The sequence below is a fragment of the Salarias fasciatus genome, chromosome 15, assembly GCF_902148845.1.
Source record: "Salarias fasciatus chromosome 15, fSalaFa1.1, whole genome shotgun sequence".
Taxonomy (NCBI): Eukaryota; Metazoa; Chordata; class Actinopteri; order Blenniiformes; family Blenniidae; genus Salarias; species Salarias fasciatus.
The window spans coordinates 21,800,729-21,871,349 of record NC_043759.1 but is presented as its reverse complement, the minus strand read 5'-3'; the positions used below and the strand labels follow the sequence as shown (position 1 = coordinate 21,871,349).

Genomic DNA, 70,621 nt, shown 5'->3' with positions numbered 1-70,621 from the left:
AAGAAGCATTTCATCTGAGATTGATTGGGGCAAAAATTCTGCGAAGACATTCGGCGTGAGTTTGTGTTTCATGTCCAATGTCGTCCCTGCTCATCTCTGCTTTTACCTGTTTCAACCAACTCCTGAGGGAAATATCCGGCTCTTTAGCTGCTAAATACGCTGCCATGTCGAACAGCTACTCACAAACGTCGTCTGATGCCGCTGGTGTGATTTTAGGACTTTTTTTTTTTTTCTTTCGTTTCTTGTCTTTTTGTGAGAAAAAAAATGACAAGAAGTAAAGCAAAATAGGAAGCTGACAGATGCAGAAATCCTTTGCTGGATGACAGAGAGGACGATTAGCAGGAGGACCAGAGCATCTACCAGTCCTGATATCATGTTTTGCATCACGTGCCAAAAGATATTTTAGGAAATCTGCTTGATTACTTCAGTGCAAAAAAAAAAAAAAAAGAAATTGCTTTTTATTGCTTGATTTTTTTTTTTTTTCATTTCTCAGCTGGTGCTATGCATAGAGCTTCCAGCAATATCAAATGCAAATATTGAGCAAATTAAAAAAAAAAAAAAAAAAACAGTTAAAACGTCAGAGCTGTTGCAGCTGTACGGCTGTTAACAGCAGTCATTCCAAACCACTACAGGTTACATGACAATTATATTTTGACATCACAAAACACAAATCTGCACAACATTTGTCCAGAATAATACAAACACACATCGATGTGTAAAAGTAGCTATGGGAAACACTGATGTGGACCAGTGTGTTTCAGTTATTCAGCTTTGAGCAGCTATTAGCACAGATCTGCCAACACAGTCAAGTGAACTACGGCCATATCAAGCATGTGCGAGGTGTGTGTTTGCATTACAGGTTCCATGTGTATACTCAGATTTTAATTTTCCATATCTAAATGACAAAGGATCATTTAAAAGGTGTTTTCAGAGATGCTTTAACTCTCTGAGTTAGACTGTAGTACCGAGAAGGAACAACTTTCTGCATATCTATTAATACTTGTTGGAACCGTGCCCATTTATCTTTTTTCGGCTGTAGTGATGAATTCATTAGTAGCACAAGTCCGTGGCTCTGGAAGTCCCGAGCTTGGAGGTAAGATGCTTTACCAGACTGGAATAAAGCACTGAAACCCTGTGACACAGTTGTTATATAACGCAGGTGCCGGTGAGGTTGTCTTGGAGCTGAATCAGCAAGCTGCGTTTTCTCTTGTTTGCTTGCTCCGGCAATTAACTTCTGAACCTCCATCATGTCCTTGCACAGAACTGTCCAACCTACGTGCATCTGCCCCCCCCGGAGAACACTTGTAATGCTTATCACAGAGAAATTTCACCACCGAAACAGCCCCGTTGTCCCCGTTCTCTGTTCTGCCCTACCTCTTTGTCACCACGTACGAAAATAAGTCACTAATTCAGAGGCAATCTTCCATCTGCTTCCACTCCAACGTCCCGAAAAGTTGCAGGATTTTTTATGTTTTTCCTCATTACTAATGTGATAGACGGACAAACTTTTTTTTTTTTGAGTGCACGGGGTTTTGGGGGCTGGCATGGCTGCGGCGGTGGTGGCAGTGGTGAAGTAGGCAGCAATTAGCGTGGCGCTAATGAACTCCCTCTCATTATCAGTGAATCAACAGGCCTGTGCTAATTACGGTTAGCAGGACAGACTCCTCTCTCCCGCTGCGACAGGCTTCAAGGTCCCTCCGGAGCCGCAACGCACCGGATGGTCTGCCAGCAGCCACAGGTGCAAAGCAGCCACTGCCAATGTTAAAAACAGAACATTGCACATTCACACACACTCATACACACACACACACGCATGCACATGCACAGACTGCCTGATGAACTCACACACTCAGACACAAATACTCCCTCTTTCATGTGGTGGTCATCTCTTGCAGATGGCCCCACCACACAGCCTTTTTCCACATATTTGTTGGAAATTAAAGTGTTGTTAGCTCTTTGTCACTCTAGAGTGAGCAGATAAGCAGATAAGTGCTATGATCCAAACATTCGGCTGAGGATCTCATTATCTGCTGTGTTTTTCGGTGCTGAGGTTTCTGTCCATCCCTCCAGGTTCTACACTCGTTTTTCCACAGTGACAGTCTGTCCAAACCCTGAGCACCATCTTAGGGCCTGTTCACATGATGTTTCAAGTAAAAAGGCATAGTTTTTGCATTTTTGCTTCAGAAAACTTTCTTTTTTTTTTTTTGACAACAACATTTAGAAAACTATGTCCATTTTGCAGGGAAGCAATGTCATTCTCATGTCCAGCCACTAGTGGGGGCTGTTTTTTGGTAAAAGAAACCACACCCATAATGAAAACACAAAATCGGCTGGTATATCTGTCACCGTTTGATCAGCTGTCATCGTGCGCCTTAACAAGGTGTGAAGTTGCAGCTGACGTGTTTCTTTAAAGCAAGGCGTGGGACATAAATGAGCTCTATTCTGCTTACTCTGCATCAAACAAAGCAATAATCTAGTGAGCAGCTAATCAAGCAATATTGAAACGCAACACTGAATCAAGGGTAATGTTGTTTAATGTTGCTGGACAAGGCGGCCGTGCCTGCCACAGTGTAAATTAAACAGTAATGTGCACTCAGTCGTGGTGCAATATCGAAAAAGTCAGAAAAAAAAAAGAGGAAAGTTTGCACTTCGGTCCGGTTTGATTCACGCTCACACTTAAACAAAACAAATGCCAAACAGTTGAACAGGATATAGCATTGCGCTTCAATAAACACAACACCGTGCATGTTGGATTATTGTTTGTGGTGGATTCCTACCAGCTCAGAAGTTACTGACAGCCTCCAAAATAATAATGGAGTCAAAGCTGCAGCAGACATTCCTCCACTGTTGCGCCTCACAATTACAATGAATGCAGCACTTCTGAGTCCATGATCTCAGTGATGAACTTCCCTTGAAAAAGAGATCGTTGTGTCTCAGTGGGACTAACCTGATTAAATAAAGGCTAAAAAAAAAAAAAAAAAAAAAAAAAAAAAAAAAAAAGATTAAAATTGTCCATCTGCTGCGCTATTTACTACGGCCATTGTCAGGGTCAGGCCCACAGGAAACAGACACATTATACACACATGTAAAGTTAAACAAATGTCCTGTACAGATCAGCTGTGATGCCAAGAGGCAACTGGAGTCAGAGAAGGTGGTAAACGCCGTCCTCACACTCGAATTATGTTCGTACAGCAGATGCCAGTAGTGCCTAAATAGATGCTGATTGGTCTGAAAGGCTGAGGTTCTGTTACAGGAGCACAACAAGGCCTGGTGTGATTGTGCAAATGCATTCACCTCAGAAGTCGACAGGCCCAAAGCAAACAGGAAAACAAATGCTACTGCACGAAAAATGATTTCCATAAGCCTCCTGGGTAATTTTGTTGTAACAGAATGAGTACATTTCACATATTTTGTACGAACACACTTCCAATTCTACCACCCAGTAAAGCTGTTTGGATTACCGATCAGCGTGATTGTTGACGTCCGTTGTTGCAAACGCATCGTCAAATGCACAGATGCTTCATAACCAATGCAAATTATCCGCGCGAGTACAAAAACAGAATCCAAAACCAGCGGGAGTCCTGTTAAGATGGCGTTGTCCTTTAAGCCGTGCAGGCCGTGCGCTGATCTGTGTACCTTTCTTTTTAAAGCGCTGCATTTCTGCGGAGATCTGTCATCAGTCTTCCAACAACCTCCCAACATTTTCCTCGCTCGACAAACAAGTGTTTCACAATAGACACAGCAAGATCCATTAATCAAATGCCACTTGTAAGCCAGCAGTGTCCCTCGCCTATCAAACGCTCTAAATACTTATTGAAACGCGTAAGTTCTGACTCCGCTGATAAAGGGACTAAAGGCTTTTCAGTGAGTCACTGAGGCGAAAAAAAAAAAAAAAAAACCACACCAAAAAGATTTTCGGTGTCACTCCACAGCGTGAGCCATAAGAAGAGACCTGGGCTTGTAAAATAGACCCCCCTCCTTCCCCATCCATAACTTAAGCAGAGATCAGTGGCTAACACTCTTAATCCCAAGGGGGTGCTTTCTGAGCTGTAATTTAAAAATAGCGTTTTAATAACACACCACTGCTACAGTACATTAATCTCAGAATTAATTATCTACCCCACCCCCTGCCTATTTGCTTGAAAGAGGCTCTTTGCTGCATTTCTTGTGTTTTAGTTCTATTTATTCCACGAGTGAGCGGATAAAGAGATGCATGTGGAGTGTCGAGTGCAGTAATTATGCGCTTGCTAGTATATTACCAGTACGTATATGAGAACAGGAAAATGAATTAGAGCGGTAGGATGTCGTCTCCCTCGAATGGTCAGCAAGGTGAGACCGTCTTAAACAGCGCGGCATACGTTTTTCGCCACATAAACAAGAAACAATTCAATTAAGGAGCGCATTAGACGAGAATGTAAGCGTAATCTGGAAATATGAGCGCGAGCAGCTGCTGTGTGGAGAATGACTTCGTGTTGGCTTACATTTTTATGCAAGAAAATGTTTTTAATCAAACGTCACTCCCAGCAATAGAAAGTCAATCCCAAAGAGAAATTAAAGAGCATAATGTGACTGTGAGCCAGGCCTAAAGGCACCGCAAATATTCAAAAACAATATTAAACTGCAATAAATAAAATATGAGCCTTCTTTGGCAATATAGCGTTCAAGTGTCGGGGGACCTGGGCACTTAATGCAAGTTAATGAAACTCAAGAATCATGTTTAAAAGGCACAGCAATCACCGAGCATTTGTTGAAGGGTGATGGTGGTGTTGCCGAGCCCTCTGGCAGAAGTTACAGGCTGACAAGAGATCAAGTTGAACACTGACACTGATTATTGGTATATAAGCTCAGGATGTTAAGGAAAAAAAGAAGAAGAAGAAGAAGACAAATCTTCCTCTTGTTCTCCCCCCTCCGCTCCCCTGATTGACTGACTGACTGACCTCTATTGTCATAGCTCCGCGTCTGACAGGGATCTCCGCGCATACATCACTTTGTATGTTCTCGGATGAATAGCGGCAACGTGCGCGAACTCTGCATGAGGCAGGTGCCCCCGGGTCTGTGTATCGCAGATAACCTTTACAAGGAGGTGCAGTTCACGCCTCCCGGCCTCGCACCTTCCCACTATCGCATCAAAGGATCTGGATGTGGTTGGATTCAGACACAGGAGAGACAGCCGGGGCTTGGCATGCATGATTGATGTGGAGTTTGGAACATTAGGTATCATAAGGTGTAATATGGAAGATAGCGCCAAGTGTAAGATTGCATTTGAGGCGAGTTGAAGGGAATAGGAAAGTGTGTGACAGGTCGTGGTGTTTTATGGCCTCCTGCCGGTTCTTCTCTGCTCAGAATATCTGACCATAGCTGTAAATACTGGGAACTGTTATTACTTTGTGTTATGCAATGTGGCAACTCAGACTTCCTCGTTCGTCTGTGTTTGGCTTCCCCTCAACAATCCCTTTTAGACTTTAACGTTTCAATTAACGTTTGATTGAGTTATGAAACACGCAAGTAGCGTTGGAACCAAACCATGTAAAAATGACATACATTTCTGTTGTTTGTGACATGACTCCTCTCAGATTTCCGCGTCTCCTACACGACATCCTATTAATTTTGTTTATATCCAGGCAGGTGGTTGTCAGTAAAAGTCATTTCGTCAATCAATTTTTTTTTCGGACTGACTATTTTTCAAATGAAAAAATAAGTTGCTAATTTTGTCAGTGCTCTTTCTAGACACTGCAGGTTTAATTGCTAATTGTTAACTGGGAATGAATGCATTTGCATATTAATTAGTTAGCCCATTTGCATTTTTAATTTGCTGCCTTCAAAGGGGGTGAGATAAAAGGTCGCACAATTCTGAATAATTTAAATAATTTATGCTTCATTGGTGAAAAGAAGCTGAACAGAAGTGTTCTGCGGATATTAACCCCTGAGAGCTTTTACCGAATAAAGCACTCCAAAAATTGTTTTAACAAATCTAATTAAACGGAAAAAGGTCTGAACACACAACCACCCAGAGCACCAGGAGCTAGAGTGTGTCCTCGGGAACAAAAAAACGCTCGGGAGAGAGAGTGATGGAGGGCGTATGGATATGGAGGACGAGACTTCCAGCCCTCTATCCGGATATGAAGGCCTCTCGTAGTCTTTTCATCATTCAGATTGATCAAATACCCCTACAGGAATGCTGATGGAGCCAGTGCTTGGTAATAGTAATTCTCTCTGAAGTTAAGCTGCTCTTTGCAACGTGACACACTCCATAAGCAATCAAAGAGATGCATGTTCTGTGGTGGATCCTTGAAAGTTAGCCCAGACTAATTTCGGCTGCGCGTCTAAGTTGTCATCCTAATGAATGGACGCCACAAGCAAAAGTACATTAATCAGATCATCACAGGCGACTAACAACAATAAATAGACAACGGCGGCGGCGGCGGCGGCCATGTTTCGCATTAACTTCAACCTCAACTTTCTTCTCCTCTTCCAACTACTCAACTGTCCATTAGGAAAATAAAATGAAACTTCTTTTCCATTTTTGGGAGCAAGGAGCTGATATTTTCACTCCCTCTTCTTCAACCAGGTCCTGACTGCATTGTGAGACTGTCTCCTCTCCTTTGTCCCAGTGATCTTAATTACAGGCCCTGGGCCTTGAGCAGAGAAGCCCATTTAAATCAGAACACATCCAGCTTCCATTATGGGCTTGGCATTTGGTCTTTGTGCCCATGCTCTTAAATTACATGCTGCCAATCCTAGTGGGCACGGGCAAGATGAGGAGCGGAGGATGGGTGAGAGAGATGAGGTGAAAGAGGGATGAGAGAGAGGAGAGAGGGAGAGCGGAGGGGGGGGCCACAGGCTGCACTTGTCGACGGAACGCTCACCCCTCCCTCCCTTCCTCTGCCCTCTTTATCGCCAGATAACTTATGTAAAGTAGCAGATGAAACCCATTCCCATTCACGTCGGCCTGATTGTCAGAATAAGCTTGCATTCCTTTGAAAAGTGATTGACCGTCTGAAAGGGTACAAATTAGGGGCCTGTTCGTCTTTTCTTCTCCGGTCGTGGGGTTTATTTGCGGCAGATTCACCCAGGCCCAAAATTAAGTGAACTCAGGCAGGGATGAATGGGAGAGCTCTGATTGAATAATTGATTTCCTTTGTGCGGCCTGTGTTTAAGAGGGATAACTAGACATCCTTTGGAGTGTAATGATTGTAATTACTGCGATGACTGGTCATGTCAAATATGACACAGGAAAGGACTGTTATTAACCTTTATTCTCCGCATAAGAAAAAAAAAATACTCACCCAATATCCTCTTGTCTCTTCCGTCTGCACATGGGCTTCACCTCTGGTGGAGGCATGGCCGCCGTAGGTTGAATGCATGGATGAACTCAATCCCTGTCTCCTACTCTTGTCCTGCGGAAGGTAGATGGGTAATTGACTGTGCAGCCGGAGTCACTGGCGTGTCAATGACTCAGGCGGCTAGTGAGCCTTGGAGTAACTCTCAAAGTACAATGCATTACGGCTTCAGGATTTAAGTGTAAAAGATAGGAGTTATAGTCATGTTCACCATATCTGTCAGATTCTCATATGGCCTGACCTCTCAAGCAGGGCGGCCCGAAATGGGCTTTAATGCACTTGACGTATTTGAGGGCCTCAGTGAAACAGACATTCATCACACAACTGATCAGATACAGTCCGCTAAAGTCACCGGACATGTGGTGTGTATGAATCGCTGAACTCCTGGCTGGCTCACTGACATCTGCAGCCCTGCCTTTAAAGCTGTGTCTGCAGGAGTATTTCGGAAAACCGGTTCAGGAAGGGGGAAAAAAACTTCAATTTACCTGTACATTTTCCTCCACTCAGCAAAGCGTTCTACATTGTTGTGATCCATCCATCCATCTTATCGGACTAAAAGTGTTTTTAAAGATCCACTAATTAGTCCAAACATCCAAAAATCCAAGTCAAAACACCAAAACACTTCTGTGGGGTTGAACATTGGGAGCACTGAGACAAACAACAAGAAATCCGCTTTACTTCCTCATATTTTGGGTGTGTGTTTGCATGAAAACGTCACTTTTCAGCCGCTCCTCTCCAGTCCCGCGCAGCTTCCGTCCAAACTTTCCAGGAACATTGCAGTCACTTTATTCCTAACCTGTCACCACACACTCCCGGCCAAGTGGCCCCCCTCCTCCGGTTAACCCTCTTTAGTCTCCGCTGCCAGCCTTGCCAGCTGTGGAGACAACCGAATACTTCATTTGCAACTTCATTTGAAGCCTTTAATTAGGTACCACAAGCTCCGGTGCAGGGGGGGTGGGGGGGGGGGGGGGGGGGGGGGGGGGGGGGGAGTGTGACCAGTGAGCAACAGACAGATGGCTCCAGGTAGACAGTGAGACATTCTCCACAGGACCCGAGTGATGCATGTCATCATGTTAATGTTCAGTCAGATCAGTTCATATTAAAGAGGCGAAGCTCTGCTGTTTTCAGTCCTGTGAGAGGGCGTCAGTGCTCGGTCACAGTGTCGCTGAAGGTGGGTGTGTATGTGTATCAATACCTGTTAGATTGATGGCGGTGAAATTTCGCCCTGACGTTCCCCACGGGGAAAATGACTCCCACTTTGGTGTTTAATAGGCTTTTTCCTTCTTGGCTGTCACTGGCCTAAAATTGCAGTTTGTCAAGTATTTTTGGATCACTCCTAAATATCTGTAAAACCGATAGTACCGCTGGCTGCCGCTGTGAGACGGGTCTGTGTGCAGACTGTGAGACGTTGTAGGAGACATGGACTTTTTACCAACTGTCTATGTCGATAAACTAAACAAGATGATCACACAGTGTTATCACAATATCCCCATAAACAAAAACAGTCAACAAATCATATCACACAATCTTTACTCGTCATATTTAGCCTTCTTCATTGTGTGTTTTAGACTATTCTTCTGTAATTTTGTAAAATTCTTTTGTAAGTTTGTGGATGTACCTAGTCCACTTTACAGTTGGGTGCTTAAGATCAAGAAAACACAAAAGACTTGAAGCAGGATGTCGGGTCTTGAACAAGACAGGGACATTGAGTGACTTATTTACTGAAGTGAAAGCGATGTGTTCAGTGTGTGCGTGTGTTCAAGGATTCAGTTGAACCTTCGGCCTTTGTTTTCATGCAGCTACACAGTAGTTTCTAAGGTCGAGCAGTCACAATGCTGCATTATCTCCAACCGTGAACAGTGTTTCGACACTAGACTGCTGTATACCAGTAGTGAGCATAATTTCTCACCGTACCTCATCAGATGCAAATCATCTAATCAAACATCTCCAGCTATCTATTTTCGTGAGGCCTGGTTGAAAACAACAAAAACTCAGAAAGTTGGGTTGTTTATCATGACATACAGGAGCTCCAAACCCGGCTCCATAATCTCATCGCTAATTGGATTCCAGGTTTACCAATTCTGACTGTATTTCTGGAGTCTGGAGTTACTTTTTCCAGCAACACTATGGCTGATCAATAAAGGCAACAAATAATATGGCTGTGTGTTTGATACGCAGATTCTTTCTTGTCTGTACTTGTGTCATGGATGTTCATGAATGTATCGGCCGGAGGTAAATTTCTGAGGTGGAGCGCTTCAGCATTCTTCAATTTCCGACAATATTCAGAGTTTAAATTTAAATACAGTGTATTTATAAACCAGAAAGCGATGGACGGTCTAAAAATAGCCAGATCAGCGATAGTCAATCAACGATTGGTGGAATCGCTACTAAAACTGATTTTCTATTGCTGATTATTTATAAAAAATGAAGCACATACATTGTTAGTTCATTATCATTGAACTCTACACCTAACAGTGTATATGTTGCAGTGAGACTCTCAGATGTCCTCCTGATTGATCTGGCCCGTCGTGTCTGCTGTGCATGAGAAATTTAAACAGATAAATGGATAAGGGAGAAACGCGTCGCATTGCCGGAGGAGCTCCACAGATTTCTGTTCGATTGTTACCAAAGTTTTACGATGACCTTTCAAGGAAAACAAAAAACAAACAGAAAATTTAATTTTAACTTCTCACGTCGTTATTTCAGTCCATGAGAAGGATGTCAAAGTTTCAGTTTAATAAAGCGAAGCCCGGAGCTAAGCAGAAAATCTGAATTTGAGTGTAAATATAATCAATAATGAACAAATACAGTCCTCTCACGAGTCTATAAATGAAGACACACATTTACTCTGGAGTTGGTTGCGACTGTGCCATCCTGCTATTTGTGTTCCTTAATGACTTTCTAATTCCTCATCAGTGGGAAGCTAGCCTCCACAGCAGGCAGGCAGGGAGCAGTGGCAGGGTGCCATCCGCGAACAGGTGCTCCTCCGTGTCGCGCTTATGCTGTCCGTAGGCCTCAATTACGTCCTTTAGGTTGCTTTCGCACGGGAGGCATTTCAGACAGTCCATCGCCTCTCCTCTGAGCCTCGCTTTTCCCCGCTTACACATTTGGGTGCTTGACTTCCTGTCTTCGCAGGGATCCACTGGTCCTGCTGCTGACTTGGCTGAGGCCTGCTTTAGCAGAGTCCAAAACAGTTCACAGGTTGTTTAAACCTACATGAATAAAAGATTAAGTGACTAAAGTAAATTAAAGACTGCGACTTAAAGGTGCTGTAGGCAGGATTCGGCATCTCCGCCATCTTGCTTAGGGTTACCTAAGCAAGATGGCGATTTGACCCATCTAAGACGGCGATTTGAAACCCAGCACAGCCAATCCTGTCCTGTTTTCTCTGACATCACGCCCTTAGGCAAGTTAAGCCCCTCCCACAAGAACATGCAACTAACGCCCCTTGACCAATCATGGTTAGAGCCTCAGGGGCTGTTCTGATTGATCGAAGATACCTGGAGCTGTTGAGATTCCTTTTCAGCTCAGAACAGAGACAGATGGAAACGCTGCGCCCTCGCGGTAGTGCAATTATGCTACACTCCAAAAGGATTATCAATGGATACTCTGACATTTAATCCAAAGAAAACACAGAAAAATTAGCATTGACTAGCAAAATCCTGCCTACAGCACCTTTAAGTAGAATATCTTTATTGTATTAGAACACTTGATGGGAGCTATTTGAGTTTAACATTGTTAAAGAGAGCTGTGTTTGAGATCATAATCTTACAGAAGATTTCCATAGTTTTGATAACTTGCAACAGATAGTTTTCTTTTCTATCTTCATTAAACTTTTAGGATTTGAGTTCACACTGCAGCTTTTTATTCAGGTCATATGTCACAACCTGGTTTACCCGCTGAAACTATTGAATTAGCGTCTTCCTCTCGTATTTTCTTAAAAAAATTTTAAAAAAATACTTTCAAATGGTCTGGTGTTTCTGTTCACTCTTGCTCTCTTTTCATGCTCTGCTGTCGCTCCGTTTCTTACATCTTTCTGAAGGCTTTTAAAGCCCAAGCAGAGCTGGTGTTTAGGGACATTTACCTGGGAGCCACATATGCAATAGGTAACTTTTATTTGAAACACTGAGATTCATACAAGTCCAGGGAGACGCCGATCAGAGCCTGTACTGCAGGCAAAGTCCCAATCACATCTCCATAAAATAAGATTAGCATTTGTTTACTTTTATTTTTAAATACATGTTTGTACACTAGTTTTTAGAGCTTTTTTTTTGTTATTTCATTTAAATATGGTTGAAAATTCTGTCATTTTTCACTTCGAGAAAAAATTCGATCAAGTGTTGGTGACGACAGTTTAGTACCTGTAACTGTAACTTTTTGAATTTTTTTTTATTGATATTAAATCTTATAAAATCAGTCTGACTCAAACATTGCAACAGCAAAACAGGATATGCACAGAGGGTTCTAATACTGGGTCAGGAATACTTCAGCACCATGAAGGAAGCTGCCGATTGGATCCATATTGTGCCTCAAGTTTGCTTCAACACCAGGCCATGTGAATAAGTTGTATGATGATGTTCTCCAGGCTACATCAGGAGCTGTATCACACACACACACACCCCCCCCCCCCCCCCCCCCCAAAAAAAAAAAAAAAAAAAAAAGACTATGCACATCATTTCTTAGTCAATTATTTTGACCTTTTCAAAAGCCTGGACTGGAAAAGCTTAGAAAACAGTTTTCTGAAGGTCTTTTCATAAGACACCTTTCGACCAATAATTAAAAATCTAGCCATTCTGAAGTTATCTGCTGCCTTTATCTGCACACAACACAAATAGGATCCTTTAAATGAATTCACTCCATCATGAGGAGAACTTCAGGCCTCCTTTCAAGGGCTTTCAAGAAGATTACAAAAAGCCGTTGACATGTCCAGCCCTGCTTTTCCCTCAAAGAAAAAATATACACACTTTTTATTTAAAAAGTCACGGTGGGGATTTAATCTTCTCTCATTTTTGCAAGTTCTTTGCCATTCACTACTTTTTGTTTTTTGTTTTTTGCTAACGGATATGACATGAAGGAGAAACCTCTGCTTGGAGAAAAGTGGGAGCTTGTTGTCAACCTGGCTTTCAACCTCAGAAACAGAAATAAAGAGCAAAGTAAAATCTGATACTAAATGATAACATACTAATAATGTATACACTTCATTTTTTATAAATAATCTGCACTAAAAGGGTAGATGAACAGCTTGGTGTGCTGGAAAAGTCGCCCCAAGGAGGCGGGTCTTAGTAGCCAATCACTGATTAACAATATATATGAATGACATGAAATTAACCCAATAGAAGTCGTGCATTGCTGACTCGTTTTCGATAACAATATGAAACGCAGGGGGCAAGATCAGGGCCGATACCAGCTGAATATGGCTGAATTGCCAGTATGCTGTATACAGTCACACAACGTCACATTAACACAGGAGAATCAGAGAGACGCGTGTTATTGGGCTGTGGGAGGAAAACCCGTTCACACAAAGAACATGTGGATTTTCCACAGAAAGGCCTTCAAGAACCTGAACAGCAGGGGATATTTACGCTTCCAGATGAGAGTATTAACCACTGTGTGCAGCTTCAGCAATCGTCAAAAGAAACAGTCATTTTTACATTTGTAGGGAGGCAGTTACATCAGTTTCAATGTTGATTTGAAAGTTTGATTTTCTGCACTGTTGAGTGTTATAAAGCAGTGGCATCAAATAGTTCAGGGGCCACATACAGATCGCAGATGAAATAACAACACAATCACCTTTAAAATGAAAAAAAAAAGCACAGAGAATTATTAGAAACTGGGGATAAGGGTGATTTGAATGATACTTCCTGGTATAAAATACAGTGAAATGTCAAAAAATCACCTACTTTGCAGTGCTTCGTATGTTAGCTTTGAAGCTAATTCTGTTTTGGGTCTCAGCGATGTACTGTGTTCAATATTATCAATCAATCCAATATATATAATATAATAACATCAATCCAATCCAGTGTGAGAGCGGCTCTTCATCGTTAATGTCTGAGAAACAGCGGTAAAGCAGGGAACAGCGCTCTGCTCCACACATCTGTCTTGTGCACATGGGAACACAATTAACTAAAAAACACTAACAGACACCAAATATTAACAACTTTTATCACAATATGACTATTTTCTTTTTTTAAAAAGGTATTATTCTTAAGATTGAAAGTCATTTATGGTGCCACACACATCGAACACCAAAGCCAAGAAAAGATGAAAAAAAAAAAAAAAAAAAAAAGAGAGTGAGATAGATGCCTTTGCCAAATGTGTTCTACTGAACTCCTGCAAGGAAAAACCGACACCGGCACACATCCCAGTGAATGACACGTCTCTTCCAGCACACTGGTCAGATCACTCAGAGCAACACAACGCGGAACACATGGAGCAGGCCTCCTCTGATCTCGCCCAGGAAGGAGACAACACTTTCATATCAATACCCTGTCATCTCGCGATGTGGCATCTTCCCCCTTTGAAGGTACAGTAGCATTGTTGCAGTTGCTCAGATGTGAAACTCCAGCTTTTATCATTCTGTTTTGGGCGAAGAGGAGAGGAGTGGGAGATGAAGGAAGCCATTTCTTTTTAACTTGGACCCACCAAAGTGGAAAGAAAGAGCGTGTTGACAGGTGTGTGAAAGGAGTACTGCTGGGTCAACTGGGGAACTTCAGAGACCAGTTTAGAAGGCTTCGTGAAGTCTTTCAGAGGAAGGGGGGTGCGGGCAGCCTCACTGGCAGCAGAGCTCTGATTAACACAGGAATCAGAAGTTAGAACTAAGAATCAGCAGTAAGACTAACGCCGGTCCCGCTTGAAGTCTGAGGACAGACGCCGGATATGAGCTTTTTGTCCTGATCTCCCAGCCAGCTGTAAACTACGAGTCCCATCCCGCAGCGGGAGGATCACTCCTCCCATTAGCCTTGGCATAGTGCCCACCACAAATGTGGATTCCGTGGTCGTCGGGAGGCCCGGTCGGGACGGGACCCTCTGTCACTCACCGCGACACGTGTCACAAACCCATTGTATCGCCATCAATCCGGGGACCTAACCACCTCCGCGGCAGATGGAGGCCCAGCAGGAAGACAAGGGGCCGTGCCCCGAGCCTGCGCCCCACACAGAGTGCACACCGCAGGGGTGAGAGGGGCCACCACTACAGGGGAGCCCCACGCCCAAGACTGGACCTCCTGTGGATAAACCTCTGGATGAAGGCCTAATGCTGTCCATGATTAATTAGAGACAAACGTGAGTGAGCCGCCACTCCCACCCAACACACCTCGCTATTTAAAAGTTCAGAAATATATTCTTCCACGTCGTTTCCTCAACATCAGCGATTACTCCGGATCTCATTTGGATCTCATAGTGAAGGTGTAAACAGTGCGCGCAGACATCACTCCCAAATTTAGAAGGGAAAATAGTGATAAACATGGTCTGCGAGGGATAAAGATGTCTTGCCTTCCCTGAATGGGGATTTGTAATGATATTCATAAGGAGACCACCTACTGGGGGCACAGGAAAAACTGTTCCTTAGCAACAACATACACACTCTTACAAGCCATATCTGGGGAAATTTTGACCGGATTGGGGATGCAAACAACAGAAAAGCTTTAACTAGGGCATGTTATGAGGCTGCTCCCTATGGCTGAGTATCTGGGAGTCTCGTCTGGCACAAATCTCCCCCTAATGATACATCATGCATATAAACAAAACACAATAAAGCCAATAAAACCCAGCTTCTGTTTTTTTTTCTTTCTTTTTTTGTATGTGTGTGTCATTGTTGTTGAAGCCAGTCTCGAACATGTTCAGTTCAAAATGTGACGTGAATGATTACAGATCACATAATTAATGTGGCGACACCAATCAAGACCGCATCGCTTTATTTCTCACTCAAAGTACCGTTTAATCCATTTTTTTTAAACTGCACTTAAAGATTTTACAAGGTGCAGTACAATAGACACTCTGTGCTCTGGAAAGGTCATAAAGTCATAAAGTGGTCAATACTGCCGCTTAATTCCTGCTCTCCCTCAAGCTCTCATTTCACATAATGATTTGATGAGAAAAATCTGATGGCTCGGGAGCATTAAAGATGTCTTGCGCCCATTTGCTGTCATTAATAAGTGAGTCCAGCTCACGACTGCATTGTGGGATTACTGAATGTCATGAAAGTTACATTAAGGAAGGGGGAAAAAAAAAAGATCATAAAAGTACAATGACTATAAAACCTATTTGTACCACATAAACTTATAAAAGTTTCTAAAGGGAGGAGAATTTTCCTCGACCTTTCCTTTTCTACGATCCTTTACATTTGTTAAAGCCGGTCCATGTTGCAAGACTAGGCTTTTTACTGTCTGCACTACAGTATTATATTGGTCAATAAAGTGTTTTTGGGGACTTTTTTTTCTCTTTTCTTTTGTTTTCCTTGCTTGGATGAAGTCTCAAGCATACTTGGTGTTATCATCCTTATCCAAACAGGCATAAATACAATTGCCATCCAGTAATGACTGATGTTTGTTTCTCCCTGTCATTAATTACAGTGAATCAAAGACAATGGAGGACTTAAAAGCGTTTCTCTGCAAAGAGCTCAGCACAGGTCAGCTGACAAAACATTATCTTCCTCGTACAGCACTTCCAAGACAATCATCAAAAAGAACCAAGGAATGAAAAGAAATGAAGAAATATATATTCTTTTTAAAAGCACAACATGACAGAGCTTCACAAATAGGAAGATTATCAATTAACGCCTCACTGCTATCTTCAAATCAGCATGTCAAAGTGAAAGGGGAAAAAAAATAATTAAAAAGCCAAACGTTTCCTGCTGGAAATCCAGCAGCATTGTGAGAGATGAGTGGATGTAAAGACGATCCCATTCACCCTGCTCTGAACCAGTGGTTACTTTTAACCAAACGCCTGGTCTGTGAGCAGAGTGTGAGTGCTGCTGCTCCAGCAGAAAGGCTTCACTGCCCTCTAGTGGTGATCACATGATTTTCACTACAGCTCCACGACCAGGGGTGTCAAACAGGGGGGGGCACTGCAGCCCCATTTCATCTTGAGTGGGCCTGGACTGGTAAAACAGTGCTATAAGTACCTTTAAATTTAATTTTTTTTTTTTTTTTTTTTTGTGGTGCAGAGTATGCATGATGAAAATGTCACACAAATATCTAAAAAAAAAAAACCTAATGAAATGTCCCTCCAAATAAACAACTTTCTTCTATATTGCATTGTGTATAGTTTTGCAAACTCACCCTGACCGCACAGATTTCACGTTAGTTCGACAGCAACTAGGTCCTTTCAACACAGCGTCCCTGATAGTGTTCGGAAATTTATTATAAAGTTAATATTGTCTTTGAAAAGGTTTCTAATTTGCTTGGTGGTTTTGACGGGCCTTATGTTTGAGCTGCAGTCTGTATTTTCAGCTACTATAATAGCGAGATACTGATACATAAGTTTGGGAGAATTTAACAGGCAAATATTTTATTTTTAAAAATCTATACATCTTCCACAGTTTCAGAGATTTACCAAAAAAGTGAGTTGAACCACTTTTCAAATGATTTTGCTAAGTTGTTGACAGTGTAATTATTAACACAGGGAATGTTTATATTATATATAATTCAATATACGAGCTGCATACAAGAAACTGTGTTACAGAACACACACCTTGATCAACGCTCTATAATGCAACATACAAACAGCGCTTATGCAAAGCTTACACAGTTTACTGTAAATGTCAATTCACTGAACAGACAATGTGTGAATACAGCAAGGACAACCAGCGAGTCCGTGGAAGGCTGGATGTAACGAACATCCTGTGTGCACAAAGAAAACTATCAAATGTGTGAATAAAGTAATTTCTGCACAAAATATATAAGTAGGAAAGTTAAACAGTTGTTTAAAAGCAAATGATAAAATTGTAGTTTACAGCAGAGGAGAAAAAAAACAATTACGGTTCATCAGGTGCATGAAGACTTCTTTTTCAGCTATCATACATGAGGATTAGAGCCAGTGAGTTAAACACACAACTATGGCCTCTAATTTTTCAGGAGAACGCAATCTGAGGTCCCAGGAATGAAGACTGCAGGTGAATTTTCACCAACCACTTCTTGGTACAAAAACAGGAATATTACAAACAATTACGGTAATTATCATCTTGTGGCACTGATATCCAGCTACACTGTCACTGTAAAATCATGCAAACAGCTCACTACCAGGCACCACAGCTGCTACTCTTGGTGTTGTTAACACAGAATTTTCAGTTCTAATTCTTTATTTTCTTCTCGTGACAAAAAAATACTGGAGCAACTCACTGCATGCTGTAAATTAGGGTATAAAACTGTAACATTCAGGTCTGCTTGTGCTTTCTGGTGGCCCAGATCGTGCATGACACACTGACCAAGAACCCCAGAATGTTTGCATTAAAGCTGCACCCTGAGGGGAAATGTTAGTTAAGTAGGCACATTATTCAGTTAGAATTCACTGTAAGAACTCACTGTCCATTCACAGGTGGCAAGAAAGTGATCAAAACCATTTAAAGATTATTGCTTTTTAAGTGATAACAGGTCTCAAACCTGAACTTCCAACTGTGAAGATCAGCTGCTTTTCCTACTGAGCACAGCCACTTTGCCACATGGACCGAGAATCCCAAGAAATCACATTATGGCAACAAAATTGGTTAGGAATTGATATTTTTCAGTTTCACATGTCAATCAAGGGAGAGTACACAGACTGGTCCATAGATATCATATAAAAACTAGATGCCTTAAGGCGGAGTCAACAACGTTGTTCACTGGCGGCCGTCTTAGTACAGTGGACCATTCTGGGGCGCTCTGTGTAATCTAAGGGAAAGTGAGTGATTTACACTAATTAAAATACTCAACTCATTGAATTCTTGATGGATTTACAGATGGTTTGATTTATTACTAACGTTAGGTTGCTATGATTCAGACTAAATGTTAAAATCACAATTTTTCGTTTTGCACACAGTTAAATATCTACATGTCTGACGTTTATAACAAACCAGGTCGTTTGAAAATCGATTGAAAATTGAGCAATCAACAGCTATTTCAAAGTTCACGCTCCATTGACAGTGTGATGAGTGAGCGAAAGGCCCTGTACCAAGATGGCCGCCATGTGACGACGTTAGTCCCCATTGGGTTATAGCATGATCCATCTAGTGTTCTTGTATGATATCTATGGACTGGTCTGGTTTGATCTGGGACACTCTTACTGTGTTCGAAACCGCATACTTACCTACTACTCATACTAACTTATTGAGTATGCAGTGCGTTTACACTGGCAGTATGCGATTTTGAGTATGCGAGAAGTTCCCGGATGCATACTGCATTCGCCAGAAATGTTGAGTAGACATCGTGTGTTCACTACTCATACTGAATTTGCCCAAGATGCAACACGACGGACAGCGGTTGCGCCAGACAGAGCTTGCACCCCCTGGCGGCCGGCGGGTGTGGTGGGGGGGCTGGCCCCGCGATCTGGGTCCAGCCCCGGAGGGTGTGAGAAACTCTGAGCTCGCCGGCGGGCCGCCGCTGGGGTGCCGCGCTGCACCGGGGGGCCCGGGGGTCTGCCACCGGACCTCCGGAACCGACTCGGTGCGACGCCCGGGGCGGGCCCGCTTCGTAGGACCGCTGGGTGAGACCGCACGTCTCGGTCCCGCTGCCGAGCGGGTCGGCGGGGAGCCGGTCGGAGTGGCGGGGGCGGCCGGCGGCGTGATCCATGGTCGCCCGCCACCAAAGCCCGACCGGGCCTGGAGACTGGGCTGCCGGGTCGGGGGACCCGAGTGCCACGGCCACGGCGCTGAGCGCCGTGCCGGGTGGGGTGCCCCAGTGGCGGGTTCGGGCTTTGTGTGTGCTCTGCTTCTCTGCTTCTCTGACACCTCCGTGCTGGAGCCGCTCACCGCGGCTGGCTCACATATCGCCAAATTCGTCTGAACAAAATCATAAACGGCTGGTATTTGGACAAATAAACGACACACTCGGGCTCTAAACGACCACTTTGTCGCCTAATTTAAAAAAAAATCTCGATAAAGTTATACATTTGAAGAGTTTAGAGCTTAAGTGAAATCCGCTTTAGCAGGTCGATTTCGGCTCGGGGAGGAGTGCAATGCATTATGTAGTATGCTGTAGTGTAAACGCTTTGCATACTGTCTGATGGACTGAGTAAGCAGGATGCAGGATGGATAGTATGAGTATGGAAGGATGTAGTAGGCAGTATGCGGTTTCGAACACAGCCTCTGTCAGCTGGGGGAGGAGAAACAAGATGGCTACCACAGCTTTCCTCCGCTCACAGTCTCCCTGCAATCCTTTAAAATCAACTAAATATGGTGACATCCACTCAGAATCAAGGCGATGTTCATTATAAAGTAATATTATATATTTCATGGTATGAATATTGCTCTCAATTTGGCAAATTTAAGCAAGAATTTTGCAAGGATCTTGGGAGCATATGGTGACGGACTGCAGAGCACTTTTTTTTTTACTGAGCCTGCAAGATGAAACTTTTTTTTTTTTATTCTGTCTTATTAAAATTGGAAGACCATGGCCACAGCCAGGAAATTGGCAAATGAGTTGGAGAAAATTAGGAAATCACTGAACTTTTTGTCTGAGGAAATCAGCAAAGAAAGTGCAACACTTATTGACATTTTTTTCAGTGGTCATTATCAAACAACATGATATGGTCTGTTGTTATGATATATGCAGTGCTCCGCGGAAGGATATACCGGAGCACAGCAGTAGAAGCCGTAGACTCAGCCGCTGTGCGCCGGTATATCCTTCTGCGGAGCACTATGCTTGTGCAGATCTGTGTGTATCAAAACGTTATTTTAATGGATTGAAAAGGAAAACACGTCTTTTAAAATGTTTTATAACCATTCGGATTTACTTCACGTGCTAATACGCCATCCCCTGGACAACTGGAAGGAGTATTTTGTCCACTTTTGTCAGTCCGGCTCTGTTTCCTTTTCACCTCCAGCAGCTAACTACAATGCTAACAGCTGGGATCCAGCCGCTGGACGCACAGACACAAAAAAGGTATTCATGAGCTTATCTCACTTTGTAAATGATAGGGATAGGGCGTGGGTCCAAAATCTTCAGAGTATTCCTTTAAGACCCGCAGGGCAAATGTGGCCCACCAAGTCATTTTATGTGGCCCATAAGAGCATAAAAGGTCTGAGTGTGTGCTTTGACCAAAAACTACAAATCCCACAATGTCTGTCGACCGTAATACCTGCGACATAACATCTCCACTACACGGCAGTTTTTCCACATCAATGCCAACAAGTGGAATTCAGAGGTTAAAAAAAATGACACCAAAATGTCCAGAAAGAGAAAAGTTAATGGAGAAGGAACAGTATTTCAAGAAAGATAGGAGGCGAGTACTTGTTCGTGCTTCAAGGAGAAAGACTGGTTTGTCTTTTGTGTGGCAAGGCAGTTTCGGTTGTCAAAGAGTATAACCTACGCTAGCATTTTGACACCAAACACGGAGGTAAGTGCGCCAAAGCTAGCCTTCAAGAAAAGCAACATATTGCCCAAGAATTAAAACGCAAACTTCGGTCGCAGCAGAGTGTGTTCACGAAATCCACAGCCAAAAACACTGGGGCAGTGAGCTTTATTGTGGCTGAAGAAATCACCCACGCTTCCAAGTCTGTTTCAGAGGGAGCATTTTTGAAGCAGTGCATGCTGAAGGTCTGTGAGCAGGTGTGTCCCGACCAGATACAGACTTTTGAAAATGTCAGTTTATCAAGAAACACCATCGCCATCGACCGAGTTACAGAACTTTTGTTAATCATCACTAGTGCACTTTGAGTTTTCCTCTCCTGTGATTGTTCCTGTGGTAAGAGATGTGTGCCTAAAAGATATGGGTTCTGTGGTGGATGGGGATGCCCACCCGTGAATGCATTACTCGGCACCAGTCAGAGGAAACAGTAAAAAGACCACTCTGTAACTTTTAATTCATTTAACGCTGCTCATGTCCTATTTGGTTCCTTTTTGGCTGAGCAGTCACAATTAAAGATCCCATAAAATTAAGTTGTATCCTGCGGATTATAATTTTACCCGGTCACACTTGCAACACAGCTGGCCGAGGAGACATGCAGCTACACAGCTTTTTCATTAGCTGTTGATGAAAGCACGGATACGGCGCAGTTATCAATTTTTATTGGGAGGCGTGAAACCGGATCTCTCCGTCACTGAGGAGCTGTTGGATGTAGCTGCAATGCATTGGACCATGACCGGACAGGATATTTTTGATGCATTGGAAAAGTCCATCAGTAAAAATACATTGTCCTGGGAAAACATGGTGGGATTAACTACAGATGGTGCACTGGCAATGTGTGGAGAAAAAGCGGGCTTGGTTGGACTAATGAAGGGGAAAATGCAAAAAAAAAAAAAAAACTGTCACTTGTCTCTGATCTGCCTCTGATATCATTCATATCATTGCATTATCCACCAAGAAGCTTTGTGTGGAAAGGTGCTGGTGATGAATGACATAGTACCACGGTCATGAAAACAGTGAACTTCATGCAGGCCCGCAGCCTGAATCACCGTTATTTCCAGCTGTTTTCGCAGGAGATGGGCTCGTGCGGTGGCTGAGTAGGCGCAAAGTCCTCAAAAGATTTTTTGAGCTCAGGAAAGACATTGCTGTTTTATGCAGAGTAAAGGAAAACCCTTGTCTGAACTGTCGGAACCAAAGTAGCTGTGTGGCTTTGCCGTGTTGTGTGACATGATCGAGCATTTTGCCCAACTGAATCAGAAACTGCAAGGACGCAAACAAGTCATCGCGCAGATGTCCGACACGATTACAGCTTTCCAGCGTAAAGTGGACCTATGGATAAGCCAAGTGAAACAGGACAATCTTGCCTACTTTTCTGTCTGTCAGAGCATCTCAGCCTCATTTCCTGGGACATTTTCATGTGCTCAGTTGGTGACCAAACTGAGTCAGTTAAAGACTGAGTTTAATTGGCGCTTCTCTGACTTTACAGCACAGCAGTCTGGCTTTGACATCTTTGCCAGTCCTCTTCACCACTGACATCTGCACTGCACCCCAACACCTTCAGATGGACTTAATTGAGCTTTAAAGCAACAGTGGCCTGAGAGCAAAGTTCCAGGATGCTGCAATCCAAGACTTTTACCGTCTGCTGTCCCCTGGTCTGATGCCACAGCTTCAACTTCATGCTGTCCGTGTTCGATCCATGTTTGGGAGCACCTACCTGTGCTAACAGATGTTTTCAATAATGAATCTGAACAAAAAAAGAGAGAGCACACCTTGCTGATGAAAACCCTCAGTTTCATCACAACTAACTGATGAAATTTAGTGGGAAGCAGCTGCGACCTCCTCATCAGAAGACCCTGCCACTGAGACCAGAACCATGAGGTCCCAAGTGAGCCAAAACTGCCATCAGGACTGCGAAGCTGCAATCAACAGGCAGATCAATCTGGAGTTGTATGCTTCCTACATCTACTTGTCTATGGGATACTATTTTGACCGGGATGATCAGGCATTGCACAACTTTGTCAAGTTCTTTCGGAATCAGTCGCATGAGAAACGCGAACACACCGAGAAGCTGGTGAAACTTCAGAACCACAGGAGAGGAAGGATCATCCTACAGGATGTCAGGAAGCCCGACCGGGATGAGAGAGGGGCAGTGGTGTGGAGGCTCCTGAATGTGCACTGCAGCTTGAGAAGAGCATGAACCAGTCACTGCTGGACCTGCACAAACTCTGCTCGGATCACAACGACCCACATTTGTGCGACTTCATCGAGACCCACTACCTGGACGAGCAGGTCAAGTCCATCAAGGAACTGGGATACTGGGTGAATTTTCCATGTTTCTGTTTTTCTTTACATTTAAGGTTTGTGCAAAAAAGAGGAAATATTATTAGTGCTGTCAGTTTTAATCGCGATTAATCCATTGAGGTCTGCCAATTGGGTCAAAGAAAAGAACTAGAGGATAATAGTCTTTTTCCTGACATTGGGAGTGATTTATGAGGATTAGATTCTTCATTGCGATTAATCTCAACTTTAAAAAAGTTAACTGTTGACAGCTCTCCATGAATTAATCACGATTAATTGCGATCAATGCGATTAAAACTGACAGCACTAAATATTATAATGTCAAATATATTTCAAGAAACATTTTAATTTCTCTTCAGAAGTTCATAGACTGTAAGCTTCAAGTTTCTGCACTTAAATTTTATTTGTTTGTTTTGAATTTTGCAAGTACTTTGATAGAATCCAATGCTGTAGATATATTGAGCCTAAAATTTCTGAAATGTATGATCTGAGTTAAGATGAGTATATTATCAATTCACTGAGTGAGTGATTATTTTATTTTATTTTGTATTAAAGACCTTATCTGTTTTGACACATTAAAGGTGCATTAAGGAGTTTTACAACCTTAAAAATACTTATTTTCCACCATAAATATGTTACACATTTTTAATGATGTGTACAATGTGCCCTAACATATTCATTACAAGTACCTCTAACAGCGCTAAATTGTCACTTGAAAGTTGCAGTGCTGGTCCGGCACCAGAGTTTTTTTGGGGAGAATTTGAAAGGAATGACGTAATGCGTGCTCCGGCTGGTTAGGTTTCATTATGTCCGCCATTACTCCGCCAGATGCTTAGTGAGCAACAACTGAGCAGGAGCTTCCAGAAAGTAAGAAAAGACTGGCTTCCAGCACTGCCACAACTCCAGCACAGACTCCACCTGGTAAAAGAAACTTAAATCTTACTTGAGCTCTTCTAAACGAGCGAAGACGGAGTCCCCCTCTTCCGTGCACGGGAGCCACAGGGACGAGTTTTTCACTAAGCTGCGTTACGCCCAAGGCCTGCAGGGGGCGCTGTTTCGCATAAAACGTGCAAACTCCTTAAGGCACCTTTAAATAAATGCGTTAAAAAATTAAAGAAAATTAGTATTTATCAGGCCCCCTCCAAAATAAGCCATGCCCCCCCCCAAGCTAATTTCCTCTGGAGCCGGGTCTGTGACCAACCTGCGCAAGATGGACGCTCCTCAGAATGGCATGACCGAGTACCTTTTCGATATACATATATATCTATTGATTATACAGGTATAATTTATACCTGTAAACCCAATTACAGTTGTGCTTTACATACCCTGACAGAATTTATGATTTCTTGGCCATTTTTCAAAGATGAACGATAGCACAAAAACTTCTCTGTCACTTAAAGCTAGGGTTGGCGATCTTGGAAAACTCACATGTAGCACGAATGTAGCATCTCCCAAGGCTCCGCCCAGCTCCCACCCCATTGGAGGAGCTCCGTTGGGAGCGGAGACGCAGAGACGTTCCGCGCGCGCGGTGCGCGCAGCACTTCCGCGTCCAGTGCGTTCCTGGCGTAACCTGTCCTCAGCGCTTCGTTTCTTCGTTTTTCTTTATTTGAACTATGCCAAGTATGGTGCACTCACCGGTAAGTAAAGCCCCAAACATTCTTCTCCACCATTCTGCAACGACGCTCCGTCCTTCTACGCGCGCACTGAACCAGGGTCAGTGCACGCCATTGACATGTACGCGCAGGGGGCAGGTCGAACGGCGAAGGGATTTGATTGGTTTAAAAAAAGGTGTCCCGTCAAGACGATTGGTTGCTGTTTTTCCCGTTTTACTCCTGCTGTAGATAGCGGATATTTTCCAAACTACTTTAAGAACACGCTATGAATTGTTTCCCATTGGGTCATAAAGATCATTTTAACCGGTATTTAAAAAAATGTATCTCATTCAAATCGCCAACCCTAGCTTTAAGGCAAGTGCCTGGGCAAAGCTGACTTGGCTTTGTGTTTTGGATGATTGTCATGTTGTAAGTACGTCCCATGTGCAGCTTCTGGGTTGATGAGTGCAATTTTTTTTTATCAAGTATTTTCTTGGTTTTTTTTTAACATGCTGTATCTTGCCATCAATTTTGACCAGGTTTCCCCTGCCTTTGTAGGTCACACATCCCCAACACCTTGCTAGGCCTTGCTATGCAAGCAATGGCTTTTTTCTATTGCTCATCTTGAAACATCCATCCATCCATCCATTATCGGGGTCCACAATCTTTCCTGTTTTACACAATTCAGTTGCCTTTTACCGCAGATCTTTTGACCAGTCTTTTGCTTTCCCCCGTCACTCCGATATCCAGAGAGGTCAGTAAGGGTCTTTCAAGAGTGGTTGGCAACTACATTTGGTGTCGGGTGGCATCCGCTGGGCGCCAAGTTATTATCAGACATTATCCTGCGCCCCCTAGTGGGCGCATGGAAGAATAGTGCATACTAGCTGGCGGAAGTTCTTCGTCGTCTTCTTCTTCTAATAGGCTTCAGGCAGGCTGTACGCAAGGAAGCGTAATGCTGCCATCTGCAGGTCGAGGTAATCTGTTACTTTATATTTTCGCATGGGAGTCGTCAAGAGTGAAGGAACTTTAAAACTGCTTTCATGATGCACCCAATTTTCTGTTCAGCTCCGAAAATGGATTGGAGGGGAAAAAACAGAGGTCCACATCAGAAAGCTCTTTATACAACTGTGGTCTTTGACTCGTGTACTTGATACAAAATAATAAAACATGACCAGACCCAGATTTGAAAGAGATATTTTTCTTATTTGTGTGTTTTTCATTTCTAAAATCTTCCATGAAACGGTCAATATGGTGTTTCAACTTAAGTGGTTTCCTTGTTAACTAGTGACCGACTTCTTTTGAATTTCTTTCTGCAGCTGCTACTGTTGCTAGTTACAGTCGATGTTGAAATCAGACACATAAAAGGTCAAACACAGCTTTTTATCTGATTTTAAAATCTACCAGCAACAAGGGACGCGAAAGTAAGGCGGTCAACAGGGAATCTACTTACTCCGAAACCCCAGCTCCGCTCTCGTCTCCAGACACTCCTCCTCCGCTAGTTTGCTGCTGCGTTCAGGTGACAGACCATGCTATGGAAAACTCGGGGATGTCGTCAGTCGTTCACATGAAGGCAGCGGTGAGTCCGGTGACAGCTCTGAATCATAGGGCACACAGGAGACACGTGAAGAAACCGTGGACAATTTGCACATAGGAACGGCTCTCAGATAGCTGTGAACCGGCTGTCGTCGTGAACTCAAAAGAGCCATTCAAACAAACGAGTCGGTCATTGAATATCACAACACTAATTGTCATTTTTCCGGAGGTCCTGGAACGCAGCTCACTGACGGTTGAGAAGGACGATGGAAACAAAAATGGACCTCGACTGAAAGCAGCAGGGTAAGACTGCTGGTTTATTCTACCTGGTAAAGATACTGGAGCCGGTTATTTGTGGTAGTACTGTAAAGAGGAGGCACGGTGCATTTATCTGAAGGGCTATCCGTGTGGAGCTAGTTTGGTTGCTAGGTTAGCCTCGGTGCATTGGAGACTGACGCTGGCTGTGTGCAACATTATCCCTGTGACATTGAACAGTGAAACTGATAGATTTTAGTAGTGTATAAGTATATATTATCTTGCTTGAACAATGTATGACGAAATATTTCTCTTATACCGAATGTGGGGCTTGTAGCTTTTACTCCACTCCCCCTTTTACTCCATTTCTCGGTCAGCTGTTGTTGTTATGGCTCCGCTTCTGACGAGAAATCAAACAACAGCGACATTATTTCATCGTGTTGGCCAAAGAGACTATCGCGGATGTCACAAATGGCCACCTCGCAAACATACAGAGGTAACATAACAGGAACAATGAAGACACTGACTTGTAATTGCTGAAAATATTTTATGTTGAGCGTAGTTGCAGTTTGCTGGGCGACCGCAGGGTGTCACTGTTGTGTATTGACTTTCATGTAATCAGGTCAGTTCCTCTATAATTTATCTCTAATTACAAGCTGAGCTAATCAGCAATAAAGTATTGACTTCCATTTGAAATGTTGGCACTTATCAGCTGTTTGAATTTGTTGGATGCCGTTTGTTTTTGGTAATTTATGTCTTCACTTGTCTCTCCATCATACTTATATACCATTTTATCCAGTTCATTTTCACAGGTGTGTAAGTTGGCTGCACAGTGTATCTGGTCTCATAATGTCTTGTGTTTTTGATTTTCCAACAGGCAGTAATTATCACACCCCTGATTGCCACCTCACACTCAGCCTGAAAGGGGTGAAAGAGTGCCATGGAGGCTCGCTTTGGCAATATTGTGTTTAGTTCCAAGTTTGACTCTGGGAACCTGGCACGTGTGGAGAAGGTGGACAAGGGTAACTCCAGTCCGACATCTGACACAGCTTCTAGTGGGAGCTCCTCCTCAGGCTCAAACCTCTCCCCTGACTATGAGTTCAACGTGTGGACGCAGCCAGACTGCGCCAGCACAGAGCACGAGAATGGAAACAGGTAGCAAACGCTCAGATTTGGTGATGCTATATTCTTAAAAACAGAACAAAAGCATAGTTATTTCAATTCTAATTTTACGCATGTACACAACACTCTAAATTCTGCTTTTGTTTCAGATCCTGGTTTTACTTCAGTGTGCGGGGGGCAGCACCCGGAAAGATACTGAAGATCAATGTGATGAACATGAACAACCAGAGGAAGCTGTACAGTCAGGGCATGGCTCCTCTTGTACGTACTCTACCTGGCAAAAACCGGTGGGAACGGATTCGTGACAGACCCACATCCGAGGTAGAGAAGTGCCTGTCGGAGAGAGGATGTTGGCATCAAAGCGACTGCTGCCAGATGAGCTATTATTATCTTTCTAAAAACATGTCTCTTCTCTTTTGTTGCTTCCCAGATTGTGGATAACCAGTTCATTCTGTCATTCTGTCACCGGCTGCTGGAGGTGCGAGGAGCAACCACCTACTTCTCCTTCTGCTACCCGTTCTCGTACAGTGAATGTCAGGAGATGCTGCAGCAGTTGGATGAGAACTACCCCAATGCAGCTCAGCTCAATCTGAGCAGGTAAAGCACATGGATAATGTGCTGATGCGTCACACATCTCTTTCACTGGCTGTTTTACTTCATCCTCTGTCTCCCTGTCCCAGTGCACCAGGCACTGTGTATTACCATAGAGAACTGCTGTGCAACTCTCTAGATGGCAACAGGGTGGACCTGCTCACTGTGACAAACTGCAGCGGGATGCAAGAGGAGAGAGAGCCACGTCTGCCGAAGCTGTTTCCTGATGCCAACACTCCCAGACCGCACCGCTTCGCTGGCAAAAGGGTAACACCCCGTACTCTGCTGCTGTTTACTCTCCACACAATGAAAAAGTCAGTGAGGCTTACTCTTGCCATATGTGTCTCTGTGTGTTTTCTCAGGTGTTTTTCCTGAGCAGTCGGGTGCACCCCGGGGAGACGCCCTCATCCTTTGTGTTCAACGGTTTCCTAAACTTCATCCTCAGAAGAGATGACCCGCGAGCGCACGCACTGCGCAACATGTTTGTGTTCAAGCTCATTCCCATGCTCAACCCAGATGGAGTTGTCCGTGGGCACTACAGGTGAGGAAATCCCTTTCAGCTGCAATGTAAGCTTCAGATCAGTCAAAACAGGCACCTTGTGAATGCACTGTTCACTAAAAGCACACTTATATGCTGGATGAAATTTGATTGAAAAATGTAATGTGGGAAGAACTTTGTTTAGTATTTAAGACTTACTGTATTCCAGAAAGTTGGGTATTTATATCATAATGCTGCTGCACAGTATGTATCATCCATCTGATGCAAATAAAACTGCTGACACAACACAGAGATGTGGCAGAAAGAAACCTTGTTTCAGAACAGTGACAGTATTCATTTACAGTTCCAGTCTCAACAGGATCGTCTACAGAGGAGGTTCAAATATTCTGCACATTTGTGCTACTGGGCAAAACTGTTCACAGTTTCAGCAACAGTGACGCTGTAAACTTACAGCAGAGCTGTAGACTGATCCATGTGTTCTTATAAAGCAGAAAAAGCTCTATGGAAACAGTGAGGGATCAATGCAGCACAAAAATATATATCATCAATCATTTAAGGCTGAAAGGTGATACAGCTTGTCATTGGAGTGACTGTACAGGTTTGAGAAATCAACATAAAATACACTTGAAATGTAAAATAAATGCAGCACACGGGCTAGTTTTCATTTATTTTACAGCTAATTTGTTCTTTTTTTGTGAAATAGGGCAACAGCTGATTATCATTCAAGACAGCATAATGATCGTAACTGTCGTTACATTTCTAGAGCCCTTGTCCAGTGACTTGAAGTCTTCAGTCTTGCAGAATAAGGTCGTCTTGTTCATAACCTCCCCTCCGGCTCTTTCAATGACCTGCAGATTACTTCACGCCACCTGTAGCAATCCATCACTTGTCGGATGAAATTTCAGTACCATCGTTCAATTTCACTTTGTTTCCTCTCACATCCATGTTTACAACAGTTTATATAACTTTTCTGGTTCAACTTTTTTGAATATTACATTTAGTAGCCAGATCAGAATCCAACACGTCCATGTTTTAAGATCTCTAACGACTGCTTTGGATGTTTCCTCAAGAAATTACCGTTTCTACCTCAGTTGTCATATTTTAGCTGTGAGTCTTTTGCAAAAACATCAAAACCGAGTGTTGTTCTTAAGCAGCACCTCCAGAATTCATACCACCTCATGTGTAAGCGTGCATTTAGACGACAGCAGTCGTCTTGAGTGTGTGAACCCTTCATCAGCGCGTTGCTGGTCATGAGGACGTGAGGGGATCCAGGTCAGGCGCCGCATGCTGACCCCTCAGTGTCACGCAGTGATGTGTTACAGTATGAATAAACAATGACGACACTTCCTCTGTGTTTCACACTGCACTGGCTCTTCAGAACCAGTGTACAGTATGATGTCGGTATTGTTTCATCTTACCTGTTTTAAAACACTCTAACCTTTCTTCCTCTTTTTCTTTTAAAGAACTGACTCCAGAGGCGTGAACCTGAACAGACAGTACTTGAACCCCAGCCCGGAGCTGCACCCATCCATTTATGCCGCCAAGTCACTTCTGCTCTACCACCACACGCACAACCGCTTACACAAACCGCAGTCCAGCACTCGCTGCAACAGCCCCGCTCACGCCCACACGCAGTCCGCCCCCCTCAACGTCAAGCCCACAAACCAGCATCACACGCCCCCCCTCACTGCCCTCGAAGTCAGCTTGAACCAGCGGAACGCGGAGAAGGACGCAAATCCTGTGCTGCCGGAAGTTCCCATGGTCATGGAGGAGAACGCCTGGGTCACCACTGAGACGGAGAAGGGAAACCAGAACGGCATATCAGCTCCCGCCGAGACTGAAGATCCTCCTACTGGAGATGTAGCAGTCCCACAGGAGGAGCAGGAACAGGAACCAGTGCCGCCCCATGAAGGGGGCGTGGCTTATTATGTGGACTTACACGGCCACGCTTCCAAACGTGGATGCTTCATGTATGGAAATAGCCTTTCAGAGGAGAGCCAGCAGGTGAGTGTTTTGAATGCAGGATGAATCTTTATAATTGTGACTTTTTTTATTTTACAGGAAGTGAAAAGAACAGAAATCACCACTTTTTGGCGGACATGTCTAAGGTACTGTGTTCTTTTTTCTTTTTCTTTCCTTGTGCTTGCAGGTGGAGAACATGCTGTATCCGAGGCTTATCGCTGTGAATTCGGCTCACTTTGACTTCCTGGGCTGTAACTTCTCTGAGAAAAACATGTACGCACGAGACAAAAGAGATGGTCAGTCGAAGGAAGGCAGCGGCCGAGTTGCCATTCACAAGGCCATCGGGCTTCTTCACAGGTCAGATATGACTGAATTTTCATCATAACAATCAGAAATATCAAGAGTAGTGCATTTTACTGTGATTGTAGATACAAGCTATTTTGCATTGCATGCTTTATATTGCTCCTCTCAATTACTTGCAATGAATTTGAATTGCTTTTGTTTATTTTGGGTTTCACCAGCTACACTTTAGAGTGCAACTACAACACCGGAAAAACTATGAACACCATCCCGCCCGCCTGCCACGACAACGGACGAGCAACGCCACCTCCACCTTCCACCTTCCCTCCTAAATACACTCCTGAAATATTTGAGCAGGTAAAGAATATACATGTAAACGATTTATTGGGTGAGGATGCTTGATGTTGATACTCCACAACAAGGATGATATGACAAGAATCGGCACTGTGCTTAAAGAAGTATGGAATTATGTGAAATTTGTGACGTCATAGCAAAGTCACAGAGTTTGGCATTATGTATTTTTTCTATGAATTGCGTTGTCGTGCACCAGGTGGGACGGGCCGTGGCGGTGTCAGCCCTGGACATGGCAGAGTGTAACCCCTGGCCGCGGCTGGTGCTGTCCGAGCACACCTGCCTGACAAATCTGCGAGCGTGGATCCTCAAGCACGTCCGCAACACCAAAGGCCTGAACACGCACGTCCACGCTCCCCCGAGAATACACCACGGCGGCAGCAAGGTGTCGCCGCCCAAGAGCTTCAACGCGTGAGTTCGCCCACATCTCTCTGCGACGCCACACAGTTCGCTGCCCTCGGTTCCTCCTCCTCACTAACGACAGCTGTGTTTCCACGTCCTTGAATTTCCAAAGCAGCTGTTTGTCCGGATCGGCATCGGAGAACACTCTGAGCCGCGTTCGCTGCAACAGCCACGGCAGCAGCAGCCAGACGCCCTCCCCGAAGATGCACAACTCCCCGAGCTTCACCTTTGGCTGCCCTCCATCACGATCTCACACACAGCACAACAGCACGCATGGCGGCGGCCGAGGAGGCAACAAGACCCTGGGGCCAGTCAGGGGTAAGCTGAGCTCTCTGCCGCATGCCGCTGGCAGGCTTTTCACATCGCCTCTTCCTGGGTGATGTTTCTCTGTCCTCTTTATCTTGCAATATCACAAGCACATTTTGTGTTTCTCTTGTTGATCTTGAAATAAGAGCGGATTTACATAGTGGATGTGAGCGCTTCAAGCCAAGACAGCCTCATATTGTTTTGATTCTGGTCTCAGTCGAGGGTTAAGCTGGATACTTTTGACATGATCTAGAGAAATTGTTTTGGTTGTTTATGAGCTGCAACATCTGCATGACTCCTGCATGACCCTGTCATTTGCTGCTGGCCGTGGATGCCTCGTCTCCTCTTTAGATGCACTGAGTCCTCATGAGCCTTTGGCTGAAAATGAATGGAAAAATTATTGAGTTTCCACCAGAAGCATCTCTAATGTTGCGCTGCGGGTTTGATCCATCACGCCGCGCCGAAACTCTGCCACGCGTGAGATTTGCTGACTTTATTTATTGTTGGATTTTTGACTTTTTGTGCCTCTGACCGTCTTGCTGTGGCTGTGCTTCCAGTGAAGTGCCGAGACACTTCCGAGTCGGATCAGAACCGCATCACGGCACTTCTGGTGGAAACGTGATTTGCGGCCGCGCTCTGTTCACTGACTTGATTCTTGAAATGTTCCCGTGAGTTCTCACTCCATCTTTGGCATGTCGAACCGTGCGTCTGCCTGCACGCCCCTAAACCCGCAGAGTTCCAGCCACCATCTGTTTGTGTGCGCGCACGGTCCCCCGCACGTCTCTGAGCAGGTGTGTGTCTCCCTCTCTGTAGACACTAAGCCTCAGGAGAAGAGACGCCCCCCTCACCACCGCTCCATCCTACGGTCTCCCGGCAACAGCCACACAACCGCCCGCCCCCCACCCTCACCCCCTTCCTCCTCTTCCTCCTCGTCTTCCTCAGTGTGCGCGGCGGGCTCCTGCCCCCTCCCGGCCTCCGTCAGTATGACAGGTCTGTACTCCCTCCAGCCTCCGAGCCTGTCCACCTTGCTCCCCTCCCTGCAGGCTCTGCCCCGCCCCGGGCTGCTCTCCAAACTGAGCCCCCTGCTCCTCCAGAGCCTCCCGCCGGCCAGCAGCGCCCCGGCCGGGCCCACGCCGGACTGAGCCTCATGTTTAGACCGTGCAGTGTGCGTGCGTGCGTGTGTGAGAGTGGATTTAGTATCTCACAAGAAGTGTGTTAAATTATATCAACAGACTGTCTTTATAGAAATCTGCATCTCGGTCCAAATATATGTGTGAGTCTAAAACATCATCGGTGCTAGCCCTTCTAACTTTTCCTAGAATACCTTTTTTTTTTTTTTCACGTCCAAGAAACGACACCTATTAACAGTATTCGCACCTGAAGGAGAAATGTTTCACGAGTGTTCCTCAAAACTCATCAATGATTGACGTATTCATAAAAAGATCTCATCGTACCACCGACCGTGAATCAAGTCCTGCTCGTCACACTGTTCTCTGTGCTTTTCGTGGATTTTCTTGACTAAACGGAGCAGACTGAGTAGAGTTTGAGCGTGCGATAGCTTGGCTCTTTGGCCTGTGTCGTCCCTCTGGGACTTAAAGAACATATAGTAGACAATAACCGACTGTCCTCGTGTTGAAAATAATATAATACAGCTTGTTATTCAGACTGTATGCAAGTAAATAAGCTAAGACAAAATGTAATCAATATAGCTGTGCTGATCTGTGGGATGATTTTAATTTATGTGAAATCATTGTTCCCCCACTGTTTCTGTCAATACACTGTATTGGTCCAAATATAAGCTAACCCTGAACATGTTTAAGATGTGAACCTTTTTAAAAGGTTACATGAAATTCAACAGCCACTGTGGGAACATTTTAAAATACTATTGGAACAGGACACAGTGCACCTGTAGACAAATGGGCATGTGTAGGTATCGCAGTGTGAGTTGTGCTAACATGCAGAGCGCAGTACAACATAAAAACAGTGACTCCTCATGTTCAGACCCATTGTCCTATATTCTGACCAATACAGTATTTTTTTCACAGTTTACCATCTGCACTACAAATGCACTTTTTTTGTTGTCCATGTTACTGTTCTCTCTTTTTTTTCTTCGGTAAATTGTGTATTTAATGGTTGTTTTTGTGGAATTGCTCCAAACAGTGTTTTTCATTTTACTGTCTATTTCTAACTCTGTTTATTTGTAAAACCTTAAGAATCACAGTCTGTCCAAAAACTTCCCACCATTCTGATTCAGGTAGTTAAAGGTAGAGGTTAAAGGTCTGTGGCTGAGGATCACAGCAAGAGGTTTATCAAAATTAGGTCTGCAGATGTCTGTATTGAGATACTTTCTGAAGTCTGGAGTCGACCTGGGAAAGTTATTAGAGCCCGTTTACATGACAGTGTTTCAGTGAAAACACATCACTTTTGTTTCAGAAAAGTTTCAGGTTTACATGTGAATGTTTTGAAAGCGATGTTAAAGCAAAAAGTTGTATTTTCAATGCCGTTGCCATATAAATGGCCCCCCAAATGCTACAGAAGTTTTGCACTCTCACTTGAAAACGCCGTCGTGTGAACGGGGCCTTATTGCTTTTCTTTTTCAAGTCTCCATGAAAACTTGCTCTCTGTTTAATTTCTCGCAGCTAAAGGGAAAAAAAAAAACCTTCCGTCAAGATGTCCATTTATTACCTGTATGCAAGTTGGTGAATTAGTCTGCAATAGCTATGAAGCCTCGTATCATTCCAGCATCAGACCATCTCTGGTCACGACATGAGGATGTTCACAGAGTAGCTTACTGCCAGAAACCTCACAAGGACCAAAACCAGCCTCTGCTCTCACAGACGCTGGAATATTAAGCTGAGAGAGACGGTTGCTATAATGGAGCTGTTCGCCAACAAGCAATATTATCATCGTTTCAAAGTTAATTTCCTAATAAGATTGTATTATTAATGTAAATATTTTTTTTTCTTAATTCTGAGACATGTTTCATCTACGTGGTGAAGTAAATAATTATTTATTGAGGCAGATAAATGTTTCCTGTGGCAGGTGCGTCGTAGGCTGTAGATGGGTAACGTTAGTGTGTTCTGTGGTCGTCGCCGCATCGTCTCGGCTTCTGCGGGAACCCCGTGGAGCTGCGGTCGTCAGTGGTTCCGTTCAGTTTGAGTCCCGTGTGTTCAGAAGCAGCCGTGACCTGGAGCTGCTTGACGAGCGGCTCGCAAAGCGGATCGTGAACTGAGCGTGTGGCGCCGCCTCGCTGTAGCCCCGTGTGTCCCAGTGCCGTGTAGTCCTGCTGTGCCTTGCTTTGTCGTTAACTGTAGGTTCTCAAAAAGTTCCGCTCAAGTTGTTCATTATTCTTCTGTTAGCTTATATGACAACAACATTACTGAAAGGGGCATATGTAGGACTTTTTTTTTTACTTAATAAAACTCATATCATCCAAACGTCAAGATGCTAATATCGTCAAAATGTTTGGGAATGAATTGTGGGACATAAACGTCTTACTTAATGCTCCTTTACCATCTCTGTGATGATGACTTTAATGTAGCCTGGGTGGATGTCATTATGAGCTGCAGATAGGGGGGTACACTGTAGTTTTACTCTGCTTTCTCACTGTGAACTTCGATGTCCCTTGTCCCCGATGCGATCCCCATCATCATGTGAAAAGGAAAAAAACACACTGTGTGCACAGCCACATTCTCAATGGGTCTTTCTGCTTCGTGCTCCTCCTGAGAATTGTGTGGTTTTCTTCAATGTGGTGCTAACCTTCCTGAACCGTTTTGTCTCTGTAACATCTTCACAAGCCGTCACCTTTTCTGAATGTGCTGCTGTCTTTTACCGCCTTTCTGGAATAAAATCTATCCCTTTGTGAATCAAGTCCTATGTGTGGGTCCTCTTCTCTCTGTGCGTCTTCTTTCTTCAGCTTCTGTGTAGACAAACAGATCCACATGGCTTGAAAATCAATCCTCCCACTTAACCGAATTGACAATTTGTTAGCTACATTATTGACAAAAATGGATTTTACTCTCAACTGTGTTACGTAATCCTTCAGTAATGGTTAAATTTCCTGACGCTCGCCGCGCCACACAGTGTATTTATGTCCCTTCATGTGGTTGACAGGCCTCAGCTGCCCAGACTTTCAGGCTGGGGGATCCAGCTCAGCCGGGTGGTCCAGAATGCCGTTTCCCGCCCGTCCCGGGCGCGCAGGCCGAGGCTGCCGAACCGTCACGGTCACTCATCACCCCACAGAGGCCAGCCGAGAGGTTAGCTCACCCTGGACACTAAAACAAATCTCCATATTCAGAACACTGCCGCCAGTAACATCTCACTGTCGTGTCTCCGTCTGTCACAGACTGCTGGTCCTGACCACATTCTGTCCTCCATCAAATTCACAAAGTAAGTCCAAACTTTGTTTAAACATATTTTTGAACATTTCGATGCCTCCGCCTGGTGACAGTCGCAGGCAGCTATTTCAGTAATGTGATGAGGAATTCCTTCTGGTTTAATGAGTGTATCCACTTCCTCTCGAGGACTGAGTGATCTAACTTCTTCTCTGGTTTCTTCCACGAGCTCTGACGTTGTCACCCGTCTGTCCAGGTGTGAGCTGCAGCCTCACATGAGCCGCATCCCCATCCGTAGGCTGGGCTCCACCGACACTCCCCCAACGCACAAGACAGGTGAAAATGCAGACATCTGATCGCACCGTCCTCCAAAGACATTTCCTCCCACTGAGGAGTATTTATGGATTAGACTTCATATTAACATGATGAATATTTGAAACTGGTGCCTTTTAAACATTAGCCTGTTGGCGTACTGTGATTAGCATTTAACCGAAATCCCCGCTGTGCCTCGGTAGCCCTTGGCTTTAGATTTGATTAGTGCCGGTGAATCATTAAGTGTGTTAACCTTCAAATTGGCCTCTGGCTGTGACATTTGCTCAACACGCTGAGTGTGTTTGTGAGTGCTCTGGAAAGGAGCCGCTTCCGTGCTGCCAAGTCGCATTTACCCTCTGATATCCTCACATACTCAGATAAAATATCTTCTTCCATTTCTCAGGCGCACCAGAGAAAGAAGGGGTCATCCAGCTTTCCTCTAATGCGCTCGTTAAAAAGAGCGCCGACAGGAGTTTCCAGTATAAAGGAAGCCACATCGTGGAAACCGCGCCACAGACGGACAAACGACTCCAGCAGGTGAGAGCAGACCTCACACCGAACGGTAACATTGCTTGTTAACAGAAGAACCACAAATGAGTGAAACAACTGGAGCTCGGTGTTTTTGAAGGTTGAGGAAGCGTCGCTGATTCCTGTGCCTGAAGCCCTGAACATGTGCAAGACGCCGCCCCTGTGTGGAGAAGCCTAGGAACTGCACAGAACGCCAGGTTTCTGTTGAGACATCTTTGCTCTGTGTGCCCAAATTCCCTTTATCAGCTCACTGTTGGATAAGCTGGGCACACACTGATCACCAGATCATTACATAAATCAGCCATGTGCAATATGAAGAATCTGTATGTATTCCTGACCGACCTTGTGTTGTTACTCACTGTTACACATTCAGAACGAGGAGCTGCTCATCACAAATACTGGAGCTGCTGAGGGTTCAGTGCCTTGCTCCATGACACTACGACCACAGCTGGGGTAGAGGAGTGATTTTAACTTCCCACAGGCAGGTTCTCCAGGCCATTTTAGATCATATCTGTGAACATTTCAGGCACAGGGACTGCCCATTACGTTTGTATTCTGATGCCATTTTAGTCCCTGACATGGAAAATGCACTCTGACCAATACTGTTATGCACTGGTGAATATTTGAGTCAGCTTCTTGTACAGTTCCAACAAAAGGCCGACAGTTCTTACTGTCCTGACTGAAGCACACAACAGCACCTTCACATCACTTTTTGGATGTACAAACAAATGATTAAGAGAAGTGTTTGATTATTCCAAATGTTTTATGTGACATTTACCTCATGTTAATCATCAGAAAAAGACAAAGTGACCATATGTAAAAGAAAAGTAACATATCACTTTTATTCTAGATACACACAGCTGACTGGTCTGGTAGTCAGCATGTGTTGCATATCCACCTCGGAAGACTGTGTGGCCGACTGAACTTTTAAGATTGTTCAAATTGCAGTGTGTTGGAGCCTTAAGTTATCTTTAGAGACCTGAATGAAAGGGTCAGATCAATGCAGTACAACTCCCATGTTTGTGTTGTGACTTGGGATGGCTTGTTAAAGTGTGAAAAGTGATACAATCTTGAAACATACATCAATAGTCGCAGCTGTTCTTGAAGTTACCTTTTTGTGCAACTTTGATTTGCGTGGATGAAGGTCAGTCATGTTACCTTATTAAGGCAGAGAACGGTTCAGGGTGAGGTGACACTTCATTTATATTCAATGTATTCTTCCTGTAACAGATCTGTAGGAATGTTTCGCTCTGCAGCACACAAGAAACGTCCTTCATGACATATCCAAATACTGTATATCCATATAACATTTCATATTTTGATGTTTTCTATAAACTAATGTGATTGTGACTCACAGTATACTGTGTTCAAACCTTGAAATAAAGTATTTTGAAGTTACAATGACTGCGTGTGAATGTTTATCAAGCAAATTCAAACTGAACCATCAATGCATGTCTTACTCAAACATTTTTATTAGAAAAAAACACTACTGTGCAAACAGAACCATTCTTCTCCTGGAAACAGGGCTGAGGGGAATGTTATTTCCAAGGTGGTGGCTTTGCTTCCCATGTCACCTGTGGGGAAGGGAAAAATGACTTCATGAGCGCAAACACGTGTTAAAACTTGGGATTTATGCTTGGACTTATTAGAATGATAAGAAATCCCACATTCAGTCGTTCCTTCTTTAATGCTCATTCATTCATCAGCCAAGAAACTGAACCAAGTGGTGATCCAGAAGACACTCACCTCGCCAGTCATGAGGAACTCTAATCCTGCTTCTTGGGGTTATTGACGGCAACATAATGGTACAACACGACCAGCAGGAACAGTGACACTCCAAGCATGTTGGCAAAAATGGCCAGCTGCACGTCTGTCACCATTCTGAAATAGAGGCACAATGAAGCACAAATGTCAAGATTTTATTGGAAATAGTGGTCTTTTATAAGGTAAAAGGGTGCATCATATTCACTCAGAATCGTCTGAGTTAAAACGACTTTAGTGATATCACAAAAGTATTTAAGAAAATTTCTGTGATGCAGTGTGTCCCTGCTCTCTGGTTGCGGTTCATGTATTACAGGGATTTTCTGTCTGGTTTTGAGCTTCAGTTTCAGCTTCAAGTGGCTGAATATTAATGTGACTACAGAAATAGTGGTGGCTTCTTTCAATCAGGTCTACAGAAATACTAACAACGTTCATGTTTTCTCCTCTGGATCTGCTGAACCAAACAAGAGATGGGTGTACAGATGAACACTCATGTTCTGATTGTCATCACTTTCTTCAGTGGAAAGATTCAAACATTCCCATTCATCTTCTGCAAACAAATGGTGGCTCTTCAGCTGACAAGTCATTCAAATGAGCAACAGACGTGTATGAAAGTCATTAACATTTATCGTTTTACTTTTTTAATTTAAAAGTTGTGCACTACTTTTTTTGTATTGTGAAATACAGAAATGTAATGAAATTATTTCCATCATTGTCATAAATGGTTTCTTTAAATCACTATGCAACACAACCTCAATATAAGTTTAACATCTAGAAGTACACTCGAGACTTCTGAAAACTATAGTAATCGCAAAAACCACCCCAAGACACATTTATGAAACAATTTGCAGCACAATTTACAATTTTTTTTAACACTGACTCTGTTGACAGTGCTAATATAGCTAGCTAGTAAGCTAGCTAGCTAACTGTTTCCCCCACACTGACAGCCACGTCAATCATAAACATTTATACACCGAAAGCTTGGGAAATGTTACCAAATCCCACTACATGTCAGCTAATGGAAACTTTCTTACTTTAAATCGTCGGTTTAAATATCCCGGTGTGGACAACACTGCTACCGCGGAGCAACAAACAGGCTAATAGCGTGACTTCCGGTCGAGGCGGAAGGCCACGTCACGTTTAAGATCGCCATGGGAACGGTACGGTAGATCAAAAATCTTAATGGAAACAGATTGAATAAATTCAAAAATCTCAACAGAGGCGGGCTGGACATTAAATATATATATATAAATAAATCCACGTATGTTTATAGCAGTAAACTTCATTGCCGGAGATTCAAGGCTCTCAGATATTTTCCATCCAAGTCCTCCAGGCCTGAGGGGGCGGTACTGAGCCCGGGAGGAGCCGGGGTTCCGCTCCGGAGGAGTGGCTCCGATGGTTCGACATCACCCGGCGTGAACGACTCTAGGCGGCTAAGCTACATGTTACCAGGACTCGGCAGCTAACGTTGGGGATTTATTTATTCGTTCACATTATCGTCGAGCCAGGCGGGGCCGCCATGGCTCTTTACGAATATGTCACTAAGGAGCAGCTTGCCGGCTTCGACAAATACAAGGTACGCTAAAATAAAATAAAAAAAAGATGCTAGCTGTTAGCCACTTAGCCGACTGTATGTGTGTAGGGTTTAGCTGCTAGCTGTCACGATCTGCAGTGTGCAGACTTGAAACCATTACTCATACTGGACAATCTATCCCTGGAATTAAAATCCCAGAATTGCTGACCGTATTGTGAGATATGTAGTTGCAGTAATCGCGTTGGTCCTTGTAAAGTTGTCATTTTCAATCAATCATAAAGCAGAGTGTTTTGCTGTAGACAGCCTTCACCAGCTCCTTGTCATTAAATTAAAATACACAAACCCTCTTAAAGTTGTTTGACAAAATACGACACACTGTTTCAAGTTGTTTGACCTTTATATTCGCTGATGTGTCATTAGTTTTTTTGTTTACAGTTTCAAGATTCATGAGTAAAAGGCTTTGCAACAAATCCATCCTCTGTATTATTTCTTCATTTACCATTTCACATTCTTGACATTATTGATGAACTTTTGGAGAAGCCCTCTAAAATGTAGAAAATAGAAAAAAAACAGGCGGGGAACCGATGAACAACTGAGAATGTGAAGCACCAGTGCAACCATGAGAATCATTGAGGAGCCGTCATGTGAAATCATCACCTCGAAATGAGGTTTTCACACCCAACGCTGAACATCACACAGCCCTGTGTGTGTTCCTTTAATTCCCCGGAAGACGAGCATAGCTGTGGCAGTGCAAATACAGACTTAGCCATTATGTTTCAGAATATGTGGTTGATGACTTTGACAGTACATGAGAGCTTCACAGATGCAAAAGATCATTTGATATAATGTGTTGTTTCATCTCAAACCCATTCTCTGTCATCAGTGATGGCAACTTTGGTTATTTAAGATCTAACCTTAGCCAAAAGATTACCAAATTGTGAATACGATTTGAATAACTGGTTCAGTCTGTGTCATTTCATAAAATAGTAGCCAGAAGACCTGCTTCCAATCTGGTTAAAATGATCTTACACCTCATTTCACAGTTTTTTTTTTTTTTCTTGGAAATTTGCTCACAAGCTGCTAAAAAAATAAATAATAGAAAGGGGATTTGCTTGTTCTGGCTCCTCTTGCCTTTATCAACCCATAAATCGACTCTGCAGAGCTGTTTATCATGAGAGACTGTTTTCCAATAATTGCTTTTAAAGAGGCTTCACCGTCTGAGCGGCAGACACTGGTGGCTGGAGGACAGCAGAGAATGACAAATGGCTGTGAATTCAAGTATTGTGACCCTTTTTCGACACGGTGGCTGTTTTCTTAAAACGCGAACAAGGGAGCTCTTATACGTGCACATAACTGAGGTGCTGAACACTACGGAGTTGGCTCTGCAGATAATTCATCTTACTCTGTCTCCCAACTGTTGTCGCACTCTAAGCAGACTGCAGTGCCGCTTTCCTTTGAGAGTGTGTATTCATGGAGATGTTTGTGCAGAATGACGTTGGTGTGTATAATGTGTCATAGATTACTCGCAGTGAGTGTGGAAAAAGAGAGAAAGTTGTCAGAATTGACAGTCCGTGTTTCAATGATGCCTATAGCCAAATCAGGAGAACTGAGTAGATGTTCCAGCACCTTTTATATGATATTGTCTGCCTCGCTGTTCCAGGCCAAGTGTGCATCATTCACTCTTTATCCCATTCATAAACCTCAGATTAGAATTCTAGAGTTCATTTCAAGTGTGGTGTTGGCATTTTGAATCTGATGATGTGATCTCTCAGTAGAGCTGCCACTATCAGTGATCAGAGAGATATCAATATCCGAAGGTGTGGTCATTCTGTTTAGTACATATTAAAGAAATAAAAGAGGGAATGTCCAAGTGAGCAGGATCATTGTTGTGTCAGTGTCCAGACATTCCAGTAAATTTTACTGAAAACTTACAAGTTGCAATTAACTCAGTAAGTTGGATGAGTTCATTGTGAAATCCACCACATATGGGAAAATTACATACATTATTGTTTTTTGTTTGTTTGTTGATGTTGTTTATAGAGTACTGGACTGTCTGTTACAGTAATACGCTCCAGATATGGGACTTGTCACTTCTGATCGGTTAAAAGTAGCACAAGCACAGAAAGTGCTGCCTAATGCTTTTCTTAAATGATATTAACACCAGAGCAGCGCTGACCTGGTGCGTCACCTCGTCGTGTTTGTCATGCCTGGATAAAATTACAGTGACAGGAATCAGGTTTGTTTTGACCTACGTGATGACATCCAGCCAAAAAAGACCCAGACAACTTGTTCCATGTGAGGCTGAACGCCTTGTACGACTGTACTGGTATTAAAGGAATCACACAGATGCTGCACATCTGCTTTGTAGTCACATCCACTCAGAAATAAACTGCTCCTGTGTGTCTTCACAGTACAGCGCAGTGGACTCGAACCCGCTGTCCGTCTACGTGATGCATCCTTTCTGGAACTTCGTGGTGAAGGTGAGAGAGACCTGGAGACTGTGTGTGTGTGTGTCTGCGCACTTGCTGCATGATTAATGAGGTTTCCAGACGTCTGCTCTGATACTTTAAAGTGACAGCGCCATGCAGCAGCAGCACCTCTCTGTCTGCTTCTCTTATTTTATACTAGCCTCAAAATGTGATCAGCAGTGAATGTCCTGTTCCTGAATCTGTGATGCCTCTCTTCTCAACATGTTAATAAATCCTGAAAGGCTTTTTTCTTTCTCCCCAGTTTCTACCGACATGGCTGGCTCCAAACCTCATCACATTCACAGGCTTCATGTTCCTGGTGTTGAACTTCCTCATGCTGGCCTTCTATGATTACGACTTCACAGCCTCTTGTAGGTCCTACCCGTTTATCTGTCCTCTGCACGACAGTGTCGTCAGGTTTACTTTGTCCCCACGTGCAGCGCGGACGGCACAGGCGTGCGCACGTTTGTTTATGAAAGGCAAAGTCCATAAGTCAATGCAGCGAGACTGGCTGTGCTGGTTGATGACTGTCCCAAGACAATGACACACACACACTTTATCCAGCCTCTTTATGCTTATTATCACGGACACTCCCTCACAGTATGGATCTGTTGCTCATGTCATATTAACAATTAGAGAGCTAAACTGCAATTGATGACTTTTTTTTTTTTTGTCATTTTGCCACCTGAAAGCTTCTCTTCTGTTTGAAACCTCATCTAGCATATAATTCCAGTCAATAGTCTGGTAAATCCTATAAATGAACATTCAGTGAGAACACTGCAACATCTGTGCGCCTGTCAGGTTTCCAGTGTCTCTGTGTGGTAACGCTGTATATTTACATGATGTGTGTCTCAGCTGCAGATCACGACCACGTGCCCAGCTGGGTCTGGGTCGCCGCGGGGATCTTCAACTTTTTAGCGTACACACTCGGTGAGTTTCAACCCCTGCCTTGTTTTCTTTTTCTTTAACTCTCCGAGAGGCTCCGAGGGGGGGACGCTCAGTGAAAACTCAAAACTTCCCCTCTGCTCAGGAATGTGTCCTGGTTATTATTGTTACCCTTAAACATTGAGCGTACAGATTTATTTATTTTATAAACTTTCAATGTCTCTCATTACATGGCTTCAGTTGCAGTTTTTTTCCTGTTGTTTGTGTTTTACAAGTACATTACAGTACATTTTGTCATCAAAAGAAGTTTTTAATCAAGTGAAATCTATGAAAATTGAGCAGAAATCTCTGTTCAGATAATGTATGATTATTTTTAGGGAAATCTTTGTCTTTATAACCATGTCCAGTTTGTTCTGCGTACTCATATAATGAAATGTAACCTCTTTTAAAAATAGACTTCCCTTTGTTCGCCACAGTATCTTAATGCCTCCTTGATAATCCCCTGCTTCTCTTCATAAACAGAATCCCAGCAGAATATTTCCCTCCTCATTTGGCTCATATGCTTTGAAACGTTTATTTCGGTAGTGAAAAGCTGCAAAAAATTAACCGTTCTGATATATTTTTCCCAGCAGCCAGTTGCTCATGAACACAAATTGTTAGAACGCTCCAGTCTGCATGCTGGCGCTCTGCTCGACCTTCTGGAAGTTTCCATCAGTTTTATTAGAAACTAGAAGATACATCATATTGTAACACCCTCTGCAAGTTGAATGTAATGTAGCGATCGCTTTTGTCACTGAAAGACATCAAAGATGCAAATAGCTGTATACAGTCAAAACAGATGCAGATAACTTAAAAACATGGCTCGGTCAGGTGACTGCACCAGGATTTAGGATCCTGCTTTTGTAGCAATTTTTTTCTGATTTTTTGGATTTTTGAACAAGCTGTTCAAACAGGGATTTCTATTGAAGCGCGCCTGCTCAGTATTGAGGAAATGGGCGGAAACGTGGTGAAGATGGTGTAAAAATGTGGATGGATGGGGTGAATTCAGAATGCTACTATGTGAGCATTGCTCAAGTCTGATATGAAATATTTAATAACTGATTATTAGCAGCATTTCAGGAGTGTGTGATCTGCATCATCCATCTGTTATTGCATCACGCCGTCACACCCCGCTGCCTTCAATGAGATTAGTGACTGTTGTGGGCCAACATTTACTGAAGGTGTAGCATTAAGTGTGAATGTGTGGAAAATATGCGAGGGAATTCAAAGTCTGTCAAATGACCTGTCGGGGGTAGAAAAAGCACAGCTAATCTCTCTTCATCAGAAGATGTATAGATGTGTGTCGTGTGAATGTAGCCGTCATGTTGAGGATGTGAAGCTCGGGTCTTGTGGGACAGCGCCGGGGTCAGGGGGTGGGGCGGAGGAATGTGGTTGTATGTGAGCTATGTGAGTGTGGGCAGCAGTTTGAGCCGAGTGGAGATGTGGGACGTGATTAAAAAAACATCTGCACTCTGAATTCAGAAATGTCTGCTCTGTAGTGATGTGCATTCCTCTTTTTTTTTTTTTTTTTCCTCCTCAAACATTTTTTAATAGACGGCGTCGATGGCAAACAGGCGCGCCGCACCAACTCCTCCACACCACTGGGGGAGCTGTTCGATCACGGGCTAGACAGCTGGGCGTGCATCTTCTTCGTGGCCACCGTGTACTCCATATTCGGCCGGGGGGACAGCGGCGTGAGCGTGGTCGCGCTCTACTACATCCTGTGGGTGGTGCTGTTCTCCTTCATCCTGTCTCACTGGGAGAAGTACAACACGGGCATCCTGTTCCTGCCCTGGGGATACGACATCAGCCAGGTGGTAAGGACTCGTGTCGCGTAACGACAAGCTTGTCACCTGAGACAGATGTGGGATGTACGCTTAAAAAAACAAAAAAACAAAGCCATCCTCTCAGGGGTGTCCCGTGTCGTCTCTGTCCAGACCATCTCCGTGGTTTACTTGGTGACGGCGGTGGTCGGCGTGGAGACCTGGTACCAGCCCATCTTCTGGAACTTCCTGTACAGAGACCTCTTCACCTTCATGATCATCGGTGAGAAGCGTGTGTGTTCTGTGTCAACACGAGTTAAAGGAAATTAGTGAAAGCAGCTGCTGTTAACTGAGATCTGCTGTTTCCCAGCCTGCTCCTTCGCTGTGACTTTACCCATGAGCCTCTACAACGTCCTGAAGTGAGTGTTTTCTCCATTTGGACTGATGATCAGGTCCAGATCAGGTTTTCTGAGCGTCCCTCGCTCTGTGCTCTCCGCAGGGCTCATCGGAGCAGCACCCTGAAGCACGGCAGCCTGTACGAGGCCTTCCTGCCGTTCCTCTCGCCCTGCCTGCTCTTCGTCCTGTCCACCGTCTGGGTCGTCTCCTCGCCATCCAAAATCATGGACCTGCAGCCGCGCATCTTCTACCTCATGGTGGGGACGGCGTTCGCCAACGTCACGGTGAGCCTCCTCTCTTGCACGTTTCCCCCTCCCCTCTCAGAAGCGTTTCCCGTTGGCCTCGTATCCACTTGTTTTTGTGTGTGTGTTTCAGTGTAAGCTGATCGTGTGTCAGATGAGCAACACTCGCTGCCAGCCGCTCAGCTTCCTGCTGCTGCCCATGACCGCCGTCGTGCTGCTGGCCCTGACCGGCGTCGCCATCAACGAGACGCTGCTGCTGTACTTGTGGACGGCGTTCGTCGTGTTGGCGCACATCCACTACGGAGTGTCAGTGGTAAGACAACAGACGAGTGACGACGTTTTGTTGTCATCCTCCTCAAGTTTCTGTCATGAAACTGATCTTTTTTTTTTTTTTCCTGTAAACATTCTGTGTGTTTGTCAGGTGCAGCAGCTCAGCAGCCACTTCAACATCTTCGCCTTCTCCCTGAAGAAGGCCAGCAGTGACTGACAGGAGGAGGAGGAGCGAATCGGCCTGACGGCAGCGGAGGTTTAGACGCCCTCGCTCCCCGACTTACCGACACTTCACGTCCATCACCGCGGAAACCCCCCCCCCCCCCCCCCCCGCCCCCCTCCATTCATGAGGACTCTGCAAGTGGAACAGACTATGGGCCTCTTATGTGTCGCCTACAGCCCACAAACACACACACACACGTACATGCGCGCGCGCACACACACACACACATGCACACATGCACATTCCCGGACCAGCTTTCGGACCACGCTCTGGTCTGGTCTCAGCGGCGGGGTGGGCCAAAGGGGCTCCGGCTTCCGTCTCTGGTGATTGGCTGACCTGGTTGAGCCAATGAGGCGCAATTGTTTCCTACGGAAATGTGCTTCAGTCGTGAGGACAGGAACCCAGACGAGCCATGCGAAGACGCACGCACGCACACACACTTTTGTACGTCTATCATTGTGGGGACGCTCCTGGATCCACAGTCAAATCCCCGCAGTCTTAACCCTCAAACAGCGTTTTTAATCAAGTTCGTCCCCGAGTGAGAACTCACCTGTCCTCACAAGAATAGAAGTACAAAGTCTCTCTCATACACACACACACACACACACACACACACACACACACACACACACACACACACACACACACACACACACACGCATATTCTGCTTTGTGCAGATCATTTCTATCTCATGGCGAGTGTTTCAGTACAAACGCAGCCTCGTGTACGAACACACAGTTATACTCACATAGTATTATGAATGTATAATAAGCCTTGGGGATTTTGCCATTTCAGTTTTATTCCATTAACAGGAATGCCTCAAGTAGTGTGATTACAAACTTGACTAAACCTCTGGACTCTGGTCTTCTCACAGTGTCCAGCGTTCAGCGGTTGACCTCCCCTGTCTCCCCCTTTTTTTTTTTTTTTTTCATCAGATGATTTGCGGTTGAAGAATCTCTGTGACGTATGTTAATATTTCTATATTTATACATATAGTGTGTCCGTTGGTGTGTGGGGCTTTTACTTTCCGGCTGGAGTTTGCTCCTGTAACGCTAAAGATAAAATAGCCGATTGGATTTCTCTTCCTGATCGGTCCCGATCAGGGTGGAATACTAATAACTAATGGAAGAATTGACCAGGGTGACCTTGACTGTCCCTCCACTTTGACCTCTGTCTGAGCACTGGCCTCCCGGCTCTCCTCTCCTCTCCTCTCCCGAGGTGTCGTGTTTTCACGCTGATTCCTAGGTTTTTTTTTTATTTTTTTTATCTTTGAGGTTATTTTATATATGGGTGTGTTTGTGTTTCCGGTGCCACGGCGTCGGCGCCTGGTTCAGCTGCGCAAGTGCTTGAATGAAGAGTGCGTCCAAAAGCCGTCCTCGGAGCGGACGCACTCTGAGGGAACAAGCCGTCGCGCCAGACTCGGCGAGCCGCCGCCTGGCGCCTCTCTCCTGCTCGCACAGGTTCCTCGCACACCTCCCTAAACACCCGCCTGACGACGCGGGGGCCGCCGCGCCTCCTCTTCTCAAACGAAACGGCTTTCGCAGCGAGGCCGAACGAGGCCTCGTCAGCTTCTGGTTTCTCTGAGCTCGATTCCCTGTGCCTGGTCGGAACGCAGCCGCGAATAAGGGAAGAAACGCAGCGCGGAGCGGAGCGGCGAGGACGCTCTTCTGCATATCACGCCTCGCTTTTTTTTTTTTTTTGTAATCTCCGACAGACTGGATCATGATCGTGATCGTGAAGGAAAGCTGCAGAATAGGAAAAGCCTCCGTTCGCTTGGTATCTGTGTTGGTGTGTGAGTGTGAATATGAATGTGACTGTCCAGCCAGCAGGAATCATCTCACTTTACGGTGAACTTTGGGAAGACTTAATTAACAGCAGCATAGGAAATGGATACAGGTGCGTCTCAAAAAGGTTGTTTATCATTGAAAAGTTAACTTTTTCTCCATCATGACAAAAGAGAGTATCAAAATTGTGACTTCTGGTTTTTTTAAAAAAAAAAAGATGAATTATGAGAAACATCTTTTGAGAAACAGGACAATTTGACAGTTATAATGAAATCCTCAACTTTTCTGTTGCATTCCAACCTTTTGAGATGTATCTGTACTCTGAGGATGAGAATCAATGTTTGCTTCTTCTTGCAATTTTTTTTTTTTTTTTTTTTACTCGCAGACATTTTGTACATACACCTGTAATGAGAAGCACTGAACATTCTGACTGCAGGTTAACAAAACTGTGTGTCTGGGAGGAACAAAACCACCTGAAACTACTTCAACACCCAGCTCAGTCGCCCGTAACACTCGGGATATTTTATATGCAGTCATAAGCACATTATATATTTGACATGAAGATTTTTTTTTTCTTTTTTTTTTTTCTTTTTTGCCCTCCAAAGAAGCTCTGGCTCGATCTGTGACATTTGGACACTGTAGATTGTAGTGAAGAACTGAACTGTGACTGAGATTTGACCACCAGAAACAGTGGTGGCTCCATGCACTGTCCTGGCCCCTGTGTGTGCACTGTGTGTGTGAATATCTGTGTAAATACACACATTGTTGGCTCATTTTAGTTTTTTTTTTTTTTGTTTTTTTTTAAATAAATTACAGCCGTTTTTCTGGTCACTTGTTGATTCCAGTCATCAGGGCAGGACTCATCCCTGTTATTTTAAAACGAACTGAAGGAATTTCTCGTTTTGTTCTTGATCGGTCGAGTCAGTTCCCCGCCTTTCTCTGGGGCTGCTGGGAAATGATCGGGGGATTCTTAGGTGGGATTACCAACGCTTTAAACAAGGGATGTCATGTCAGAGGAAAAAATGTTCGCTCGGAGGAAAAACAAAAACTGTGCCATTGACTAAACTCAGTTTCTTTACAGATTCCATGTCCACGATCACAGCTACTTCACTGGGCTTTGTGTGTTTGTTTGTTTGTTTGTTTGTTTGTTTGGAGCGTCATGCGCCACTTTTCAAGGAAGAAAAAAAAAAGAAATGGTCTTAATTTCTCTTTCCCTGGGTCGAGGAACTGAATTATTGTGTGAAACTGCCCCGGCTGACACAGCGGGGCAGCAGTGTGGCTAACTGTAATGTTGTATTTACCCGGTGGAAGAAAAGACTGTCCAGGAACAAATAAAAATACATTTTCTTTAATAAAATAACGAATAAAATGAAGTCTCACTTTCATGACTGTCCACCTGGGGGCGACACAGCAGGGTCTGAGATTATTGTAGACAGCAGCTGAGTGAATGTGGCACGCACACACACACACACACACACACACACACACGCGCTACTTCTGAAGGGAAACTGACTGTACTGTATTTGTTCGGAGTGAAAAATGCTTTCTCAGATAAAACAAAGCTGTTGAGCATTGTGTGGTGCTGTCGAGCTGTCTGGAGTCCTCCAGATGTCAGTGAGGACTCATGTCTTCATCTTCACCCCCAGTTATCCAGACTCAGGTCAGCACAGCTGGATTCATACGGTTGACTTCTAGAATCCCTGTTTGCAGTTTGATATGAGTCGCTTGGAGGAATTCACGGATTGGAGGGATTTAGTCTGATAATTCAAAGCCGTTAATACATCGATTAGGGGGGCTTCAGGAAGAGAAACGTGACTTTAAATCATCACAGCAGCAGACTTGAGGAAAATAATGATTTTAGTAAAATCATTTTACAGGAAAGGATGGTCTCACATATATGTTTCAAAATGGAAGTGAATCAGAATTAGATGAAATACTGTTGCTGATCAATCACATGTGGAAAGAGGGGACTCTCCCACTGACTTTTGGAACAATGTAAATTTGTGATTTTTCAGTACAAGAAAATAGCTAAACAGCTAAATATACTGGCGTATGTGTGTATGAACCAACTGAGAACATTTCAGACTTAAAATTTTTAGGAGTGAAATCTGATGAGAAACTTACTTGGAAAAAACATGCGGAAACAGAAACGATGTAAATTCACAAACTGAAACGCAAGTTCAAAGGAGGTACAATAAGAGGAATGGGCTGCAAACAGAAAAACGTGCTGCAAGAAAACCAATACAAAGGCATCATCAAATAGAAAAACCACGCAGAGCACAAAATGCAGTGCTGCACATGACGTGATGTTTATTTTATTGTATTTTACACCAGAAGTCAGCACTCTGCACATCTGGAAGTAGATTAGCCTGCAGCAAGATAAGATGATCAGAGATTGATATAAAACATCCATTTTAATAGTATATCAAAAAGCCCTGTTATTGCAGCCTTCCATCCCTGAACCCCATCCCTTTTTCCTTTGATAGATTTCCCATCATTCTGTAGATCTGCACTGGCAGCTTCTTCTGCCTGCTGCTGTGCATGAGGCAAAACCCGAGGAGGAGGATCCTGCCACTCTGCACAGCCGAGCACCACAGCAGGGCCACAGATTCACGATTTTCTCATATAAAATGATCAGAAGGGGGAAAAATGTCCTGCAGAAAGCTATTCTATATGGGCATAATTAAATGTGAACTCAGTAAGAGCATTGAATCGGGATGTAACTCCTGTTTGTTTGTTTGTTTATTTGTTTTGTCCCCAGAGGGAAACTCAAGCATACAGACATTTTTTAAAGATTTTTTTGTCAAGTGCTTTCATTCCATTCATCATATTTTCAGTTTTCTCATAAATAATCGAGCATGCATTGATCCAAACTTCTTCTACAGATTCAAACAGAAGAAGAAGTAGTAACTAGTAACTGTAATTTATTACTTTTTTTTTTAAAGTGACTTGCCCAGCACTGCTGAACTTTGACCCCCCCCTTGGATGGATGTTTCAGGCCTTCCAGCAGATGGCGCTGTAGCTCAATAGATGCTGCAGAATCCTCATTTTCAGTGCAGGAGAACTGAGATTTAGGCATCATCAGGCTGTTATGTCAGCTCACTGTTTGTCTTTGTTTCACAGGTAACACAACAGTTCTTCCTGTCTTTTCTCTCCTGCACTCTTTAAACAACACGTGTGTTGAACTTCGCACCTCTGACTCATGCGACTCCGCTCTGTTTCAGACTCCATTAGTAATTCATGTCTCCTCCACCACGGGTTGGTCTGCCAGCCAGAGCTGGTGTGTGTGTTTTTTTGTTTTTTATCATCTGTGCACTCCTGGTAACTCTTTGAATAATCCAAAACCTATGAAAAGTTTGGAAAAAAAAAAAAATACAAATCTGACATCCTTTTATAACCTTCACGAGAAGCTGCCAGAGAACATGAAAGAGAGAGGAAACTATGTGGTAAGTTTGCCATTAATAAACACTTTTATATCGCAGAGCCGAGAGGCCCGGACCTCCATTTTTACGTGAGGAGGTGCTGAGCGGTGCCTGTCAAAACAGCTGGCGGCCGATCAAGAGCTTTTCCTTCCAGAGAAACGACTCTCAGCGAGCAGTGATTCATCTAAACAATGAGCCCGGGAGCGAGTCCATTAAAGCGGGCCTCCACTTCAGAGTCTGGGAATGAACCAGCGCAGCTGCTTGGATTACATATCGTTTCATTAGCGCTCGCTGTGCGGAGGATAAATGGACGGGGACGGTAAATAATCAAGTGTTACTTCAACAGGTAGAAACAGGACAACGCTGCAGACCACACATTTCAGGTCAAAGGTCACATGCAGCCAAGGATTCATCTGGAGTGTTCCAGATCAGTAAAACCGTGCCAGTTTTGGCCCACAGGCCTTATGTTTGACACTCCTGGTGTCTCCTTCTCTTCAGTCTTCAGTTATTTGAAGGGAGAAAAAACAATCTCAAGAAGTTCAAATGAAACCATTTTCTTTGCTTTTAATACTCTTTACAAAGTCTAATCATACATTCTATGGTGATTGTATTTATTACAGTCTGCTGCTGAGTAGAATAGAGTAGAAATACTTTATTAATTCTAGACGGAAGTTCTTTAAATCAGACATTTCCCATTCACATGCAAAAAATCATCAAAGATTATACAAAATCTGGAAAAAAAAACTGTGGAAGTGGGATTTACAAGGTTGAAATCCTCAAATTGACTGAGTCTTTACTGCTTTTGAGCTGGAAAGATGTTTAGAGGTTTGAGTAGAATAAAAAAGCACAAACAGAGATTAATCTCTGAAGTTTAACAGCAGTTTTTCAGACGAGCTCGTCCTCAGTGACCCCAACGAGAGGGTGTAAAAATAAACAGATGTCTGACGTTTGAGTAACAATAAAAAACATTAACTGCAACATAGAACGTGTTCAGATCTGTACATGCACATGCAGTCTTCTTGTGTAGCATTATGTTACTCTTTTATCCCGAAAGACACTTTTGCGTATCGAAATGCCCCAAAATGTGGCAACTAAAGAAAGCAAGAAAACAGTTAAAATCCCTCCAGTTAATCCTGAAACATATGGAAGTCTTCAACAGCACACTTTGAAACTGCAAAGTTATGAAAGTGAAAACCTTCTTCTTTGAGTAGTAGCTTTATCATTGGTTACCTAATAATCTGTGAATGTCTTATGGAAGAGGTCTGATGCATTCTTAATGTGTCCAGATGGGGAACACGGTTTGAGCCGCTGTCTGAACAGACTCTGTCATTTACTTTTATTTATTACTTTTCGAATAAGACCAGTGACGACCTGTTCACAGATGAGATGGCAGATGGCTTCCTGGAAAATGAGAAATGTATGAACTTTGTGCAGCTGTTGAGCAGTTTATGCCATCTGATGATGATCGAAACAGAATAAATCGGGACGAGAAAGTTTAATAAGAAAACGCATTAGGTAGGTTACATTCAAACTGCGGGAAAAAAGGTGTTTTTCAAACCAGATCCAGGTCACATTTATATGTAGCTTTGAATCAGATCCATAAGTTATTGATTTTTTTCTCAGAATGTTCATCTGATGTGACGAAATCTCTTTTTAGTGCTACAGCTGAGAGTGATTTCATTACAGAAAACCCAGCATTATTCAGTGCTTGATAGCCTCAGTTTGCACCTGAGCTGTCTGCGTGGGTGGAGCTCCATGTGGGTGGAGGTTAAAGCGCCGGGCCGTCCCTCTGCACGCCGTCTCTTAGTGAATTGCCTGGTGTTGATCCTCCAGCTGACAGTTAATCAGAGGTGGCATCAATTAACCAGCGTCGGGACTCGGGTTGCGGCCCTTGCGTTGCCGGACGCTTTGTGTGCCGCTGACCCCCGTGTCTCGTACACACGCCGCCGGGGCGAGCGGTTCGAGCCCGGTTAACCGCCGCGCCACTCCGGACCGTTCCTCCCTCCTTTCTCCGCCTCCAATCACTCATCTCTGTGAGGTGACGTTCAATTATAGATGACCATCATTAGAAACCAGAGCCGCCGGAACACAAGCTTTACCCAGACCGACACACACACACACACACATTAACACACATTAACACTGATGGGCACGGCAATTATTCCCAGAGACACCCAAGACTATTGAAGTGCTAATGGGGTAACACCATCCATTCCATTCTGGAGCCGCTGCACCCCCGAGCCCCCGTGGCCTCCTGGTGACCGGCAGCCTGCTTTTTCCACATCGGGATCATTACAAGCAAATTAACATTACTATGATCAAACTATATTACATTACATCCCATAATGATGATATTGCATGGCAAAAGTCATGCATACGGACAATATGATTATTGCAGCCGCTGAACGTGAAAGTTGATGTTGAGGGCAGCTGCTTATTCCGTCTTTGTGTCTGATCCTAATCCCGATTGTGCTCAGTTGGAGCGAACACAAAACCCATCGCTCATCAGTCACGAACACAGCGATCGACCCTCGGTACAGTGAACGATGGCACCGACAGGCTTATGTGTACATGCTCTCGCAGGAACACACACACTCTCAGGTTTCATGTCAGTTTCCATCTCATTTTCTGCATCTTCATCAACATATTTTATACACACACTAGTTTTACACACTCCAGTTTTCAGCAAAATCATTATCTTAAGAATCAAAAACTCAAATTAATCACCTTCAGCAAAAGAAAAGTTTGATTTAATTGTCCCATAAGAGGGATACGGGAGGTACTGAAATTATAAATTCATCAAAAAGTGATGGAAATGAAAAAGCACACTATGAGATGTGCTGATGGATCGTCATTTATCAAGTTGATTCTTATAAACATCCACCGTAAAAGTACCCATACATGATCTACTTTTAACAATTCAGAAGGAAGCAGACGTTACTGACAGATTCAAATCTAATTTCTTGCTATTGGATCATGAAGAAAAACCTTCGCAAAAGAGTAAATTTCCCCAAATTGATGGAAACGATGCAAGACAGGAATCACCTTAGTATCTGAACTGAAGACACGTTATACAGACACCAACTGTGTTTTTCATCAGGAGGAGTGGTTCCCAAACTCAAATATGTTGCCAAACTGAAAAAAAAACCTGGTTTGATAAGTGGTGTCAAACATAAGGCCCATGGGCCAAAACCACCCTGGAAGATGGGTTCCAACCCATCCTGCCAAACCACAACGCTAAAAATTTCAAAGAAAACAGAATTTTTTTTTTTTTACAGATTGTCTGAGAGGACCAGACACATGACTAAACTGAAACGCTGATTTAAAGCTGGTTTAATGAATAACTAAGGAAGTCCACTTCAAAAGAGGGAGTATTTGCAGGTGGACACGTCCAGACATGTTTTGTTGTCTTCATAAAACAAATGAACTCACGTTGGTAACGGGTTGATGACAGTGAGCGAACACACAACTTCAGCGAGACACAATTTGACGAAACATTCCGATTTTCTTAGCAGAGCGTCTTGATTTGATCAAACAAACAGAAAGAAAAGATTTGGGATATTTCTTTCAAAATAAAATGCCATGGAGGCCAATGTCTGGGTCAAACATCGGCATCGTTCTTGAATATTTCACAGATGTCCACAACGGTGTGGAAACCATCCAGAGCCCACACGCTCCACCTTTTCAGTCATTAGTGCAATTGTGTGTGAACGTACTGTTGGAAATCATTTGACGTTGATAACGTGTGTGTGTTACGCCGCCGAAGTGAAGTCAACACCTTGTCAAGTCGGTGAAAACAACTCCAAATCAAATGTCCCAAGTCTTTACAGGTAATTAGCTTTGACAGTAAGAACTGAGCCGTGCCATCGATAAGCAGTTATCCGAGTCGCCTTGAAAGCCTTTGTTCAAGTCACAAGCTGTACAGAAAGAACAATGCTCACTCTAGCGTGCAAAGTAAACGCAATGTTCCAGCGGCCCTGGGTACGTCTTTACGTGCAGCATGCATTATTAATGGCTTTTCCATACCTTGTTTGTCCGATTTAATTCATACGTGGCCTATAGCCTCATTCAGCCTGACACACTTCTTTAACAGGGAGACTAAAGCAGTTCTTCACACACGCATGAACCAAAACAACAAAAGCAGTCTTATCTTATCATGCTGCGGTCGGTGTATTCGCCTAAAAATCACTTTAAAGCTTTAAATGAAGAAAAATAAAGCTCGTATTTCTGCATCTTGTACTGGCTTGGTGCTGTTTCTTTATTTTAGAGTCGACCGTTGTGCAGAGTGAGTGTGCGCCACAGTATCAGAGCTTACTGGTTCATATCACTGTTAAGTAGCCAGAGAGGTAACTAGAGTGGGGGGGTGTCTCCACCCCAGTGGGTTCAATCTGTCCTCATTGGGCACACGCATAACGCGCGTCTCACCCTTACACACACGCGCACACGCTCACAAAGCGCCGGTATTGGGTGACCGCCCTCTGAATTATTCAGCAGCGGCGATGAGTGCCTCCATGCAGCAACCAGATTCTTCCACATCTCTGTGCCTGAATATTAATGACCCACAAAGCATGACCGGAGTGAGAAAGAGCGGCGATAAAGAGCGATATGACACATGCCAGAGATTTTTAGGATCGATTGATAACTTTTTTCACTTGTCTATTGGACATTTTGACCGTTCAAAGCCATAAATCAAACATTGTAGTTGTAGAAACTATGCCTGTGTGATTGTTATGGTACAAACATGTAAAAATTATTTCAAAATGAATGTTGCTGTCATAATCTCATAGCAAGTTCTTAGAACTTTGCAAAAACGGCAAAATACTGCAAACAGAAACATGAGGGGAAAAAAATCGACCTCAGGTTACCAAACAAAATGCAACACCAAGTAAAAGTAGGTCAAGTTCAACACATCTATCTATCCAGCTGATATCAGGAAGGAAAAGGCTTAAACAAGTGACCAAAAAGTACAAATGAACAATATTGCTGCAGTGACTTTGTTGCATTTCTCTTACTCCCTTTATAATAAATAATTTTTTACACAAACATGAAAGAAGAGGATCGTTGACAGTTTAATCTGTCTTCATGTGAAACCCAGCAACTGCTGCACCTGTTACTTCAAAACTGTAATTTATTTCTATGACATTTGAAATCTTTTCATTTGCTGTATTGATGGATTGAAGAGTTAAATTTTAGTCTGAATCATTTTAATCCAAAATACACAAAATAAATAACAGACAACAGAAAAGAATTTAGTCAGGATTTGTTTTTATTTAAATTTTTCAGTGATTGTACAAAAAAGCCTATTCACTACTGAAGAGTCATTGTGCATTTTACACTTCACATTGTGATGGGTGGAGAAGAACATGTTGGAAATAAACAGACAGCCTCAGCTTCTCTTGACTGGATTTCTTTGTATTTGAATGATGTCCGAACGATATTTGGCACTGAAAACTCTCTCTATGCGGGACGTTTGCTGCTTTGGGAAGCAAGACATTAAAAGTAGAGCTATAGCTTTATTTTGTAGCTGCCATGAACAGATGCTGCTGTGAGGATCCTCCGGTGTGTCAGTACTCCATGCTGTGCAGCTGGTTCTTCCTGTCGGCCTTCCCTTGCAGGGCTGCAGGGAGCAGCGGCAGGTTCAGATCCGCCGCCCGGCGCTGGAGAGAGGGGCGAAGCTGAACGGAGTTCCTCTTGGCTCCGCTCATGCCTCCTCCTCCTCCTCCTCCTCCTCCTCCTCCTCCTCCTCCTCCTCCTCCTCCTGCTCGCTCTGCTCCTCCTCCGGCTGCAGACAGCTCCTTCCTCTTCCCCCTCTCCTGTCGGAGGCCTTTTATCAGCAGCGTCTGCTGCCTCTGCAGGGGGAAAGCCGGGGGTTTGGACCCGTTCACCAGGAGCCCCGGTGGTCCGGGTCGGGTCAAACCCACCCAGGTCATCTTCCGGCCTCGTCCGTCCTTCAGGGCCAGGTTGCGGAGGCGGGGGAGCTGGGCGGAAGGCGAGGTCTGCGCGGTCTCCATGGCGCCCAGGTGCGCTCGCTCCGGAGAGTGCGCCTCGGCATCCAGGAGCATCCTGGGAGAGACGCCGTTCTTGTCAGCGGAGTAGAACGTCTGCAGCTTCTCCAGGCGCTCGTCGATGCTCCGGTGATGAGAGTCGTCCTGGCGTCGGTCGTCATGGAAACAGTCCGAGCCGGGATCCGCCCCATCTGACTGCGTCGTCCTGAGCAGGTGCGTGTGTCGGACGGGCCTGGACGAGCCGTCTCTGATTGGCTCCGGCGGTAAGGGGACTTGGCAGGGGGCGGAGTCACAGAGCTGGGACGCAGACGTTTTGGGAGGAGAGAGATGGACAAGCTCCCTGTCTCCAAACACTGGCACTGAAACACAGCGGAACGCAGTCATGTGGAGAACGCCGAGCTGAGGACTGAAGAAACACACGGTTCTGGACTGATCTGAACTCCTCACCCTCTGGAAACAGAACCTCTCTGGTGTCCACGGTGATGGCGATCTCCTCGTCCGTCGCCCCGTGGTCTGCCGGCTGCTGGGCGTCAGAGGGCGAGGCCAGGCGGGGGGGCACGGGCGGCGACACGGAGAGGGGAAGCTGAGGGAGACACGTGGAGGGGGGGCGGTTCTCGTCATCCTCTCTCTGCTCCTTCCTGTGGACGTCCTCGGTCCTCCTCCTGGTGCTCCGGCAGTCAGTCGTCTGCTGGGTCCTCAGAGGTCGACCGAACTGCTTCGAGGTCTTCTCGTTGGCCGGATTGTTCTGAGGATGAATCAGTTGTTGAATGGTCATCAAGAAAGTTCATCATTCACCCATCTTTGATAACACTTCATCAGATTCAGCTCATCAGCACCAGCCTCAATCTTTAATCTCAGATAATCTGATTGAATATCGGTGAAAAGTGCCATGTAAATTAAGTCCATTTTACCTTTTCTGAATGAAACAGCTTCATCATTTACCTGTTTCTGAGGCTTTGACTCGCTGCTGTTCCTCTCTCGACATGTATTCTTGCTGGAAAGACTCCAGTCGTTTCCTTCCAGCTTCTGCCAAATAAGCCATGGTTACTGTTTGGTTTTAACCAACAGATCTTTGTTCATAGGTACCATTGAGTGACTTTTAAAAAATTTTGAGTATGTGTGTGTGTGTGTGTTTCCTTACATAGAGTGTTAGTCCATGTGTTTACATGGGACTTTTTAATTCCTCTATAAATTCAAATGAAGCCTAATTCTGCTATAAAATGACCACGTAAATGCTGAAAACTCTGATCAGAATTGAGTTTAAATCCGAAAAGAGCAGCGGATTTATTCTCCTTTGGAAGCGCAATTATATGCTAATTAGGCGCGACTCCATTCTGGTCGCTCTGCGCATGCTCCGTCGTAATGACGTGATTTCCAAGATGGCGGCCCGCTTTCCGCGTTTCAATTCGTATGGAGACGATTTATTTAACGGCAGTTTTAGAAGAATTGCATATAATGAAACGAGCGGATCGACGGGCCCATAAAAACGCGGACATTTTTAAAGTTGTAGCGTCAAAGCTAATCGAGAAAGAAAGATGAGAAAAAAGCTGTTTACTTCCGGGAGACGTCAGTACGTCATTGCCGCCCGCTGTCCAATCAGAATGCTTCGCAGACCCCGGCGTGAGAGGATTAAAATTCTTCGTTTTTCCCATGTAAACACCAAACTCATGAATATAATTCTAAATTACTTAATTCAGAATAAAGCAATTACAAATCAAAAATGACATGTAACCACACTCTGTGTTGGGTGGAGGGTGAACCTTGCCGGCCTTGGCCCCTTTCTGGCTCCTGTTGAATTTGCTCAGCAGCAGGTGGTAGGCGGCCATGATGGCGCAGGGCCGGTTGGTGGTGAGCGTGTTGATGATCTCGGAGAGCGAGTAGCCCAGCGTCTCCGTCATGTACGCCAGCACCGACGAGTTCAGATCCTCTGGGCACAGTCTGGGAAATAACAGCAGGGGAGGATGGGAAAAAGACGGACAGAGACGACATAAAAACGAAGGCGGAGATGCGTCCAACCGCTTGAAGTCTCGCTGACGACCGACTTCTAGTTGAGTCAGACAAAAGCGAGATTTCAAAAAGACACGTTATTGCCAGAAGAAGCCACACGTGATTGTATTTCCACATTGTGTAAAGTGATAAAAGGTTTTTAGTCCCACTCTGGTGCACTAAGCTGTTACTCTGCAGACCACAAAAATTTTCATTTCGTTTGAAAACATGCAGAGATCTCCCTCCTGATTCATTTGCCCACATTGTAAAGTTTGTGGCAGTCTTTTTTTTTTTTCTGGGAAGAGCTTTAGTGACCTTCTTTGCTCTTCTTGTACAAAAAAAAGTGTCTTGTGCAACCAAACAAAAAAAAAAAAAAAAAAAAAAGGAAAAGAAAAATGCAAAAATAAAAAAAGCCCCGTAAACTTAGGTTTCTATGTTATACCCATTTTGGAGCAGTGGAAATACGCAGAAACTATATGAGAGTTACTTTAAACAAGCTGCCTTTCTCTGAACCATCCAGACACAACACATCAGCAGTCCTTCCAAGTTATTGAAAAGTCAGAGAAAAGAAATGGTATTAGAAATTATATTTTCACCTAAAACATTCAGGAAGTACAAAAAACACATATGTGTAAAATCTCGAAGTTGTGATTTTACTGATATTCAGCTCAAAGTTTAAAGGCTTCGTCAGAAGCTGCATGAACTCATCTGCAGGACTGTATGAAGACGTGGAGGCAGTAGAGGCTGAAACCAGAAGACCACTAGTTCTAAAGCTTTAGATAAGTAAAGTATAGAAAGCTGATGTTTGTCTTTTCAGTGAAAAAACACCCTGACTGAGAAGGATGCAGAGAACTGATCTCCAGAGTAGGATCAATGGCAGAAACTCACCTGTTTTTATGAGACAGTGTGTGCAGTGGCCTCTTGGAATATCCCTCATTGATCCATTTCTCCTCCATGGCTGCCTTGACGCTGGGTCTCTTCTCTGGATCCGGCTCCAGAAGAGAGAGCACAAAGGTCACGGCCCCTGAAATAACGAAGAAAGAAGAGGATGAACTGTCACAATTGATTTGTTGTGAGGATTTTACTGACCAACTCCTGAAGTGAAAAGATTAAAGGATGCTTAAAGGACGTTATTGTTGAGTTTCATCCTAAACTTCATAACTCATATGTGACCTCCATCTCTTCCTGTGTGTTTTTGACATTACTCTCATGAACTTGCGTCCAGCTCTGTCAGACTGTTGTTTCTCGCTGTGACTGTGGTGAAACCACATGAGAGGCAGGGTTTCCCTCCAGGAGAGCCGATTCGTCCCGTCGCCCTCTGACATAAGTCTGTGCCGAGGCAGCCCGACCGCGGCTGATAGCGTGAGCCCAGATGGGGAATCCAGATAAGCTCTGATGGTACAGATAGATCCGAATGGGACGGCTGCCACGCTCACAGACATTTAACCCCGCGAAGCTGCTTTCCATTTACTACGAGTATTAGCCCTCTCAGTGGCGGAGCCAGAGCGGCGTCTCTCGGCCAAAGTCAACCCAAGCTGTTTGTAACTAATAAAAAATATATAATACTGTATTTATTGCCTTTCAAGTTAAGAAACCCGAGGAACAGTAATTATACGAACACCTTGGATTGAACTGTGTTTGTGAAGGGTGAGGTCTGAAAGCTGTGGGTAAGATGATAGTGCAAAAATAAACCATGCAAAGATGAGAATAATAATAACAGTAACAAATATGGACAACAGGAATACGGACAAATACATGGAGATGAGGAAGCAACAGTTGGACAAGTCTGTAGCAAGAAAAACAGCGATGAGTGAAGATATTGGCGGGGAAAGGGGATTTGGAGGTGAAGACAAGTCTGAGAGGTTCAAATAGAATTCTGATTTTAACACCACTACTGCTAATAGTGACTGGTTCTCCTCACAGTAACAGGAGCTGTGTTTGTTTGTGGTGACGCAACACCCTCACCGACACTGTGAGAAAGAGAGGGACTGAATAAAAGATACTAAACCTGCTGAAAAACAGCCTAACAAAGCATTGAATCACTTGATCCATCGCCTTGTCTTTGGTGCTCAGAACATGCTCAAAAAACACAGGGCAACCTTTGCTGATGTCCGCCGGGATGCTGCTGATCTCTCCGCTGACCATCTTCTGGTGAAGCTGTTTGATGTTGAAAGGCTCGACGGTGAAGGGGAGAGTCCCGGTCAGCATGGCGAACATGCTTACACCTCTGGAAACACACACACACACACACACACACACACAGTCACATGTGAGAAAACAGTAACACATGTTTATATAAAGCATGCTTTATCATACGACTACACACGATCTCACGCACCTGCAATTTTAAATGTCAGGACTTTTCTGCTTCCTATAAGTTTCTGTGCAATTTAAAAGCTGGCCGTTGACAACCTGTTCTGAAAACATGAGCCAAAGAAACTCTCTGTTTGCATCAATTTTGTGTTGTTTGGCACCTATATTTTCTGGTTTTAAAGCTATAATAATCACTCAAAAGTTTCTTTAGCAGCTCACTGTTTGACGCAAATAAAACGTCGCCCCAGTGGAATATCAGGTTAAGCCTTGACCTGGAGGGTGGGGGCCGCAGGCCTGAATCCCGGATGTGGCAGGAATCAGATCTAGTTAATAAAAAAGGAGCCAAGTCTTCAGCGCCAGCGGCAGTGACTCGCTGTGGTGAATCTTATAAAAGGGAGCTCCAGGGCAGAAGGAGCCTCAAACATTTGGCACTTTTATGTAACATCCAGTTTTAGAGTATTAATCACTTTGTTACTGCATAACTGAGTAGATAAAAATTAGAGTTTCAATGACTTTTCTTCAACGTAAGAATCATAGCATGGATCACTACAAATAACTATATGATTTATATGCTAACCAAGCAAATAAAAAGCATTGGCTTCCAAATCTGGTTCAAATATTTGGTATATTAAATATAACAGGGGCATAGAGAGTAGCTGGACATCGCCTGCGGTGCATTTTCACCACGTTAGCAGCCTGAAAGCATTTACAATTTCACAAAAACATTCACACGCCAGTGGAGACGGCTGCCAAACAAGGTGTTCGACTTGGAAGGAGCTTGGCGTTCAGTGTCTTGTCCAAGGAAACTTCAACATGGGATCCAATCTTTAACCTGCTCTCCCGGCCGAGCCTCATTTTTTCCATTTCACAAGTGGCCCGCTTCATTTCCTTCACATTTGGGTGCCCTCTCTCAAGTTTAACTCCTGAAAAGCCTCTGTGGTGCGAACACAGGAACTCGCTGTACGCTGTTTTCGCCGTATTACTTACACAGACCAGACATCCACTTTGGGCCCATACTTCCTGTGAGCGAGCAGCTCGGGGGCGGCGTAGGCAGGACTTCCACACTGGGTGCTGAGGAGCTCCAGCGATAAAGATTCAGCTTTCAGAGTGTTGCTCAGACCGAAATCTGTGTAAAAACATTATTGTTATTTTTTACAGCAAGGTCCCGATCTGCGTTTTCTCAATTCTCCCTGGAGGAAGCATGCATGCCAACATACCTACAATCTTTATGTTGTTGTGCTCATCCAGGAGGAAGTTTTCAATCTTCAAATCTCTGCAAAAGAACATAAATAATCAATCTCCTTCTGAGAAAAAGGAGGTCGTTTTTTGCAGGATTTTCACAAGCTCTGCCCTTAATCCTCCAGCGGCGGGAAAGTAGGTGGAGAGTAAAACTTATTCCATTAAACCACACATTTCTATTATTGTGAAAGATTTTTAGGGATGAATTCCAATGACAGAATGAACTCATGCGCCTGAAGCCACAGTGGTAATCTGCACTAAAGACCCTGCAGCCTGTAACGACCACAAGACACGTTAGGCTCTTTCTTCCCTTTGACTCTCGACTGCTGCCAACCATTATGTGGAATAATGCAAAAAAGATAATTAAATCCAACATTTCATCCAAAATTAAATGCTTTCGAAAGCGTTTTGAGCATTGTAGCTGTTAAACAAATCTGTTATCTGTTTGGGAATTTTTTTTTTGTGCATTTACGGGTGACCAGAAAAGTTGGCTCACAGAGGCAGAAGAAACCCCAAAAGCCGTGTTTGGCTTTGAGTTGAGCTTTTAAAACACTTAAAAGGACTTCTGAATGAACAGTTGGTTGCAATCAATGTGATTCATCTATTTTGAACAAATGAAACCTCAAAGCTGGAAAACACCATTTTCAAGGCTCTCCTCAGCTTCCCCAATATCCTCCAACGAAGATCTATTCCTGTTCACCTGAAAAAGTCGCCTGCCGTCCCTAGAAAGTACCCCGGCCTCGCCACCGACCGCACGCTATTGCCTGCTCTAAAACTACCACGCTAAATGAAAATCTGCGGTCGGGAGAGAGAGAGAGCCCCTATAAACTACAGCCTGGGAATCCGCCATGCTCCTTTCATCTGCCTTCATCTAAGCAGCAGACGCTCGAAAATCCAGAGAAGCCCGGGCCGAGTTCAAAGAGGGAAACGCGGCGAGCGAGAGCGAGAGCAGACGTCGTCATAAAGGGGGAAATGTACGCGGTAAATCTATCGACTGTGGGTGGCAGGAGGTGCGTTTAAGTGCAAATTTTCCATTTATTTCCAGTTTAATAATCTCCGTGTGGGACGGCGGCCGGGGGGCGTGCACGTGGCGGGCGGGCGCGCGTGCAGGGCGCGGAGAGGTGCCGGCGGACGGCGGAGAGCGACGTCGTTGAGGGACTTCATTAGAGAGGAAGTCCATGATGCCGTGATGATGTGTGAATCATGGCGCCGGCGCAGGATGATGAGGTCATCGCCTGGTAATCACATTCCCACCTTCGGAGGAGCCAAGGCCTTAAACCAAAACACAAATTCTGGATCCTGCTGCAGTGTAAAAAAATACATCCCTACCAAACAGAAGTGCTGTGCATTGTGTGTGTGTGTGTGTGTGTGTGTGTGTGTGTGTGTGTGTGTGTGTGTGTGTGGTGACCTGTGCACGATGCCGTGTTTGTGCAGGTGCTCCACGGCGGAGAGGATCTGCCGGGTGTAGCGCCGCACCTCCCTCTCCTCCAGCCGCTTCCTCTCGCAGATCCTGTCCATCAGGTCTCCCCCGGCGCAGAGCTCCATGGCCATGTAGTAGCTGTTCTCCGTCTCCAGGGTCTGACACACACCGTCACATGGGCGCGCTGGTTCAACCGCCGACGTGCGACTGGGAGCGTTTGATTTTAGGTTTTTACCTCCAGCAGGACCACGATGTGAGGGTGTCGGACCATCTGATGGATTCGGGGCTCCCGCTTCATGTTTTTCAGCACGTAGGAGTCCTGGCGGGCTTTCTTCTTGTCGATCACCTTGATGGCTACCTAAAAAAACATGAAAATCTTTGCCATATTATTTCCATCTTTTGGATTTTATTGCAAATCTGTCATTGGCAGCAAGTTAGTGATGAATAACTTTTTATACTAAAATGAATTTTATCATTTAAAGGTTTTAGCATGTTGTGCTAACAATGATCTGGTACATCAGTCATTTCACGCATGTGATCCTTTAACAAGAAAAAAAAACTGATTACAGAAGAAATGATATTACTCCATAAAGCAGTCAGCTTCCTTTCCATTTCATTCTCCCGCTCCTCAGATTCGGAGAACAACACTGGCAACGATTTGCATTCTCACAACTAATTTCCCCTGAAGATAATGATGATGAAAAAAAGAGACCTTGGTTGCTCAGGAAATAAAATTCCCTCAACAGTATTTATCATTATAAAATTCCCCTCTCACAGAGCAAAACGGGATCAAACTGAATTTTACTTCTCGTCTATTCAGTGCCAATCCATGACTTAAACCTACACTGAAGCCCGAAGGCCTCCAGCAGCGACTGTTTGCATATTTGAGGACCTCACCTCCACATATCCCCTACCTGTGCAGGGCAACGGGGGCAGGGAGAAACAAACACCCCCCTGGGGGGGGGGGGGGGGGGGGGGGGGGCTGCGTTTGTCCATCACTCCAGCAACACAGCCAGGGGTCAGGCACTCAGTGACCCGTGAAAGGTGAACACAGACATGCGTTTACTCACTCAGCTGAGCCAAACACACACACTGTCTCCTACGCTGTGCTGTCAGCGTCTCAAGCCGGATAGATGGTCAAATGTTAGATTTCCGGCCTCGTTGTCCGTCTTTTAGACCAATTTATCCAGTTTAGCTTCATGTGGAGTTGGGTGAAGACATTATCCGGTCCAGCACAGTACGAGCACACAGACAGACATCATGAGGCTCGGGGGCCACATGTGGCCCTTCAGTTCTGTGTGTCTGGCCCTCAGAGTGTCACTGAGAAATCCTCAATCAAATGAAATTTACCGTTATTATTGGTTTTACTATAAAACGGTCAAATTCTTCACATTATTCCATTATTGGTTGTGTCTCGCAATCTTTCACCTCACAAAATTGATATTTCCCAATTGAAAAAAAATAGGTTGACTAAAAAAAAGTGTAGTTTTATATGTACTTATTTATTGAACTAAAAATTTAGAAAGCATTAAGCATTAAGCACACATAAAATCCTGTTAAAAAAAAGTTTTGTATCATAAGATAAAATTTATGCAACTTATGTCACAGCCCTCGAAACTGGGGCTAATTTTTTTCAGTTTTTTTTCAGTTGTCAGACCCTGGATCACCAAATAACGTCAAAGGCATGTACTTGAGAGGAGACCCATGCATGCACAGGGAGAACATGCAAACTCTGCATAAAACTCTTGGCTTGGGGGAATCGTCTGGCTGTGAACTCATCACAGTATCATAATCATGCAAGCAGCTACTTCTAGCTACATGAATATATAATAATAATAATGGCAGTTACAGTTTTATGGTGATCTATAAGCTCCATGAGCTCAGACTGTGTCGATATATGTTTATTTACATATTTCAAGCAAACGTATGATGAAATATTTAAAGGTCTTATTTATGAAATAATCAGTTATGGAGGCCTGAGGATTTGTACGTATTACAACAGTAATAACAGGCTGCAGCATTCTTCATATGTGTGTGTGTGATCCCTTCAGCATGTCGGCGCTCTCTCCGCCCAGCACCAACCTTTTCCCCCGTGCCGATGTGCAGCCCCTCCATCACTTTGGCAAAGGAGCCCTTGTTGATCATCTTCCCCACCAGGTAGGAGCCCACCCGTTTGGAGTGGGGGAAGCGCCGCAGCAGCTCCCTGGGGACCTTCAGGGAGGGCAACGGCGGCCTGTCCCGGCCCAGCCCGGGCGCCTCCCACTGGGACGCCCCGCGCTCGCCCACGCCCGCCCCCTCCGCCACCATGTCCTCCACGGCGGGCTTCACTGCTGCTGCCGGCATCTCAGACAGGGCCCGGGCCCCATGTGGCCGCTTCGCACACACTCACAGGCTGATCTAGAAACAGGGCGATCCTTGGAGAGCATGCATGCTAACACACACACACACACACACATACACACACACACACACACACACACACACACACACACACACTCACACAGCAGTGTGGGCTACATAAAGAGCATGGAAAGCTGTCTGTGCTGAGCTCAGATCCAAATCCTTCCAAGGCAGGTGCAGTCCTGTGCTCTTATCCTCTGTATTTGCAGCCCTGTCCGGTCTCTGGTGTATATTTTATTCTTCAGTCCTCCAGGAGTCTCTCCTTCAGGTCTCTCTGGCTGCCTTCTGCTCCCTCTTTCCCCGTCCCGCTGCCGGTTAGTGGATGATTAACCGTTGTGTTCTTAGGTCAGCTCCAGTGATGAGGAGGACATTCTACACCGTAATCACCCTCCTCCTCCCCCCACTGAGCCACACACACACACACACACACACACACACACACACACACACACACACACACACACACACAGTTACACAGTAACCTTTTAAAATGGTCTAACCATGGTTCCTTGAGTCACAATATAAATCATACAAAGGCATTGAAACCAGAATCAGCGATGACAAACAGTCTGAGGTGTGGACCAGGCCTGTGACGTCAAACCGGACGGACAGGCTGCCAATAGACAGCATCAAAGATCTTGTTTTTCTCTCATAGACAGTTCAGTGTATAGGAGCAACCATATTAAGCATGTGGTTTTAATCATGTGTCTGATCAATGCAGATGGCAGCAGATGTTTGGCTTGTTTACACAATGTTTTCAAGCGAGAATGCTAAACTGTTGCTGCTGTTTGGAGGCCTGTTTTTACGTTAACACTGCTCAGATCCTGTGAAAATGGTTCCCATGGTGGAAATTTACAATAACGCTTGAGCTGCGTCTGTGGAGACAGTTTAAACTACCGTGCACTCAGTAAACAGTTCTTCTGCTCTATAGCAGATGGACAATAACAACAACGTTCCCCTCACCCTGCCATGAGACACGGGCGCCAGCGTCGACAGGCCGGATGCTCTCCGGTGTGACGCTGCTTTCATGGGATGCTGGATGAGTCTCTGCCTCTCTTCCTCACAGGAAGCAATCACTGGCTGGACGCCATAAATCTGCTCTAAAGCTTATTGCTGTGTGTGAGCGGCCTGGAACGGCCGGCTGGCGGCCTTCAGGTGAGGCTGACTTGATGATATGATCCTGGCCGAGGCCATCCGAACCGCCGGGGCCGCTGCCGCGAAAGTGGCAGACAATGGAAAGCAGCAGTGAGGTTTGGAGGCGATGAGCTCTGCTCAGCGCCGAATAGCGTCTGCGTTTCTGCTACTGTGTGTATTAAAGTGCAGGTCAGGGGTTGGATTGCACCGCGGTGCCTGCTGCTCGATTCTTCCTCGCTCAGCTGATGAAAGGAGGGATATGGCCGTATATCCGCCACGTAACCCAATACGCCCTCAAACACACACATGCACACCGAGGCGAGCTCAACCTTTAACTGAGCGCCTGCAGTGACCGAGCGCAGCCTCCGGCGTTACTCCGCTTTAAACGTGTTGATGCTGTATAATTTGATTTGGCGTTCGGACCAAAACTCACAGTTGCGTCAGTTTCTGAGCGCGGCCCGGCGCCGGTAAACCCGGCGCAATCGCAACGAAAACACTCCGTCGATCATTTTTCTCCCATTATGTGGGAGAGAAACGCCAGCGCACTCCTAGATACAATCAGCGACACAAACCAGACGAGGGTCGATCTGTCTGAGCCGTAAGGCAAAAGCAAAAAAAAAAAGAAAAAAAGAAGAAGACATAAATACACGGTGCGCTGGTGTCAAGTTTGAAATGAGCCACAAAATACAGAAGCAGCTCGCGATTAGTGGTTTGACATCAGTAGAACTGAAAACGCAGTGAAAATACCAACTAAACCCTTTCAAGAAGTCACTCGGTTTCCTAAAAAGTCAAACCTCCAGTTAATCTCTCTCTCCTTCACGTCGTGCTCGTACGCCAGGAGCGCCGCACTTCATAAATGCGTCTTAAGGCCGCGGCGTGTGCGCGGGAGGTGTTAACACACCCTCCCTAATGCCGGCGACGGGCGTCAGGCTGGATCTGGCTTCAGTGGCGGACGGATTCAGAGCGAGGGGAAAAGTGAGAACGGAGGCTGGCCGAGATCGGTGGCGGACCGGAAGCGAGTGAGAGCCGGAGAGAGCAGCGGGAGACGGGACGAGTGAGAAGGAGAGAAACCGAGCTTCACGACTGCAAAACAAATGTGAATTAATAAGCCCTCAGGAGACTTTTTTATATAACCTCACCGCTGCCATGCTTCACTGTGTTGCAGAGATGTCTCTTGTGTGTGTGTGCGCGCGCGTGTGCGTGCGCGTGTGTGTTTCCATGGTTCAGAAAAGGTCATTCTCACTGCCAGAGACCACAGTCTATTTGTGTGTGCGCTTTTTACGAGTGCACACATATTTGTAAGCCGCTTCTAAAAGTACTGCGATGAATGCGTGCTTTTGAAATTATGTCTTTGCATCGAGACGAAAACTTCATTTACACGCCTCACAGTGTAATTATGAGGGTATAGATAGTCCATAGGCTGTGTGTGTGTGTGTGTGTGTGTGTGTAGTGTTGGTGCGCAGGAATGCTGGCTTGCCTGTAGGACTTGGCGAGCTTCTCGGCGGTCACATTAAATGAGTAGAGAAACCCCCTTCTGCTTCCTGCCTGTAATAAATGGATCCCCAGCAACCATTAAGGCATATTTTAACACCAAATAACTCCACCAAACCGCACTACAACAGACACAGGCGACCCCCACCCTCTCAACTCTCTGTTTCCTATTCTTCTTTAAAAAAGACGCCTTAAAGTTAAAAGCCAAACTCACTGTTTGTTGGCTGCAAGTGTTTCAATCACAGATAGATTGAGAAAATAAACAGAAATGTCTCTCGCTTTTGTCCTTTTCTTTGCAGAACTGTAGCTATTTGAGTGCTTTTATTACAGAAACCCTGTAAATACAACCATTAAATCACAAGCATTAATGAACTTGTGTTCATTATTGTGACTGAGAGATTGATATTCCTGATAGAAACAATTATCCTGCTGCCACACTGTAATGACACGATTACGTTACATTGTTGAATGAAAAAAATGTTAAAGGCTTTCAGAAATATGCAAACCATTGAATAATAGGCACAAGGGTAATATACAATTTTATTATCATTACCCAAAAATTGCAGCTTTTCAGGGGGTAAAAA

At 44.5% G+C, this 70,621-nt stretch overlaps 4 protein-coding genes and 1 pseudogene across 6 annotated transcripts; 3 read left to right on the top strand and 2 right to left on the bottom strand.

Annotated features, from left to right (window-relative positions):
• Positions 1 to 11,126: 11,126 nt before the first annotated feature.
• On the top strand, positions 11,127 to 25,528 carry LOC115402343 (ferritin, heavy subunit-like; annotated as a pseudogene).
• A 953-nt stretch (positions 25,529 to 26,481) lies between these two features.
• LOC115401964 (cytosolic carboxypeptidase-like protein 5) lies at positions 26,482 to 38,656 on the top strand. Of its 3 annotated transcripts, XM_030110365.1 has the most exons (17): positions 26,482 to 26,602; positions 27,432 to 27,709; positions 27,826 to 27,997; positions 28,107 to 28,273; positions 28,357 to 28,534; positions 28,630 to 28,808; positions 30,230 to 30,770; positions 30,916 to 31,085; positions 31,250 to 31,385; positions 31,579 to 31,790; positions 31,894 to 32,099; positions 32,901 to 33,077; positions 36,201 to 36,343; positions 36,433 to 36,476; positions 36,678 to 36,757; positions 37,137 to 37,270; positions 37,362 to 38,656. In XM_030110365.1, the coding sequence occupies exons 2-17, from the start codon at positions 27,495 to 27,497 to the stop codon at positions 37,437 to 37,439; spliced, it is 2,832 nt and encodes a 943-aa protein (XP_029966225.1). In that variant the 5' UTR covers positions 26,482 to 26,602; positions 27,432 to 27,494; the 3' UTR covers positions 37,440 to 38,656. The 3 variants fall into 3 exon arrangements, with proteins under 3 accessions (XP_029966225.1, XP_029966226.1, XP_029966227.1); XM_030110366.1 differs by lacking the exon at positions 26,482 to 26,602 and having other exon boundaries at positions 27,495 to 27,709; positions 31,897 to 32,099; XM_030110367.1 differs by lacking the exons at positions 26,482 to 26,602; positions 32,901 to 33,077 and having other exon boundaries at positions 27,495 to 27,709.
• Positions 38,657 to 38,709: 53 nt separating this feature from the next.
• Positions 38,710 to 39,142, bottom strand: LOC115401965 (dolichyl-diphosphooligosaccharide--protein glycosyltransferase subunit 4). Its single transcript, XM_030110368.1, has 2 exons — positions 39,008 to 39,142; positions 38,710 to 38,835 (listed from the first exon to the last, which is right to left on the bottom strand). Exon 1 carries the CDS (start codon positions 39,139 to 39,141, stop codon positions 39,028 to 39,030), a length of 114 nt encoding a protein of 37 aa, XP_029966228.1. The 5' UTR covers position 39,142; the 3' UTR covers positions 38,710 to 38,835; positions 39,008 to 39,027.
• Positions 39,143 to 40,417: 1,275 nt separating this feature from the next.
• Positions 40,418 to 48,121, top strand: selenoi (selenoprotein I). The gene is made up of 10 exons (XM_030110646.1): positions 40,418 to 40,598; positions 42,968 to 43,036; positions 43,287 to 43,395; positions 43,880 to 43,954; positions 45,503 to 45,765; positions 45,886 to 45,994; positions 46,082 to 46,130; positions 46,211 to 46,391; positions 46,483 to 46,662; positions 46,771 to 48,121. The coding sequence occupies exons 1-10, from the start codon at positions 40,542 to 40,544 to the stop codon at positions 46,834 to 46,836; spliced, it is 1,158 nt and encodes a 385-aa protein (XP_029966506.1). The 5' UTR covers positions 40,418 to 40,541; the 3' UTR covers positions 46,837 to 48,121.
• A 9,492-nt stretch (positions 48,122 to 57,613) lies between these two features.
• On the bottom strand, positions 57,614 to 67,355 carry LOC115402342 (hormonally up-regulated neu tumor-associated kinase). The gene is made up of 11 exons (XM_030110853.1): positions 67,095 to 67,355; positions 65,248 to 65,370; positions 65,001 to 65,170; positions 63,571 to 63,626; positions 63,341 to 63,479; positions 62,140 to 62,267; positions 60,929 to 61,064; positions 59,815 to 59,992; positions 58,502 to 58,799; positions 57,971 to 58,413; positions 57,614 to 57,706 (listed from the first exon to the last, which is right to left on the bottom strand). The coding sequence occupies exons 1-11, from the start codon at positions 67,353 to 67,355 to the stop codon at positions 57,614 to 57,616; spliced, it is 2,025 nt and encodes a 674-aa protein (XP_029966713.1).
• Between the last annotated feature and the right edge of the window lie 3,266 nt (positions 67,356 to 70,621).

Coding starts and splice junctions, on each gene's coding strand:
- LOC115401965 (XM_030110368.1), bottom strand. CDS start 39,141: ATGGTGACAGACGTGCAGCTGGCCATTTTTGCCAACATGCTTGGAGTG.
- LOC115401964 (XM_030110365.1), top strand. CDS start 27,495: ATGGAGGCTCGCTTTGGCAATATTGTGTTTAGTTCCAAGTTTGACTCT. Junction 28,809..30,229: donor GTTGTCCGTGGGCACTACAG/GTGAGGAAATCC, acceptor TTTCTTTTAAAG/AACTGACTCCAGAGGCGTGA. Junction 36,477..36,677: donor TCCTCCATCAAATTCACAAA/GTAAGTCCAAAC, acceptor CCGTCTGTCCAG/GTGTGAGCTGCAGCCTCACA.
- selenoi (XM_030110646.1), top strand. CDS start 40,542: ATGGCTCTTTACGAATATGTCACTAAGGAGCAGCTTGCCGGCTTCGAC. Junction 43,396..43,879: donor TTACGACTTCACAGCCTCTT/GTAGGTCCTACC, acceptor TGTGTGTCTCAG/CTGCAGATCACGACCACGTG. Junction 45,995..46,081: donor CTTCACCTTCATGATCATCG/GTGAGAAGCGTG, acceptor GCTGTTTCCCAG/CCTGCTCCTTCGCTGTGACT.
- LOC115402342 (XM_030110853.1), bottom strand. CDS start 67,355: ATGCCGGCAGCAGCAGTGAAGCCCGCCGTGGAGGACATGGTGGCGGAG. Junction 63,627..65,000: donor AAACACGGCATCGTGCACAG/GTCACCACACAC, acceptor GTTCTTTTGCAG/AGATTTGAAGATTGAAAACT. Junction 62,268..63,340: donor AAAGTGGATGTCTGGTCTGT/GTAAGTAATACG, acceptor GTGTGTTTCCAG/AGGTGTAAGCATGTTCGCCA.